The sequence below is a fragment of the Xenopus laevis genome, chromosome 1S, assembly GCF_017654675.1.
Source record: "Xenopus laevis strain J_2021 chromosome 1S, Xenopus_laevis_v10.1, whole genome shotgun sequence".
In the NCBI taxonomy this organism is placed as follows: Eukaryota; Metazoa; Chordata; class Amphibia; order Anura; family Pipidae; genus Xenopus; species Xenopus laevis.
This window is the reverse complement of record NC_054372.1, coordinates 110,051,129-110,123,217: the sequence shown is the minus strand read 5'-3', so window position 1 is coordinate 110,123,217 and position 72,089 is coordinate 110,051,129. Positions and strand designations below refer to the sequence as shown.

Genomic DNA, 72,089 nt, shown 5'->3' with positions numbered 1-72,089 from the left:
TTTTTTCAATAAATCAGAAATCATTGATTACTGTGTTTCATTTATTATATGTAAGTAACAGTCAACAGAGGGCCTCAGTCCTGCAGACCCTTTGTAATGGGAGAAGTAGAAAACAGAACAGATTTTCCAGACTCTACACTAGTCCAGGGTACTGCCATCTTATTTAAGAATCTCCTGCACCACCCTGGGTGGGCATTTCTAGAGATTTTTGTAATGAGCTTCAACACAATTAGGACTTTAAACCCAGCACTATGTACCTCTGTTGCTGGTTGTATGGGAGCTTTCACACCAATGAGTTTTACCATGAGCAGTATTCAAATAGTCACGACTTTCTTTATACACAAAGATTTGCAGAAGTTCACAACCTGAAACCTAGTATTGCCCTTGTATTTTTGAAAGGCTCATAGTAGCTTGACTCTTGCCCAAGCAGTAGCAAGGCCTGCATCTGGGTATACAACATGTACAGTCAATTATCACAATCTTAAAACCTTGATGTTTAAAGCCACACCCAGATATTCCTTAGATTAGGGGTGCAACCACAGCTATGCCTTTTGGTACATAAAGGTGACATAGATAGGACTGAATAAAGCTACTATGGCATGAAACTGTGGTTTTGTTTGTAGATGTTGGATCTAAAGCTGCTGGAAGTCTTTTATATGATGGCAGGAGGTAATGTACTGTTGCTGTGCAGATGGTTGCCAAGAAGAGGGTTAGAGCAGAATTAGTTGAGCTGTGCTATAAATGGCAGGAATTGGCCCTACCATTCTCTTTGTAGTTTTGAAAAACGGTCCGCACACACCAATATTGCAGTCGGGGATTGTGCCCCTTTTATTAATGCCACCAACAATCAACGTTTCGGGGGGAACACAGCCTCCCTTCTTCAGGATCGCAAGAAGGGAGGCTATGTTCCCCCGAAACGTTGATTGTTGGTGGCATTAATAAAAGGGGCACAATCCCCGACTGCAATATTGGTGTGTGCGGACCGTTTTTCAAAACTACAAAGCAGTAAGGAGACCTGGCCAGGTCAACGGAGGACCAGCACCACTACGCAGAAAAGTGGAAGGAGGTGTGCGGTAATAGAAAATCTCACCCTACCATTCTCTGCCAGGATGGTGCAGTCTACTTCACTGGCTCCTTCTACTGCTTGTTCAAGAACCTTTACTTTTGCAATAGCTGGAGTTGTCCATTTAAATACTTTCTTACCCAAGTCTCCTTTTCTGTCATTATTCTAGCAACCTATCCTTGTTGGCATGCAGCCTTAGCTTGCATCTGTGCTTTCCAACAATCTAGCATGTAGCCTCAGGTTGCAGCTCTGCCTTAAAGCCTACCTTATAATATCATAATAATGGACTTCTGCAACAAGGACATTATTTAAATGCATCAGCTGACACTGACCATTGTACCCTAGACTCAATGGGGCATATTTACTTATGTGGGAATTTTCGCTTCAGAAGTCTCCACCATATTACGCACAGCTATGGCAGGCGTTATTTCTTGGCGAATACATGTATTTATCAAAATGTGAAACTTTGTTTCGGCAAATGAACAGTGGCATACTTTTGCCAGTGAGAAGGTTTTTTAGTGGATTTTCTCGAGCATTACATTCTTTCTATCAAAACAATAGCTGGAGTTTATACATGTATACATTTATACGAATACATGTATTTATCAAAATGTGAAACTTTGTTTCGGCAAATGAACAGTGGCATACTTTTGCCAGTGAGAAGGTTTTTTAGTGGATTTTCTCGAGCATTACATTCTTTCTATCAAAACATTGTTAACATACTTATGTCAATTTAAATATGGAGAGTACATAAAGGTCATATGTATATATTTATTAGTGATGTTGGCCAAATTGTTGGAAGTAGCTACTTATTATAAAAAAATATCCAAGGAAGCAAAATAAAGACCAAAAAGATCATGCTGAGCCCACGATAAAACAAATGTGGCATGAGCTTTAAATGGTTAAAAAAGTGTAGATAACATATATTTAACATTTACAGCTTGTAAACACAATCCCACATTAATACATGAAAAACCACAGTCATTTTGTCTATTTTTATGACAGTTTTGGAGTACAGGATATGATGTCACTGACATAATAATGTTGAGGATGTAGCTTCATCTTATAAATTCGCCAGAAGAACCTGGAGAAACAGACTTTTTAGAATAGGGTAACGTACAGAAAAGTTCACACTTTGATTTGACGATTAACAATCACTCAACCTGGCAAAAAAGCAAGAAACTTCTCCTGCGCTGAGCTTTTTCACTAGTGAATGGCCATCTTCGGCTTTACGTAAATTGTCGATGTCCGTGTGAATTGTAATTTTGGCGCATTTTCACAAAAAAAAACGCACTTGGCCCTTTAGTATATTTGCCCCAATGGGTGTACTGCATGCAATTTGCAAAAAGGCAGGACGGAAACAGCGGTGCAAATGCAACTATGCAGAGGTGCAAGGAGCAGCTTTAGATGCTAATAGCTTTACTGAATGCCATTTTCTTTTTGTGCAACAAATAAAACAAACTTTGCAGGACAGAAATTTGCTGAGGGCTTTCTTGCGCCACTAGTGCATAGTACTTCCTTTTGGCATTGGTTAAAAAAAAAAAAAAACTCTGTTTTCCTGCAAGCATGCAATCTGGTGCTCTACTCTTTTTACAGTAAAGTTATCTGGTTTTATACTAGCGCCCCCTAAGGAGTAAACATACTTTGTGGACTGATCACACATGACAGGCAGGGGAGTTATAAAGTCTCTTCATTCTCCTGCATTAATCAAATCTGAAACAATGAAATGGCAGTGTACAATTTTATTTAATAGGTTTGATAAATTGCTTTCAAACTCATCCTCTTTATAGCCTTGCAGTGCTAAACCACTGTGACTTTCATCTCAGACTTGCTGTTGTCTACAAAGAAGCACCATGCTGTTTTAACAACCACTATGCATTTTGTGACTGAAATTAACTTAGTGAAGAGAAATAACTATACTGTAATATTTTTATATTATCCTTCTACTGTATATGTCTCTGTAGAAACTCTGAAATTGATTAGAAGGCCTATTACCAATCAAGTATAAATGTCAGCTTGCACCCGACCCTAATCTCTTGTATATTACAATAGACCCTAACCTGGAGAGCCTCTGTATTTAAAGACCGAGTCCAGTCCTGACAGAAGCGGGGCATAGTAAGGTCATGGGGGGTGGGCACATGGTAAAGTTCAGCCCGAACCCGCTGGTGGCCTGCGAAAGTTGTATGGAAGTCAGCCCAAACCACAAGCCCACACATAACTAGTGTGGGGGTATCCACTAGCCTGGAAATATTCCCTAAAAGAACAGAAAGAGACAGGAAGCTGAATACTAGGTACAGACTTTCCAGAGTGCCAGGAATGGGTTAACGGCAGAAAGCTGGATGGTGTAGCAATGCAGTTGAGAAAAGGAAAGCAAATCTTAAATCTTTTTGAGAAATCAGTCCATGTCAAACTAGGAAATACGTCCTCTGAAATAACAGTACTAGAGGGTTGGGGAAAGAAGAATAATCAAGGAACTCTGAATCAGTGAGAAACACCAGAGACAACAGAACATGATTAAAATGCAGCACTAACTAACTTACAGTGCACCTACAGCTATGCAAACAAAGGATTTAAAAGTTCAGAGCTGCTGCAAATTCCTGGAAGAGAGCCTGTGGCTGGCAACTTTTCACCTTGGTGGATCAAATATGGATCAAAGTTGCAAATTTTGGCCCAGAGGATAAAATGGTTTTCATATGTTTTAAGTTGGAAAAACAAAAAGATGTGGACATGCTTAGAAAAATTAACAAAACAAAATACATTTTGTTCATTTTTTTAAAAAAAAAATAATACTTGCTGGCAAAAAAAATCAACCATTGATAAAAATGTAAAATAAATAAAAAGTGAGAAAATGAGGCTTTGAATACTTTTACACAGCACTGTACAGAATACACCGAAGTCAAATCTTCAGTACTCATTGCAATTACTGACAAGGTTTATTCATTCATGTAAACACATATTGTGCAACTCAACTTTCACCAAACTCCCAAAATATGTACAAAACACAGAAAATACAAAAGTAAATACAGGAAATATCCAACCTACTTCCTGGGTTGACTCAGGTAACCATGGGAACATGCACATATATTCAAGCACCAGTTATCTAAAAAGTAGGAAAAATAATAGTGTCTCTTGAGGTCCTGGGGTCACAAACTATCCAGTTTGTGAATCTAAAAATCTCTCTGTTTCAGTTTGTTTCTGAAGGGTTAACATGCGTTTTTCCCCCTCAGTTTCAACACTCTGTTTTCAGTTTAGGCATGTACCATAAAATCTGAGTCAAATGCTGCATTGTGTATACAGAATTTGCAGCTTATCTTTGGTGATACACCACTGCTCCAATTGGCACTTAACAACCTTTTTATGTCACTTGCTTCATAGACAGGGATTGTTAGATGAGCTTTCCACAAATCATCAGAACCTACTGTATAAACTGTGAAGAGGCAGTTATGGTGTCAGTGTACACCTCTAATAACTTTGAACCGGACAGCATACCTCCCAACATTTTGGAAGTAAAAAGAGGGACAACATTTTTTTCTGCACGTGGAACAGCGTTGTTTGACCACGCCCCTTTTGGTGGCCACACTCCCTAATTACCATATTCATTTTACAAAATTTTGAGGTTATGAAAGTTTGAATATATTTCTCCTTAGCTAAACTGTTTTTTTGTGTCTCAAAATTGTTAAAAAGTATCTTATTTACACCTGTTAGCTGTTCTGTGCTCTCTGCTAAAAGCCAATTAAGTGAGAAACTTTGTTTCTTTTTCTGGCTTTTCAGTGCAGAGAAAATAGGGACTTTTCAGTACAAATGAGGGACTGCAGCAGGGGCGGAACTACCGGGGGAGCAGGGGGTGCGAGCGGACCAGGGCCCGCACCCCCTCAGGGCCCCCCGGCAGTCCGCCCGCCGCATGTTCCCCGGCCAGTTCCGGGTGTACGGAGGGGGGCGGGGGCCCGGCTGCGCGTCCTGCGCCAGGGCCCGCCCCCCTCTAGTTCCGTTTCTGGACTGCAGGCTGAGCTGTCAAAAGAGGGACTGTTCCTTCGAAAAAGAGGGACAGTTGGGAGGTATGGGACAGGTGGATTATATGTATCAGAATTTCTGAATGAGAAGCAGCTCACATACCAAATGTATTAATTGTTAAACATCATTGTCAGTTAGTTAATATTTTACTGCATGTGAAAGCCAACATGGTCCCCAATAGAGAAATAGCAACCTAAACTCTCACTCTATGTGCAAGCTGGGAATGTTTTACGAGCTGTGTTTTATAACCAGTGATTATGAGTGAGTTATGCAAAACCCCAGACTGCTGGAGGAAAGCTAATTACATACAACGCAAAAATATTTTTTTTGTGGTTTTTCTGTGGTTTTCTCATTTAATTTTAAGGCAGCCAGTCATTCAATCTCTTTAATATGCCTCCTTGAAAATGTCTTTGTCAAAATAAACTTGTTTGTATTTCCTATTAATATGCAGATCTCTATGACCATTTCTTGGCTTGTGGTATTGTTTGTTGTTTTCTGTTCTATTTGTATTTTGTACTACTTTGTAATATATATTGTAGGAATGTAGTATATTTATGCCATTTCTAATGACACTCTGCTCAAATGCACAAGAAACATTGTATCCAAGGTAATGGCAAAGTGATTACATAACTGTCTTGGCTTGTGACTTTTCCCAAGACATGTTACTGCTCATGTCACATTAATTACTGTGCAACCTGTTACTTTTAGCCACAGGAACAAAGATACTGGCATACAAAGCTTAATTTGCAGGGAAATCCCAGCTTTAATTCGAAGTGCGAAAGTGCAACATTTTGGGGACACGCCCCTTTATCAAGCATGCTTGATGAAGGGGTGTGGCCCCAAAACGTTGCACTTCCGCACTTTGAATTTAAGCAAGTTTTCCTGCAAATTAAGCCTTGTGGGCCATATTCATTTTTAGAGTTTGGTTCTCCATTAAGTGTTTTGGTGTAAGTATACGTTAGTTAGATTTGCACATTGTTCAGAAATATATTTTGGCCATACCAGCCAGATTTGCAAGATTTTTCTTCACCCTATCATGATTTTTTTTTTATTTTTACTGGCTCTGCTAACTCCTCTTTACAGATCGAGGGAGGGGAAATTAGCAAAAGTAAAAAGCACAACAGTGATTCATATTCATAGGCAGATGTTGCTCATTTAAAGCTATATAGTGATGGGGGAATATATATATATATATATATATATATATATATATATATATATATATATATATATATATATATATATATATATATATATATATATATATATATATATATATATATATATATATATATATATATATACACATACATACAGTTGGGCCCATAAATCTTTGGACAACTTTTTTCTAATTTTGGTTCTGTACATTACCACAATGAATTTTAAATGAAACAATTCAGATGCAGTTGAACTGCAGACTTTCAGCTTTAATTCAGTGGGTTGAACAAAAAGATTGCATAAAAATGCGAGGAACTAAAGCCTTTTTTATTTGTATGTAATACAAGCAACATACCTGATTGCAACCAATTTTGCTTCATTAAAATTAGAGCATGAGAAATACTATAAATACTTTTTTTGCAGTTGAACTGCAGACTTTCAGCTTTAATTCAGTGGGTTGAACAAAAAGATTGCATAAAAATATGAGGAACTAAAGCCTTTTTTATTTGTATATAATACAAGCAACATACCTGATTGCAACCAATTTTGCTTCATTAAAATTAGAGAATGAGAAATACTATAAATACTTTTTTGTTTTTTAAATAAAATAAACTGTTCCTTCAACAAGATCAGCAATATACTAAGATAAGTAATTACCCTTCAGTTCCTTAGGAAGGACAATTCCATTAAAAAAACCAAGGTATTTTTTTGTTTCTGGTAACAATCTCCCTGAAAACAAAATCAACATAAATTCCGTTTTAAAGGAACAGTTCAGTGTAAAAATAAAAACTGGGTAAATAGATAGGCTGTGTAAAAGAAAAAAAGTTTCTATTATAGTTAGTAAACAAAAATGTAATGTATAAAAGCTGGAGTGACTGGATGTCTAACATAACAGAACAACCCAACTTTCTGCTTTGCAGCTCTCAAATTCTTAGTTAGTCAGCGACTTTAAGGGGGCCACATGGGACATAACTGTTAGTTAGTTTGCTTTTGAACTTTAGCATGCAGGTCAGATTCAAAAGCAACAGTTATAACCCATGCCCCACCCCATCAAGTCACTGATTGGTTACTGATAACTGAGAGCTGCAAAGCAGGAAGTAGTGTTCTGGCTTTTAAAAACTTCTTTTTTTTTTTTGCACATTGCCCGGTTTTTATTTTTATACTGAACAATTCCTTCAATAAGTGATTTGTAACTATAAGGCCCAGCAATACTGTCTCTGTGATAGAATCAGAAGCTAGTTTAAGATATTACCATTGATGATACTGTTTCATAGCACAATGTTTTGTTACTTCTTTAGCATTTCAAGTAAATTGTTTGTATATGCTGTAATTGTCTCCCATCTTGTAATGTGGTCTTCTTTAGAATGTCCAATGACCTCGATTTCCTCTTTGACTGAGCACTTCCAGTCACAAGTCTCTTTATCCACAATGAAATACTAGAGAAAACTTCTCCTGAGATGCTTCCTCGGACAGGGAGCATATACAGTTTATTTTGGTTGGTATCTGGCCCTAGAGTATGTTAAAATGCCTAATATGTTCTTATAATTACAGGAAGGTTGGTTGCAGAATAAACTACAAAAACAACTCTGCTGTTTTATCCATTACTAGCTTTGTTCTTTTTTAAGCAACAGTGACCATAAGACTATCCAGTGTATGTTGAGGTGATGACCTGTTAGCAAGGCAGATGTATGTGATTTCCTCAAAGGAAACAAGTAAGGAAATTAGAAAGGCGTAGTTCATCTTAAAATTAACTTTTTATTGTGATATAGACAACAATATTCTAGGACAATTAGTCTAAATTTTTTGTGTTCATTTTAATTATCTGCATTTTTTGTTCAGCCTTTCTGAGATTTGAAAATTCAACATCTATCTGGTTGATAGTACTTTAGTAGCTCAGCAACTATGTAGTTTGGTAATTAGGCACGCATTTACAACATTTTAACCACTATAAATAAATGAATGAAATGCAGAATGTCTCAGTTATGTCTGATGAAATGATTGCTCTTGTAGACCAGAATCTCTCATGGAAGCAAATTCACGATTTTCACCAGGGACAGCTTCGCAACACTTCGCGTGACTTCGGCAGATGTTAATTCGCAGTGCATATGCTAATACATAAAAATACAAAGTTTTTCTAGCATAAATTCGTCAGAGCATTTCGCTAACGTTCCTTTCTGCCTAGCAAAACTTCGTTAGTACACTTACGCTTAGGGGCAGAGTTATCAAGGGTCAAGTGAATTCGAGGGAATTTTCGAAGTAAAAAAATGTGAAATTCAAAGTAATTTTGTGGATACTTCGACCATCAAATAGGATACTATGACTTCGAATTTACTTCGACTTCGATTCGGAGTAAAAATCGTTTGACTATTCGACCATTCGATAATCAAAGTACTGTCTCTTTAAAAAAACTTAAACCTGCCGAATTGCTGTTTAGCCTATGGGGGACCTCCTGTGTGTTTTGCTAAGTTTTTTTAAGTCAACGGATTTTTTAGGAAAATCGTACGTTTGTACGATAAAATCGTACGATCGAAGTACGATCCTACTACGCTTGGAATACGATCGTACGATGTATAAAATCCTCCGACTTCGAATTCGAATGTCGGAGGATTCTATATGATGGTCGAATTTCGAAGTTTTTTCTACTTTGAAATTCGACCCTTGATAAATCTGCCCCTTAGATTCGTTTTACCTCATATTCAAAATAGATACAGTTTGAATCCATTTCAGCTGCATTCAAAATAGAAATGGAATGCCTTTGATTAATCACTCAATAATGGGTTATAATGTGCATTATGGTATGCAGTATATCCAATATATTCAGTAAAAGCCCTTTGTAGAACTGTACAACCAAATATTTACTTTTATCTGACTAACGTGGAAGGCCCATTTCAGGAGCCCTGTCTCACTGCTAAAAAAAACTGCTCAGATAATTTAACTAACGCCTGAAACAAAAAACCTGTAGCTAATGTAGTCACGTGATGGAAACTTTTATTTTTCACATAGGCCTACAGTGCAGTAGTCCAATGCTTTATTCTCCTCAGGTTGTAATAATCCACGCCTAAAAGTTTTTGGAGCAATATCAGCTTTAATGACAAAGGGGTTGTTCACCTTTGTAACAAATTGACAAATCTAACAGTTCACATGAATAGAACAAACTTTTCCATAGAAATAGTTAACAGAAAAAGTACAGTTCAAGAGATATTCACCCCAGAAGTGTCCCTGTACTAATCCTTCAGTTCCACACAGACCCTGTGCTGGGAGGGGGTCACTGACCCCCAAAAACACTACAGTGTTCACTTCCTCTTCCTTATATGACATCACACATTGTACTGGCAGCTAACTTAACTCCTATTGGCTATGTCTGCTGTCAATCTGCCACTGCTTCCTGTGCTGGGGAATTTGAGCAGCATTCAGGTACTGAAGAGAAACTGTTACAAGTTTGTAAGAGGGAGGGGGGAGTGTGGGCTGTGTGCTACAGAGATTTCAACTGTGCAGATGGGGGGATCGAGGTGCTTGGGACCTGGAGTTTTAATGGATAATGGATCTTTCCATAATTTGGATCTTCATACCTTAAGTCTACTAGAAAATCATGTAAACATTAAATAAACCCAATAGGCTGGTTTTGCCTCCAATAAGGATTAATTATATCTTAGTTGGGATCATGTAAAAGCTACTGTTTTATTATTATTATTACAGAATTATTGGATTATAATGGATACTATGGGAGATGACACTTGTACTTTCCAGAAATATATTATTTGGGGGGGGGGGTCCATGTATTATTTTGAGTATTTACCTCATAAAAAATCATTATTCAGCAGCTGACGTGACTTCCGGGACTATTTGTATGAGCTTAGGTATCGTTTTCCTAAGTAAATTACCGCCCACCCGGGAGAGCGCACAAAATGTTCAAAAAACCTACCTGCCCTCAACACTGCTCTGCCTGTCACTTAGGGCTGCCACCTCACCCTTTTAAAACCAAACACATATGAAATCCACAGCCTGCATGGCTAATTAGCAATTCATTTAGATGCATGATACATGGCTGCACATAAATCAGTTCAGTCTGCAGCATCTAAATGAGTTGATAATTAGCCATGCAGCCTGTGGATTTCATATGTGTTTGGTTTTAAAAGGGTGAGATGGCAGCCCTACTGTCCCTGCTAGATGTGTAAGTTACATACGTTTCTAAGCAAGTCAGTGCTGGTTTTGTTGCAATTTTGTAAATAACTGACATTATGCTTAATGCCAAAGGTTGCCAAACAATGTTGCTCCTTCCTTTTCTGCAGTATTTGTCTGCATGGCTGTGTGATTGTTTGTTGCAAGGCAGGTTTGTTTATATGCTGCGTCTGTTAACCTCTGACATTACAATTGAGTAATCAACCAATGACCATTCAAATTATGTGACTGTTACAGTTCACAAGCAACCAATAAAGTACTAGGAGGAGGGCAGTATCAACATCCAATAGGAAACAAGTAAGGGCAAAGCCTGGGCATGATGATGTCATCATATAGGAAGTTCTTGGTGTGTCAGGTTCAAAATAAGCCACTCCCATCACTTCAGAAAACAGGTCAGAGAGACAGGAGAAGGACTGAGTTAATAGGTATAAAAATTAGCTTTTACAATGGCATTTTTACTTTTTGCTATGGAAAATGGTTTTTCTAACACATTGAGAGCATTGTTAGTGGTTTCATAAGATTTGTACATTGAAGGTGAACAACCCCTTTAAGGTTATAAGTATAGTTACATAGTCAGATCGGGTTGATAAAAGACCAAAGTCCATCAAGTTCAACCCCTCCAACTGAAACCCAGCGTCCATACATACACACACTGCCCCTCCATACACACACATAATCTATATATACTATATATTCCCATATCTATACTAACTATAGATTTTAATATCAAATTAAAAGTGAAAGTAAAGTATGCGTTAAGTCAACTCCTCTATTGCATGTAACGTTCCACCTTACAATACTCCCAAAAGTCACAACATGAAACCCAACCAATCAAATAGGTAACAATCGCCCAATGGTTAAAGAAAAAAGGCAAGATAATGAAATATACAAAAACTACAAAAACAATTGATCTAATAAATAGTATTGTATTATATAATCCCATTAATGCTCCAGGCAATGTGAAAATGGGAAGGTGCTATGCTTAAGGGAACCCTTTTACACTGAATGCCACTAGAGTTGTCATTACTCAAGGTGGGACAGAATGATATCATATTGGGGGGGGGGGGTAGCAGTCCTGTAATGGAGCAGGATAATTTTGTAATTGGACAGGATACCCCTTTTATATTTGTGAATATGTAGCTGTTGCACTGCCGGGGATGTCATAAACTACCTTGAAAGTTGAGACTATAGCTCTGAGGGAAGAGCTGGATTAACCCAAAAACTGGGTAGTGAATTTGGAAAACAGAGAGCACAGAGAGAATTTAAGGCTCAGAGGGTGCTTGAAAGTATAATCTGCTACTGACTCACCTAACTTACAAACTTCTCCACTATTAATTCTGATGAACCCTTCAGAAATGAACCCTTCCTGTGCTAAAGTATAAACCCCATCCTAACATACCGCCGTAGCCATGGTAACTAGGGATGCACCGAATCCACTTTTTTGGATTCTGCCGAACCCCTGAATCCTTTGCAAAAGATTCAGCCAAATACAAATCCGAAACCCAATTTGCATATGCAAATTAGGGGTGGGAAGGGGAAAACATTTTTTACTTCCTTGTTTTGTGGCAAAAAGTCAAGCGATTTCCCTCCCCACCCCTAATTTGCATATTTGGTTCGGCCAGGCAGAAGGATTCGCCCGAATCCGAATCCTGCTGAAAAAGGCTGAATCCTGGCTGAATCCCGAACCGAATCCTGGATTCGGTGCATCCCTAATGGTAACATCATCAGAGACATCCCCCTTAGAAACCTCTGCAGGCTTCCCTCCTTTGCTTTTTGAAGCTTCTTGCAAAATAGTCTCAGCCCCCCGCAGTGTATGCACTTACACAAGGTTCCCCATTTGCATCCATCTACAACTTCATCCTGAGTCTAACATCCATCTGGTCCCACCTTATATACAGAATGGCTGCTAGTTGCTAATGAAACGGGGTGTGTGCTCCTCTCTCTCCCGACATGGGGCTCACTTGCAGCATCTCCCTGACCTGTGAGTCCGCCACTGGTCACTGGACTTTACCCCTGAAAGCACCCATGTTGTACCCAGATGCCAAGCCTCCAAAAGCAGCCCCAGAGGGCCCTGTTGCATACATTACTTGCCTGGAGATACTGGCCAACTACCTCCTGGCTGCAGGACCCACTGCTCTGGATCTCCATCTGGCTGCCCTTAGAACACTGGTGGTTCCTGCCAAACCAGTATCCCTGCTCCTTGATGGGCTCAACCCTGCCTAGTGCCAGCTCCTGGACTGAATACTTCCAGAGCCTGGTTCTCCCCTGCAGCCATCCCTCCTGGCCCTTGTTGTAGCTACCGCTACCCCCCTCCTCCACCAGTGTGAGATTCGTTTTATATAGAGGTGGACAACCAGACTAAAGCTTCTGATAAATGTTGTCTAATAGTTTTCCAATAATCTCAGATCAAGAGGAACTATATTAGATACAGATTCCATAAGACTGATGAGTCTGTGTTGAAGTAGAGAATATTTGAAAAGTTTTACTGTTGACAGGCTGCTTCTGTCCCAAATAAACATGAAATAATTAAAGGGATACTGTCATGGGAAAAAAAAATTTTTCAAAATGAATCAGTTAATAGTGTTGCTTCAGCAGAATTCTCCACTGAAAACCATTTCTCAAAAGAGCAAACAGATTTTTTTATATTCAATTTTGAAATCTGACATGGGGCTAGACATTTTGTCAATTTCCCAGCTGCCCCAAGTCATGTGACTTGTGCTCTGATAAACTTCAATCACTCTTTACTGCTGTACTGCAAGTTGGAGTGATATCACCCCCCTCCCTTTTCTCCCCCAGCAGCCAAACAAAAGAACAATGGGAAGGTAACCAGATAACAGCTCCCTAACACAAGATAACAGCTGCCTGGTAGATCTAAGAACAACACTCAATAGTAAAAACCCATGTCTCACTGAGACACATTCAGTTACATTGAGAAGAAAAAACAGCAGCCTGCCAGAAAGCATTTCTCTCCAAACGTGCAGGCACAAGTCACATGACCAGGGGCAGCTGGGAAATTGACAAAATATCTACCCCATGTCAGATTTCAAAATTGAATATATATATATAATATATATATATAATTGTTTGCTCTTTTGAGAAATGGATTACAGTGCAGAATTCTGCTGGAGCAGCACTATTAACTGATTCATTTTGAAAAAATTTTTTTTCCCATGACAGTATTCCTTTAAGAACAGCATTTTGAAGTGAAGCCATATCAGCCGGGACAAAAGAAAACCAAAGAGAGGGAAAATGGGATGGCTAAACCAATGCATACTTTCTAAGCAGACTGGTAGAATTGGGGAGTCTGCGGAGGGCGACTTTTCAGTCTTTTGTTTAATCTGTGTGTATTTTACTTTAGCAATTTGATCAGAAAATTTAAATCCGCTATATAATTATTCAAACAAACTATTTGGTTGTGGGATGCCCCAGGAAATATGGTCCAAGAGATTTTCATTCTACCATGAAAAAGAATGCTTTACTTTCTCCAAAAATACAGGAATGGGACCTGTTGTCCAGAATGCTCAGAACCTGGGGTTTTCCGGATAACAGATCTTTCCGTAATTTGGATATTCATACCTAAAGTCAACTATAAAATCATGCAAACATTAAACAACAAGTATTATTTATATCTTAGTTCGGATAAAACACAAGGTAATGTTTTATTATTACATTTTTTTTATTATTATTATGGGAGACAGGCTTTCTGTAATTCGGAGCTTTCTGGATAGCAGGCTTCTGGATAACGGATCCCATACCTGTACTATCTAAAGTTGTCTTAGGAAAAACATATTATCTAGTTTGAGGGGAGCAAATACACCACAATATACTGTTACATTCTGTCAGTTGTTATACGATTATCCTATTCTTCTACACAAAGGAGTACAAAAACACTGGTTAAAAGGATAATGGTCCCATAGTTTTATTAACAGGTTAGCAAAACAAATGGATTACATTATTTACACATTATTTGAAAAATAAAGTAGTGATAAAAGCACATCACAATCTTTATGGAATTATTTTTGGTAGCCACTCCAGAAGTCCAACTACTTCGAGAAGCTTTAAGAAAATGCCAATAGATATGCTGTAAGGCTCAACCACAACAAGAGACAACCTTTTATGCAAAGATTTTTCAGCACATGTATTAGGTGTAAAAGTAACAAAGACTATTCTGGAAAGTTCCATTTACTATAAACCATTTTTGGTTTGTTGTTGGTACAAGAGAGTTGGTTTGGAGGTTATGAAAAAACAAAAGGCTATTTACTCTTATTTTGTTGAGAAACCTGAAATGATTTCTGCTCACCGCAAAGGAATGAGGTAGGGGATATATTACAGCAACTCATAGTATGAGCCCCATGCAAATTTAAATGAACTTAATCTATGCTGGATCTAGAATTTTAAAAAAAACCCTTTAAAATCTAACAAAAGTGCAATAAAAACGAAGTTAATGAAAAATATGGACATTTACATAAAATAGTTCAACGGTGACTCCAACATTGTTTGGGGAACAAAAATTCTTAATGTTATATTCTCATACTTTACACTGCCTACTGGATATAAAGCAGGCAGTGTGATGGTACCATGTATATCTATTCATTCTTGAGTAACTGCAGGATTTATGTGGTGTTCAGTTTATTTGGCATCCACTGAATAAGTACAGTCAACTTATACACAAAATTTAAATTAAAAAAAAAAAATCTGTTCACTATTAGCACAATTCCTACATTCAGTAAGAGAAAATGTAATGCATCTGAAAATCAACCTTTCCTAATAAGAAAGGATTCCAACATATTTCCACATAACGGTTAGGAATACCTACTCTTTTACCTACTAGATTTTTGAGGATTTATGGTTAGGAGGTGTTCACTGCTATTCAGAAAATGTACATTATTTTTTTTTTTACATGAAAAGTATTCAGAATTATTACATGGTTTTCATTTACCACCATAGAGCCCAATTTCAATTCATTTGTCAGAATATACTAGATCACCCAAAAACCGTAATTGCTGCTGGTGTCACCTGATATGCATGCTGTGAAACACATTATTATTTAAGGAAGGACCAAAATGCCAAGTTGTCAATTTGCTTGATTATCAAGCATGCAAATCAGACTGTTCCATGTATGGCAATCTAAAGATAAGAAGAGAGAAAAAGGACAAAGATAGGGTCTTCTACACCTAGAGTAGAGTGAAAAAAGCCAACCCTTAAATTACAGCCAACAAACAAGCAGCCTACAATAAAGGGCTCACATAGTAACAATATCCTGTTTTTCTGGTTTTCATAAATTAAAAAAAAAAGTCACAGTATTTTAAAACAAAGCCCATTAAGGGTTTTCAAGCAGGACATTGTGTCTAGTATAAACTCTCTTTACAAAAAAAAAAGAATTTGTTCACGTCTTGTCCGGTTTTCTCAACATTCATCCACCAGGAAGAGTAGTACGATCAAATGCAAATAGAATTCCCATTCCCATGGGTAACTTGAGGTACTAGGAAACAGGTGGCCAGGTGACGTGCAGAACTTTAATGATTATATATCAGTCTCTAAAGCAGCTGCAGTTTTGTTTTTTGAGTATTAAAATACAAAAATGTCCCGAAAGAGGTGCTTTCAAAATGACAGTCTGGTAAGCGACTCCATGAGTCTTTAGAGAAGATTCCACAGTAGAACTACACCATAACGCAGGAATCCTCCAGTCTAAAAATTGCTCAAGCTTTGTTCCATGATGAACTAATGAGAAATAATGATGCCACTAAGTAGCACACTTCCTCACTTAAATTCATGTATATTGTACACACTCCCATGAGTATCAGTGCTTGTGGGAAAAGAAGATGTTAAGTCCTTAAAAGTAGCTTTTCCTTTTCGCTTGTGATTTCTACCACTTTCACCAGTGTTCAAGTAAGTCCTTTGTTTTTCTTTTGAAATGAAAGGTTTATTCGTTTTTGGTCTCCGTGTTCTCTGCAAGGTTTATAAAACTAAAGTTTTTTGTCTGCTGGGAAGCATCTACTTGTCTTTCCTCTGCCACTTCCATTTTGCTCACTTGGAAATCTTTTATGTTTTGCTCAATGTTTTCTTTTGGCTTTCTGTTCTCTTCATTCCCCTTCCTGTTGTCATGAACAGTCCTTTGAAAGGAAAAAAGAAAATACAGTGAATGTGCTTCTTCTGCATCAATACCGCCATCAGCCTCATAACACATCTATAAACTGTACAGCCCATAGATTTAAGAGAATACATTTAGGCCCAAGTACATCCTATAAAATCTCTAATTAAAGGTAAAACGAATTAAAAATTAAGCTAGTCTATGAAGAATTCATGAACTTTGTTTTTGACAACTTCTGGTTTATGAACCGCTTTCAGTTTCCCCCCATCTCTATAACATGTACATCAAAATAGAAATTGTCAAATGTTTATTAAATGGGATGCTATTAAATGAAATGGGAACTTTATCTGGTGTTGTGTTAGACATAAATAATTTGGAGCCAACTGGTTTTACAATGTCATTTCTTACAACCTGATATTAACTTAACTACTTAACTACCACTAAGGGGCCAATTCACTTACTTCGAGTGAAGGATTCGAAGTTAAAAAACTTCGAAAATCAAAGTTTTTTTTGGGCTACTTTGACCATCGAATGGGCTACTTCGACCTTCGACTACGACTATCGAAGGATTCGAAGTAAAAATCGTTCGACTATTCGACCATTCGATAGTCGAAGTACTGTCTCTTTAAAAAAAACTTCGACCCCCTAGTTCGCCACCTAAAAGCTACCGAAGTCAATGTTAGCCTATGGGGAAGGTCCCCATAGTCTTGCCTAACTTTTTTTGATCAAAGGATATCCCTTCGATCGTTTGATTTAAATCCTTCGAATCGTTCGATTCAAAGGATTTTATCGTTCGATCGAAGGATTATTCCTTCGATCGTTCGATCGTACTATCTGCGCTAAATCCTTCGACTTCGATATTCGAAGTCGAAGGATTTCAATTCCCAGTCGAATATCGAGGGTTAATTAACCCTCGATATTCGACCCTTAGTGAATCAGCCCCTTAGTGTGTATATATTTATTGACTATTGGAGAAAAAAAAGATATTACAAAAATGAAGTAACAAACTAGTAACTAAAATGTTACAAAGGCCCGGAACACCAACTTACATGCCATGTCTTAACACATGACGTTCCCATTCAGAGTACAGTGCAAAGGTTCTTCCACAGAATTCACAAGGAAAACGTGTTTCCTGAGCAATAGCATTGCTTTCAGTAATAAGTGCAGCATCTAAGAAGGGGGGGAAAAAACTTTTATTCATCTTCTAAAAAATACAAAAATAGCTCACCACTGCAATGCCGAAATGAATCCTGTTTAATCACATGGCCTCGCTACTTCGTTATAAAACTGATTAATTGAATGTATACTTTTTTGCTAAAAGAAATAATGAACTTTAAAGCAAAAACTTAACACACACATTGATTAAAGGAATTTCAACACACGCCCACTTTTTTGAGATCAATTAATACTGTGGGTCACTAAGGGCGTATGCTTCTTGTTTTGTTCTACAAATTACCAGAGCACAGATAATCCTCCTGCATAATTGACTTCTGCTTATCTGTAAAACAAAACAATGTGTGAAGGGAGGGGGTTGTGTACTGGTTATCTAATTATCAAACCCCTCCATCCCACCAAGGACAAAACATGGAAGCTTTAATCTCCCTATTTAGCCCAAGGAGTAACAAAAAGATAGATGTTTCCTAATTAAACTACTAGGCAATTTTTTTCAGCACGTCCTCTTCTTTGCCCTCATGCTGAATAATGGAGTATACTGTTCTTTTCAAGACACCCTGTCACTAACACTGTCAATGAAAACATGCCAAAATAAGTAAATCCAGAAATATAAAGGGCCATTTACCACTGGAAGTGGTGCATGCTGCACTTTTGGGTGCAATTCACCATGCTTTTTGTAACCAGCAATGGAATGAGTGTAACTGTGGCTGCTGGAGCAGCTGTTCCTAAGGCAGCACAGTATCGAGTTGTCTATTTCCATGTGTTTGGTGTTCAAAGGGCAGCAGTATACTTTGGCATCTTACTTTTCACACCAAATATATCAGCTGGAAGTAGGGTTGCCACCCGGCCGGTATTTTACCGGCCTAGCCGGTAAAACACCTGCCAAGGCCGGGGCCGGTATTACAAATTTACCGGCAATGTTGCTGCCGGTAAATTTGTAATACCCTTAAAAAGACCCCCTCGGCCAGCCCCCAATCCCTTGTAAAACTTACCTTGTCCTTCGGTTCTTGTACTGGCCGCGCCGTGGCCCTGCCCCTTTGTGGCATAACCCCGCCCCTTTGACATCACATCACACCCCCTTTTTGTCCCCGCCCCCACCAGCCGGAATTTTTTTTGGGAAAAGGTGGCAACCCTAGCTGGAAGGTGATCATCTGTTTGTAAGTTTGGGATAGTGAAAGCCTATTCTAAAACCCCTGGCCTTGTCAAAAGTCATCATTGGTTAACATAAAGCACTTTAAATGACTCACCTTGGCATTTGCTGGTGACCTCTTCTTCATCACTGCTAGAGCTTTCGGGTTTATCTTTCATTTGTTCTAACTGATCCAAATTAATCAATCCAACCAACTCAAAATTACGACATACCTTTAACAAGAGTTAAATGGTAGATACAGTTGTTTTTCAAGTTCAAGTTATACACGTGCAAACTAACACAGGCTATCTTACCTCATTCATTACCCATCAAAATGGGCACCTTTAGAACATTTGCTGAAATTTTTTTATTAATATTTATTATGTATCATTTCTAATGCTTCATTTAATTTTTTATCACTTCATTGCAGACTGCTTCGATAATGACTGGTACTTTTTACCACTTTGTAAACAAATTTATAGATTATTTCATATTCATAGAGCTCCATCCCATGGTGAGATGATTTATTCCAATACAGAAACCAGGTTTTCTGAATCTCTAATCCCCCATTTCAATCCATTACACACGTAACATTTATCCTTTGATTTTTCAACCAGCAATGTCTCAAATCTTTGGTCTAAAATGTTTCTCCTATTTTTATATGGTTTACTTTTGTTTCAAAAAACAAATCAGGACATACCTTATGCTCCTCTCTCAGATGGGTATCCAACTCCTCAGATAGTTTGGTTTCATAGTAACAGAGTTGACATTTGTAGGGCTTTAGTTCATTGTGCTTTTCAATGTGTTGCTGTAAGGCCTCATCACTCGAACAGGTAAAGGTACATTTATCACATCGAAACACAACTCCCTGGAGGTGTTTCGATAATTTGGAACGGCAAACTTCAATGGGAACGACCCTCTCTTCTGTCACAAAAAGTTTGCAAATTTTAACAGATGGACAAATATGTAAAATTACTAAAATTGGAAGCAATGCAATAATAATATTGTAAATCAATATTGGATTATTGTTACAGTTTAAAATTCATCTATGCTTTAAAAATATATTAAAGATAGTGCTCAAGGCTATGTTAATAGTATCACAAAGGAAAGTCCATAAGCTCCAAAAGTACATTATAAGAGCTTCCCAAGATAATGTCAACTCATTGACTCATTAAAAAGTCACATGCATACTAAAATGTTCGATATGAGAAAAGAAAGCATTTGAATTAAGAAAACTGAGAAAGCATATATATGAACCCTCTGTTCTAGATTTTCCTTTTTCATTTTGGCCAGAAAATGCAGGTGGTAGTTGTATGCAACACATCTGAAATGAATGTAGCTGAAATAATGGCATAGCTTGTTTATTGCAAAAGCTAAAACATAGATGACTTACATTCCTTGAACAATACATCCACCTTTAAAGCTGTAGCACAAAGGATTTCAAACCCAACATCTGTTCAGGTTACCAACTAATTAATCCTTTCACAACAAGTAATCTGAGAGCAGATCATTTCACTTATTGCATCATAAGTGGTGAAAAAAACATGGCTTTCCCTTGTGTATTAACAGTAATGATAATTTTTCTGATAGTATTCTAAAGATCTTCATGTACAAAATCTTCTATTTTTACCATTGAAAAACAAGAAGATTTTGTACAGACCTTTTATGTGGATACATGAATGTAAATTTACTATATACACATGTATATATACACTTTGTTTTTCAATGGTAAAAATAGAAGATTTTGTACAGACCTTTTATGTGGATACATGAATGTAAATTTACTATATACACATGTATATATACACTTTGTTTTTCAATGGTAAAAATAGAAGATTTTGTACAGACCTTTTATGTGGATACATGAATGTAAATTTACTATATACACATGTATATATACACTTCTGTAAATGATGTATGAATAAACAGAATGGTACACTAATATCACATCTTTGTCAAAGCAAGTGATTGATCACTGGTCAGATATATCTATCTTTCTTCATCCTGAGATTTGGTTTGGGATAAATGAAACCACTTTAGGAGACCATCACTACAAATGCTTCACGAAAATTGGAACAGAATAATTTGCTTTATTATTCTATACATGCTGAATCTGTGCTCTGCACAGCTCAGCCCTTTTCTTAATGAACATTATATCTGCCTCCTACTCCTCCTCTCAGATATGGGGATGGTCTCAGAAATGTTTTGTTACATTTGGAATGCCAAAATATGATGGATCAGATTGTTCTTCTCCTGGATGATAGTAAAGGCCCTGTTCTATTGTTCTATTCTATATCTAAATGATTGAGATACGGTGGGGAGCCCAATATGATTTTTTTTAAACAAATAGTAGTCCTTTATAGTCCTGGTCCCTGAGTTGTTTTGTTTATTCAGTAATACAAACTGACAACCAAATGGATAAACTTTTTATTCTTATAAATAACCACAGATTTGGAGATAACAGATTTGGACTCGTCCTCGTCATTAAACGTATATATTTTGCCTTCCCATTGTTATTTTTGTTTATTTCCTTCTAAAAGAGTTCATTTCCTTGACCAGTTTTCTCATTTAGTGAGCAGCATATCCTACACTAATATTGTAGTCTTCTCATTCTAATTTTTATTTTTGTGTAATATTTTCCTAGGTTTTTTTAATCATCCATCCTTCCCAACTGTCAGCCATCAAATTGTAAATGTAAAATGTATATTTGTTATCTTTGCATGCTTCCACAGTTGGGTAATCAGAAGCTTATTCAGCATCAAAGAATTGAGAACACTCATTCAAATGACATTTTATATTTTGTATACTTGAGTGTGAAAATGTCCTAGAAAGTGAGTAAGAAATGCTAAAATCAATCAATCAAACAATCAATAAATCTTCAAGACATATATTTTAGAAATTAAAAGAAAAATCACTGAAAATAGACATTATGAAGAGCATATTTCACAATATAGAAATACAAGGTTGGTCAGTACTAAACAGGTATCACTATTTCAATTTCTTGCTTCTAAGAAATGCTTGTGATGGGGCATACACAGAGCTTGACAACACAGTGCACTGGAGATCTTACATGGACAGACGTGCTCCCAGTGGTATAATGCAGCTTGAAAACTGATCCATCATTTGCTAAAAATACCAGACCACTAGGGAAAAATACCAAACATGATATGGAGAGAAGAGTAAACCAAAAAGCTTTTTAAACAGCCAAGGGCTAATTTAAATGAAAATTACTAGGACATTTGTAAAATTGGGAATTTTATAAAACCCTTTTTTAAACTCAGTTGAAATGGAAATGATTGCTGAAAAACAAGTACATTTTAAAGCTAAGTATGCAAGATAAAGTCACCAGATGTTTTATGTATTAATCAGGAATACTTTAAGTGGAACCGCACACAGGGCAGTTTCACGCTCTTGGGTGTCACATTTTTCGCTACTTAAAACCACGGTTATAAAAACACACTGTATGCTATTACATTAAAGGAATTCCTTAAATTAAAAAGAAGAATATAATCTCTAGTGTTTCAGTAGCAAGAGAATTCACTGCACACTTAAATTGCTTCTCCCTCATTCTTTACATAAACTGTGGAAGAATAATGTAGTTAATAAAATTTACCATTCCCAAGGTAAGGAATTAAGTAGAGATAAAACAGATACTAACAGCTTAGTGCAGAGGTCCCCAACCTTTCTTTTTTAAGCCACATATCAAATATAAACAGAGATGGAGAGTATCATAAGCATGAAAATGTTCCAGGGGGTGCCAAATAAGGGCTGTAATTGACTCTTTGGTAGCCCCTATGTGGACTGACAACTGACTACAGGAGGCTCTTAGTAGTGGAAGTGCACCTGTTTTTTTTTTTTGCAACCAAACCTTGCCTTCACGCTCAGAATTCAATAATAATGTGCCTGCTTTGAGGCCACTGGGAACAGCATGAAAGGAGTAAGTGAGCAACATGATGCTCACAAGCCACTGATTACCATGTGTTACTGCTCCTGGGCAAACTTATTACCTTTTATCACATATGGGGGTTAGTGTCTTAAGTTCCATGCCCAGCACCTGATATCCTGGGAAAAGCAATTAGTCTAGTATTGTCGGAGTTATAGCAGCCCAAAAATGCAGGCCCAACTAATCTTAGAGCACTGTCAAAGTCAGGTTGGTGCTCATCATTTCCTGTTGGATACTACCAGGACTTCATAGAGTGTTCTGTAAGCAGTAGGTTAGATTTTATAACTACAGACATGATCTGCACAACACTGAAAGCTTTAACTCATTCCCAATGCGCTACTGCATGGAAAAATAAGAACTGGGGTTCTTAATTTTTAGTGTGTTGTTGAATGACCAATTCTAAGCGACTTTTCAATTAGTCTTCATTACAGTTTTTTACATTTTTTAATTATTTGCCTTCCTCTTATAACTCTTTCTAGCTTTCAAATGGGGGTCACTGACCTCTTCTAAAAACAAATGCTCTGTAAGGCCACCAATTTATTGTTACTGCTACTTTTTATTGCTCATCTTTTTGTTTACTCCCTCCCTCCCTAGTTATATTCTTGTCTCTTATTCAAATCAGTATATGGTTGTTAGGGTAATTTGGATTGTAGCAACCAGATTGCTGAAATTGCAAACTGGAGAGCTGCTGAATAAAAAAGCTAAATAACTCAAAAACCCCAAATAAAAAAAAATTAAAGCCAATTGCAAATTGTTTTAGAGTATCACTTCTACATCATACTAAAAGTTATCTCAAAGGTAAACAGCTCCTTTAATTTATAGTTTTTGAGATATAAACAGTTTGTTAGGACATTGTTAGGACATTGCTCACTGTAAAAACTAAAGTAAATACTGTACATGAATTAAATGTAATCTATGCGGCTGGAGTATCCAGGTGTCTAATAACCAGAACCTATCTTCCTGCTTTGCAGTTCCAATCTGTAACCAATCAGAAAGCTGCAAAGCAGGAATGTAGGCTAACTATATTTGAAACATTTTTTATTTTGCACAGTCTCTTTACTTTTTTTTTTATTTTACACTGACCTGTTCCTTTAAAGCTGCAAATAGCTCAGTTATGTGGTTTGTCAGTGGATCACTGAACATTGCTGATGCAAAATGGAATCAGCCAATAACAGTTAAAATTAATCATAGTATCTGTTTGTAGACAATTAGGCTGAGGAACTCACAAATATACTGTGAAAAAAATTAATTAAAGAAATATATTCCTGTAAAATTACAGAAGTTTATTTCTGTAAAGGAAATACCATCCTGTCATTTCATGAGAACAATAGATCTTTATAAAAATATATTGCATAAAACAGCTCATATGTAAAACCCAGCTTCATGTAAATTAAATATTTTAATATACTGTATTAGAAGTATGTGCCATTGGGCAATCATAAATAGAAAATTGCCATTTTCAGTACTAAGGGCTTTCCCCTAGGATGCTAGGATTCACGGTGCACACAAACAAACCACACATGTTAGCTCTCATGAGCCAATTCACAAAACAAGTTCTGTCTTTGCTTCTAACTTTCTTCTTGTGACAGTTACAGTTGCATTATTTCTGGTCAGGTGATCTCTTAGGCAGCACAGAGAATATCATAAAATGGTGGCTCAAGGTAAAAGAACGAAAAGGGCAACATTTACTTAAATTTATACCAGTTTGCTAATATACCAGTTAATATGATGCAAACTATATGTTCCTTAACCGAGTGCCAGCAATTTAGATTCTAGCCGGCGGGAAGGCGGTTCGGGGAGATTAAAAAGATGCCCGAGATTAGTCGCCCGAAGAAGCAATTTGTCACTGGGCCACTATTCTCCTGAAATAGCAGTGCGTGCCCTTACCCTTAACTGGTGATCCATACATCTCAAGACACTGTCAACAAACAGCTTGTCTATATCATCCTCCTGTTTCATGCTTTTCATTCAGATATTTATTACGTTAAGGTTACATAAGAAATAGTTGTTTGTTAAATATAAAAATATACATTTTCTCATTAATCTATATTTAAGTAATATTTTCCATAAAAATGAATGTTACCAATCCTTTTATGGATGAAGATCCTAATGGGACACATCACTAAAAGTAGACCTTGCAAGTCAATCCTTCAGTTCAGATAACTGGAGACATACAGATTGTATCACATATACATAACAGCATACAACTTTACTTGTCACATTTAAAAATATATATATAATAAACACTAAAAGATATGGATACCTCTGTGCAGGACTATATGGTCTATCATGTTGTGCTTATATCTTGTATGGTACAGGCAGAGAGGGCAGCGTAAATCTTTGGGTCCTTCCATTGGAGTAGCAGAATGTCCAGCTTCAACATGCATTGTAAAAGCTGATCTGTAAACAATAAGTGAAAGCTCTAACTATAAAGCAAACAATAATGGTTGAATTCCCGTATCCACATCAACTGAAAAAATGCTCATAAATATCCTTTCAAGTATTATTTGATTCCTTTCATCTCCTCGTTTAATCATCTATAGAACAGTGCAGTTACCACTACTACATCTGAGGAAGCCATAATCTGCAATATTTCTCATCAATGAAGACCATGGGGGTATATTAAAGGCACACCACACCTTGTCTAAGAATTTATGGTGTCCATGTAAATGCCAAATAAAGGTCTGGGACCTTTTATCCAAAATGAACTCTACTACAGTTGATTTAAAAAGCTACTGTGTAGCCATTCAAAGCCAAAAAGAAGAAAGGGCACAGGATACATAGCAGGTAACAGATAAGCTCTTTAGTATACAATGGGATTCTTCAGAATTTATCTGTTATCTACTCTGTGCTTGAATGGCTGCTCCCATGGCTACATAGCAGCTTGTTTATATAAACTATAGTTGCATTTCTATAGCAAATACACCAGTTTTACCAGTGGAGGGTAACAGTAAGTTATATTGTCATTCCTTTAAACCACTTACATTTTTTGGTTTTATTGTTCCTTTAAACAACCTAGACTACTGCTTTAATGACAAAAAGGATTTATTATCCGATATAACAGCAAAATGATTTATTATAGGACTAATGTAAACTCGTTAATGAAAGCTGCAAACTTGCAGCTTGGTTTTTACTTACTTAAAGCTAGTGTAGAAGGAGCAATCTTTGCACTTGAAGAGTTTTTTCCCTCCATGTTTATCCCGATAGTGACGACGAATACTCTGAATATATCCAGAGGCAAAATCACAAAATTCACAGTTGAGGACGGCTTCTTGATTTTGCTCAGCTGACGTGCTGCTTACAGGAAGAGGCGATGGACTATTGTTGTTGTTATATCTAGCGAGTGCAGCAGACTGGTAATGATTGAGTTGCTGTTGGACATCAGGTGGCTCAGAATATAAAGAGTCTGTGACATGATGGAAAACAAATAAGGAGTAGCTTAACCATCTAAAAGGTTGCAGTCAATGTCTTGTAACAAATAAAACCATTAAAATAAAACATCTTTACACATTTTGCATCAATAGCAGTAAGTGAAGTGAAAAGAAACAGGACAATTGCTTTCAGGTCTTGAAACAACTGGTTTATAAAATGTATGTGATAAACTTAACTATGGAAAGCTATCTTTATCCCAGTTTATTCCAGAGAATTTACACAGCATAATAAATATGCCCAAAGTGTCTCCAAAAATGAACAGCACAGGATGAAAGTTGCACAGCAATTCAGAGGAGTAGCAAGAGTGTGAAAGGAAATGGGGGCCAGCAAATGTGCTATGAAGGATCATCAGCAATTTCCTCCATATTGTTGAGTTTTATATTTTTTAGAAACAAACCACTATCTGGACAAATGAATGTTTAAGAGATTACATTCGGTGGCAGTTTAGGGAAAGGAGTGCCAATAACTGGTAAAGTAAAATTAAAGGCAGGAAGTGCAGGGACTGTCTGCAAATTCTTAAGCTGGATTTCTTTTCTTTTCTGTTCTCCAAATGTCTGGCACTGAATTACTGACTAAAAAACAGAACAAACAAAGCCACTGTCTACTAACTATCCCACTAGCACACTGTATTCCAGCACCAAGATGTCCAACAGATGCCTATGTGGGGATGCAAGTAATCATTTGAGGTGCAGAGTTGGGGTGCCCACAAAAAGAAGTAGTAGGGATCTGTAGGCATGCTGAGCAAATATGGAGGGGTGGCTGTTTGGTTATCTTTGTTTTGGTACTTTTACTTCTATATGTATCTTTATGAAATCATTATATCCAAGTGTGAGCACTTTACAAAAATAGGCCGCGTTTGATGTAGAAAAGAAACATCCGAAAATGCAATAGAAAGAAAAAAAGGATGGTTTCAAAATTACTTAAAGAAAGGCTGTCTGCTAAGAAAAGTGCCTCAAAAGAATCTGTGTAACCTGTAGAATGCTTATCTTTCAATAGATCAATAGATGTTTTATGTGATTTAAAGGGGAGAATTCTAAGGGATGAAACATCACACACTAGTGCAAACAACATTTACAACGTTTTTTAAAATAGACTTTTGGGTCAATATAGAACATGATTAAATCGCACCAATTTTTGTCTATGTCACATCAAGCACCACAGAATTTAAGGGTGAGGACACACATTGCTACTAGTAGCAGCTACTTGTCACGGCTACAAAATGGACAACAGTGATAATTGGCTTTGCTAAGACACTAAAGGGTAATATAATAAAAGGCACTACGTTTACCCAGGAGCCGTAACCCATTGCAATCAGAAAGTAGGATTTACTGGTCACCTTTTAAAAAAGCAAATTGGTTGCTATGGGTTACTGCTCCTAGGTAAACATAGTGCCTTCTATTACATATGGGGGTATATGTATTTAAGTAGAGGAAATTCTCAGTTTTGTCTGTGGTTTTTTGGCATTTTGTAGCCACAACAAATAGTTGCTACTAGTGTAGCTCAGTGTGTCTTCACACTAAAGATGGCTTTAAATGCATGACAATGCAAAACAGGGACTACATTAAAGAGAACCATATAGGATATGTGTTTAAACTGTACCACTCTATAACAGAGAGTTCAGCTTTGAAAGATGCCTAGTGCTTAAACAGCTCTTACCATCTAAACCAGACTCCTTGCCCATCCTTGTAGTTTGCTTGGCACGTGGGTTTGTCTGAGAAATTGTGCGTATTCGAGGTAATGTTATTGTTTTCCCATGAACTTTTAATGAGTGATCCTTCAGCTGGCTGATTGTCATAGTTGAAAATGAGCAAAAAGAGCATCTATAGGCATGATCACCTGAAAAGAAAAGCAACTATATCAGAAGATAAATCAGTAATTATCTTAAAATTAAATCTTCTTGATGGTGAAATGCCTGGCAATCATGTGTACACATTTTTATATGATTTTTTGGTCATAATCCCATTCACAGTGACACATAAGGTGTGCTTACATTTTGCACAACAATCAGGAGTTTTGATGTTACATTTGTTGAACAGAAGAAAAAGAAGAGAATAAAAAACCTAAAACTGAGAAATGTGCCTAAATGCCATTCGTTTCAAGTGTACATATTACATACAAACTCACCTGCATGAGCTTTCATCATATGAGTTTTTAGTCGACTGTTATAGGAAGACTTGAAAGGGCACAGTTTGCATCTGAAAGGTTTGTGATGTCCATGATGAGTCTGGATGTGACGATCCAAACTGTGTAGAAAATATCTGGTTATTGCAAAAGTGATTTGTACTCATTTTGAGATTTCACCTGCAAAATCCTACAAATATTTAGACAAACACATTTTTAACAGCAGAAATCATTATCTGCAGCTGTAGAACAAATAAAGTTGGGAACCTTAAGGAAATATTAAATACTGCAGATCTATTCCTAGCACGTGGCTTGACAGGTGCTACATAATTACAAAGATATTGGGGGGGGTGGCAGCAGACTGGGGGGAAAAAGTAAATTAGTCTCCCAAAGTCACCTTTTTTTTATGATTACTTCCATGACTTTACAACTTAGCAGGGAGAACTGGGTCACATTCTAAACAGTAGATTATAAACTACTGTTTTAAGCCTGGGTCCAATTTTGAGTCAAAATATAGAACAACATACTTCACTGTAAGGTAAAATAAATGTAGACATTAAAAATCACATTAATAAAAGAAGTTTGCAAAAAAACATACTTATGCCGGAAGGCAGAGACAAAGGAGCAGAAGTGGCAGCTGTATTTATCCTCTCGAGTAAACATTGCAAGTGCCAAGTGGCTTCTTTCATGGGAGCGAAGACCTTGCATGGACATTAAAACACGGTCACACTGTTTACACGGGTAACCACCAGGTCTTGTTCTACGTCCTTTTTTTGTATCCTTTGCTTCTTCTATTAGGTTTTCATTAGCAGGGGTTGATGCACAGGATGCCTCTTCAACATCCTCCTCATAATCTTCATCATAATCTTCATATGTTAACGCATCCTTTACATCCTTAAAATAAATCAGAAATATTGCATTAGAAGAAAACCGTTGCTGCCTAATGATGAATGAGAAAGACTACTAAACTAAACTATAAACTCCATCAACTTGAAATTTCTCAAATACAGACCTCCTGATAAATAAAATGCAATGGAATGCTTCAATATATGCTTCAGAGTTACATTAAATAGAATTAGTTTATATACTGTAAAACACTGCAAATAAACTTAAGGGGGATCCAACAGTCTCAAGACAATCTTACTAAAAATAACTGTACTCTATGGAGAGTAGCCTTTGCTAGAACATGTCTATTCAACAAGAATCCCACAGGCCCTTCCATAGATCGACTTAAGGGGTCAATTTATTACTGTTTATTACATAATCAATTTAATTATGCCCTATAACATGTGGTAGGCAACTGACCACATAACACATTAACAGGACTGTTACTAATTCAATTACTTAACATGGAGTGAGACATTTCATACCTACACATAGGTATGACATATGTAAAAATATAGACTACGTTTGTTACAAAGTATCAATGCATTAAGTTTTATACATTACCCTTCAGTTCTCTATTCTGTAGTTAATAATGTAGAACAAGTGATCGCTAGGGATGTAGCGAACTGTTCTGCTGCGAACTAGTTCGCGCGAACTTCGACCGTTCTCGTCCGCCGAATGTTCACGAACGTTTGGGAACGTTCGCATTTTGAGTTCGCGTTCGATCGTTCGGCCATTCGACCATTCGAATTCCTTCGACCGCTAAAAATCGAACGATTTCCATTCGTTCGAACGATTGTAAGCATTCGATCGAATGAAAAGCATTCGATCGAATGGCTTTGATCGTTCGATTCGAATGAAAATCCTTCGATCGAATGATTAAAATCCTTCGATCGTTCGAATCGAACGATTTTAGCGGGTGTTCGAAGTTCGCGAACGGCGTTCGCGAACACCAAATCGGCAGTTCGCTACATCCCTGGTGATCGCAAAACACACCCTATACTAATATCGATTAACTGTTGATAAGTTATTTGTACCTGTAAGTCAGCAGGAAGTTCAGAGACATTTCCATATTGTACATGTTTGCGAAGATGGTTGCAGATGGCTCGGAGTGTTGGGTGGACTTCCACACAGAACTTACATTTGTATCCCACAACTGCCTTTTCCTTAAAATTCTTCTGTAACGCTGCTTCGTTTCCCTGTAACAATGTATTCAAAAATAAAGTCTAAGCTAAACAGGGACCACTACACTGTTATAAGCAATATCCGAGACTACATAGGACTGTGCTGTATACACAAACACAAAAGCTAGCAGTCATTCCGAAGAAAAAATGTAAGCCAGTTTGCTTAGCAGTTATGCAATTCTAAATAGACATACAATTTTCATTCCTGAATGGAATATTTAAGGTATAAGAAAACAATTTTTAAAACAATAAAGCCACTAAAACATGATGTGCAGTCATTGTTTCAATATATTTTAGCCTGGAGCATATCACTGTGGAATGATGCAGAAAAAGAAAATACAAAACAAAAAGCAAAGTTGTCCAGCTGATTCAAGACTCAAATGGGCTTAGGTATCAAAAGGAAAATTTCTAAAGGGGGGGGGGTTAAAAAAAAAAAGATGGTAGAGGGGAAAATAAAGTTATTTCCACCTATTTATTCATAGACTAATTTTCCAGTAATTGTTCCTCCTCTACTGAAAATTTTCAAAAAATGTTAAAAAGTGGGCCTGGCTATATTTGTATTGTATGTATGGGCCCTGAAAATTCATCATACCTACATTTTCAAATATTTTTATGCCAACACATTTTTGTTAAGTTAATTAGGCTTACTGTAAGTCTGTATAGATACTTTATTTCTACAGAGTAAACAACACTTAAAATTTGCCCGCATTCTACCAAATCTATAAAACTATAAGATATCTTCTGTTTTTGAAATTGTTGTGCTTTTGACATTGTTACAGTTTGACAGCTGACAAATTGTACCAGTGCATGTTACTATTTTAGAGATAGAAGGAATGTGCTTGAAAGAGTTGTGTTTGTGGTTACTTTATTGAAAATGTATACAAAAACCGTACTAGTGTGGCCCAACTGTTCCACTTCCTGCCAGCTGAATTCTCTAGCTGTGCAGGGGAGCTGGCAGCACTCAGGACAAGGTACTGTAGCAGCTAGGAAGATCTGATAGGGAAGTGAAGTCTGTCTTTGCTTGTGTGACTGCAGGTAGGGGCGCACCGCTAATGAGGCGGCAGCGCCCAACCCCCCCCCCCCCGGTTGCCAGGGGCAGCAAAAATGCCGCTCCTGGTAACTAAGAGCAAGATTTCCGTTTTTTTTAACTGGGAAATTCGGCTCTTCTAGTGCAGACAGCACAATTATGCTCTCTGCACTAGCAACTTGGACACCCCCGACCCCCGTCCGGCACTGAAAATGTGAGTGCAGTGGGGAGGCGGCAGAACGAAGGCCGCCACAAGAGGCAAAATGGCCAGTATCGCCCCCTGACTGCAGGGCTGTGAACGGCTGTCCCCCTCCTACTGTGCTTCTGGCAGGGATCGTTAGGACATGTCCACCCCTCATTTGAAACACAGACAGGGACCAGTGAACTTCTATATGGCGCTCCAATAAATGGGCCATTTGTAAAGATAGTATTAAATTAATATGTCACAGTTGCCAACAAAATTAGGGGGTTTTCATTAATTCTATATGTCTCCTTTAACAATATATACCTAAAAAATAGTCTATATTCTCATTTCTTATTACATGACCAACAGAAAGCGTAAATGGTCTAATTTCAAAATAGGACCTGGGTCTTGAATCCAAACAAAATTGTAAATAAAAAAAGCACGTTTTCAAAATAAATAATGCTTAAGATTTACTCTTACCCTTTCTTGTTTGCTGTCTGCACTCTCTGCAAGTTTCTGCTTGTTCAAAAGCTGCTTTCTCCTTTCCTGACGTTTGGCACGTTTCTGGAAGTCCTCATTGTGAACATTCAGATGAACGGTAAGATCAGCTACACTGTTAAGCTTGCTATTACAGTGTTTGCATTTGTAAGTGGTAGTAAGGGAACGTGTGCCAGAAGTACCCAGTATGGAGAAGTCTCTTTTTATGTCTTTACTGTGGTGATCAGTATAATGCATACACAGGAGTTCTGGTGTGCTAAATGAGAGTTTAAAACATTTTATACATCTGAAAGGAAGCAACTCTTGTTCCTGGGGTTCTGGTTCTGTCTCATATTTTTCCTCAGAGCCCTGGGGTTCGCTTTCTTCGGCATACACAGCTGTAAAGTAACCACCAAGTTTGCTAGCATTTTGTTTTTTTGGAAATACTCCAGGATGGCGTTTCATATAATGGGTAACAATACCTTTTTTGCTGTAGGACTGAAAAGAGCACAGCGAGCATGTTTTCTTTTCAACTGCATTCTTTAACTCTTCACTTAACTCCAGTGAATCATCTTTTTGTGGACTAGGAATAACAACTTTATTTGGTTTATCCGTAACTGTTCTAGATGCTGCCAAACAGTGTGTGTAGTATGCATCTATATCATGCCGCTTTTGGTAGTGAGCAGCAAGACCTTTACGAATGGGGTTTGTATAGGAACATAGTGCACATGTGAACAAATTGTTTTTGCCTTCTGGTTGGGCTCTTACATTATTATGTTTAATGCGGTAGTGCCTGGCTATACCTTTTCTGGTTGAACAGAAGTATTTACATAACTGACATCTGAAGACTGTGTGTGGGGCCAAATGGTTTCTTTTATATTTTGTAGGTCCTTTTAACACATCAGCTTCTAATGTAACAACAGTCTGAGGAGGATGTTCATCCAAAAGGGCATATGTCTCAACAGAAGAAAAATCTTTTGGAGATGAAGGTGAAAGCATATCAGGTTCTGGCTGGTCATGATATTTTTCATAGTGGATTTTCAATTTTTCCAGGGTTCCATGAGTATATGGGCAGATTTTACACCTATAAGCACCGTAACCTTGCTTAAAAATGCGACTGTTTTCATCAGATTCGTTCTGAGACATTTCAGTAGACTGTTCAACATCATGCACAAAATCTTCAGCTGTTACTTTAACTGAAGGATGTCTCTTTTGATAGTGAGTGAGCACACCATGGATTCGTGTATTAATATATGGACAGTGCCGGCATTTATAAACTGCTCCTGGATTTATGTCAACCTCCTGAGCAAAATCTGCTGCTTTAACTTTCATACCAGGATGTTTTTTTCCATAATGTGTCAAAAGGCCATGCAAATTATTGTATTCTGAATGGCAAACTGTGCACAAATATGGAGAAGAAGATATGGCAAAGTTATTTGTTTGCAATGATAAAGTCTTTTTTTGTGATAAACTGTAATTATCACCACCGTCCATTTGTGGTTCTACATTTCTAGTAGGCTTTCCAGCAGAATGCACCTGTACAGCTTCTTCTGAATTTGAATTCTCTGTACCATCCTTTTCCTTAATTATGTTAAATAGTACTGATTCGTCACCTTTCAGAGCCCAAGGGTGAAATGCTTGGTAGTGGTTGGTGATATCCCAAATAGATGGTGCTTCAAAAGTACAGTCCCTACACTTATAGGACTTTGATTCTGTGGAGGCTTCATTAGGTGGAGAATCTGGACCAGCACATAACTTAGTTGCCATATAGGTGTAATCAACATAGTGTTCAGGATGTCTCCTTTGGTAATGTTCAAGCAATCCACTTGGCTCTGGATGAGAATAAATGCACCACTCACAGTGATATCCAGCCTCTATGAGGCCATCTAGAAATGCCCATTTAAGAATTGTTGTAACAGTTGCCCTTAAAGCAGGATGATCTTTTTTCATATGCTTTCTGAGGGCATAAACATACGGAGTTGCATATGAGCACTGTCGACACCTCAGGCTCCTAAGCTTCTCTTTGTCATGTTCACTGGTAGTTGGAAAAGTCTGTGTGTTTGTTATGGGTTTCTTTTGTCCTTGTTCACACATACTCCTAATAGCAGCAGTATGCTGTCTGATAACATCGGCATTCACTTTAAAATCTCTGTGTTTCTTTTGGTAGTGAATGAGAACTCCTTTCACAGTCTGATTCCCATAGTCACAGTGCTGGCAGAAAAACATTTCATTTCCCCTTGATTGTGTATTGCCTTTCTTTGCATTTGGGGTGGAAGTTGGTTGTTTTATGGGTGTGTTCTGTAGTGCATCTATATTTCTAACAGTTGCTGCAGTTGGAGGAGCCTGGCGAATGTACTTTGCAGTGACCTTAATTTCAGGGTGTCTTTTTTGATAGTGAACCAATACACCTACAACTGATCGATTGCTGTAGGAACAGTGCTTGCAGAAGTATAATTCGGGAGTTACTTCTGATGGGGAAGTCACATTTGGAGTGGGCACAGGAGATTGTTGTTGCACTAAAGAGCTTGCCTCCAATGCCAGTTGTGAAATTGCAGCAGCACCTTCCACAGAAACAACCCGCATTGTTTTTTGAATTCTGAAGTAGGAAGCTTTTTCATCCGGATGTTTTTTCTGGTAATGTACCAAAACAGAATGCATGTTTGGACTTGCAAACTTGCAAACATCACAATCATAAACAACCACGCTGTTTACAGAGCTTATTGGATTTTCTGTTTCTGTGTCAAATATCTGACTGGTGTTTTTGTTAAAAGCTGCAGAGCTGCTAGCTCCTTGGCCTGTTGGTGTAGATGTTACCATATTTTTGGGGGCTGAATTTAAAATTTCTCGTAACGTTTGGGATTCTGAAGCTATTTCTTCTTGGTGGTCAACAACATAACTTGAGAAAATCATTGCATTATTTATTTTAACGGTTGGGTGCATTCTTTGGTAATGTGGCATTAGACTTCGAACATTTGGACTTGTGTATGAACAAAACCGGCACCGATATATCAAATCAGATTGGTCAAAATTGAGAACATTCATTGCTTCTGGATGGTGCTCTGCATAATGCTGCTGTAAATCTTCAAAATTATTGTAATCAATATAACATTCAAGGCATCTATAAACAGCACTGTGATCACTGGGATCCAAAATATACCTAAAACTAAATTTAATGTACGGGTGCATCCTTTGATAATGAGTGCTCACACTCCTGGCAGATTTGTTGCTAAAGTCACAGTGCTTACAATAGTATAACCTTCCAGATTCCTCATTATACTCTGCGTTTTCATTCTGGTCATTATCGTTATAGAAACTAGACTGATTGCGAGACGTGGATGCACTTGTTTCTTGTTCTTTCATTCCAGTAGACTGGTAGTAGTAATCTTCGTCATCGTCTGACAAAGTCAGTTCAATTTCTGCTCCATTGGGTGTTGCTGCATAATTGTGTTGAATATTCCTGTAGCTCACATTTTTCGGAGAATTATTAGCATCTCTAGCCCACATTTGATGGATTGCATATGCATCAGTTGCATCCATCTGCTCAGATTGTTCCTCTTCTTTGTCTATTTCTACTTCTATTTCCACTTCATTTTCTTCCTCCTCTTCCTCCTCCTCTACTTCCTCCTCCTCATCTTCCACATTTATGACATTATCCTCCTGTTGTTTGCTTTGGTTAATTTTGCTCTGCAGATTGCTTGCAATTTCATCAATTCTAGTTCTTTTTTTTACCGGTGATAAGTCTAAAGGAAAATCATTTGAGTTTTTCCGAGATGTCTTTGCTACAAAATTATTTTTAGAAGATAACCCTAATATGGAAGTTTGACTCTTCCTTACAGTACCTGAAGTGACTGAATCAGGATCATCTTGTGCCTGTCGTACCATGTTACTATTATGTTGTGGCATATCATCACAAAATGAGTGCTTGTGTTGCTGATGAACACGTAGCCCTTTTAAGGTTGTTGTAGAATAGTTGCACATAGTACATTTATATGGGTTCTGCTGGCCAGATTCTGTCATTACGCCAGACTTTTTACCATTCCCATTGCTGCTCTCATAAGCTTCACTAAAAGAAGAGAGACTTTCATTAAGTGTATTTATACTGTCCCACTCTGATGGAGCACCACTATGGCACTGCTTGTGGGCACCTAGTTTTAATGGACTTTTGCATGAAAAAGGACATTCATCACACTTGTAGACAGCAGTCTTTCCAGAGAGATGAATGTTTTCAATATGACGAGAGATGCTCCGTCTATGCATGGTAAGGAAAGGACAAAAGGGACACTGAAATCTGTTCATATACCTTCTAAAAGGAATGCCCTTTGTTTCTAGTAATTTGTTGTTCTCTGATCCTAATAATGGTTCTCCAGAAATCCCTGAAACATGAGGATCCATTGGACATAAGCCATTTTCACTATCTAGATCAATGTAGTCATCATCAGAACTTGAATCATTAAGCAAGCTATTGCTATCCATGTCAATCACAACACTGGAGTTTTCTGAAGCAGTATAAGGAGATCTATCTGACAAATTCACTATACCAGTATCTGCTGATGGCTTTGGTTTTATTGGAACGTATGGCATAGGTGAATATTTGGGAGGGCTGCCTCTATTAAGTGCATTATTCACAGGGCTTCTGTAATTTGAAATGTTAACATTAGGAATGTCATTGCCTATAGTAAGAGGCATAAAGCTGCCGCCTGGATTGGAAACTGGAGAACTTTTGTTCTGCAGATCTGACATGTTCATTCCATCTTGTCTTAAGCTTGAAAGTATTTTGACCATTCCACGGTGTTTTTTCATCATGTGGTCACACCAGCGCTCCCTTCGTGGTGTCTGATAACTGCACCATTCACAACAAAAGTTCCCCCTAGACTTTGTAAGCGGTTTTACCATTGATTCTAGTATACTACGTTCTACTACTTCTGCTGGTAATTCTTTACATGCTTCTTGTAGTGGTATAGGCATGGATATTGGTGGAGGGTTGGATACAGGAGGCATTGGAGTTTCCTTCAAGCTATTCTTGTGATACATTTTCTGATGCTTCAATATCCTTGCTCTTCTAGGAGACTTGTAAGTGCAAAACTGACAAGAAAATACTTTTCCAAACCCATCGTGCAACATTATGTTATAATCTGATGGTCCAACATTTGAAGAGCCTGCTATATTTGTTCCACCATTCCCATGAACCTTTCTAGTATGTTCCACAAGAAGGTTTTTTGATCTAAAATATCGAATGCAGAATTTGCACTGAAAGAACTTGCTGGTTGACTTGGCATTTCCTGCATGATTAGACTGACTGAAATAACTTGGGCTGTGACCATAGTATGATCCACTTGCAGGCTGAGGAGTACTTGGAGCTACAAAGTAGAAATACATAATTAGCAAAATACAGTAAAAACAACACAACAGATAACAAATCAAAACATTTCAACAGTATTAGGCACATATTATAGAATCCATAAACAGAAATAAATGTTTTTAAAAGCATGTGAATGCTTATTATTCACATGAAATTCATAATGTATTATTATGTTTTAGTACATAGATATTACTAACCATGATTTTCTTCAGCTGATGCATATTCATCCTTAACTGAAGGAAACACCCCTTCTAGCTGGTTGATTGAATGCGTTTCCACAGATTTTTCATGGGCCTGGGTAGAGTCTTCCTCAGCTACATCTGCAGGTTGCAAAAATGCAGTATGGACATCCTGAATATGGGACTTTAGGTCTTCATAGGTCTGAGCTTTGAAGTTGCAGCCATCACACTGAAGAACCTCCATATTCCTAAAGCAGGCTTTTCATTAGGAAATTCTAATAAGCAAAAAAAGAATAAAAATATCAGGTCAGAAAAACTGAAAGAAAAATTCTAGCAGAGATAAAATGTGTTAGAAAGAACTTTGTTTGTCAATCCAAGAGATGATTGGTTTGACAATTACATTGAAAGAAGGGATAGAACAGTTGGCTAATGGCATATGTTATATTTTCTCTGACAGTAGAAAACGCCTAACAGAGAAAACACACATTCGGCCCCATACTGCTCCATATTATTGCGCATTGACAGTTGGGGAGTTGGCATATATTTATGTACTTACAGGGCAGACTATGGTCAGAAAATAATCAAGTGGGAATTTTATCTGCCCCTTATCTTGTATCTGCCCATTGTGTGCAGTCACAAAAGGATTCTCCATCTCACATAGTGCATGCATGGGGAAGTTCTGCATGTTCTTCTTCTGTTTTTTTCTACCAGAAGGGAAAAAAAAGCAATGTGAGCTGTTGGCCTTTATGTTACCAAACTATGGAGAAAAAGCAACTGCACACAACTTTGAGTGCTCTAAGTTTTTATAAATAACTTATAATTGTAATGTTTCCATTGTAGAAAGGATCTATATATATTTACTTGAACAGGAAAAGTAAATGTAGAAATACATTATGAAAGAAAAGTTCAAATTATGTTTTGTCTTTCAATAAGGGGAAAGTTTAAAATTTCTCCCCATATCCTCCTCTGAATCCAAACATCCCGTGCAGATGCTTAACAGCAATTAAATCCAATCTAGTCTTCCAGAGTTTTCCTTCAACACACAGAACCTTTATATTGCAATACCACAAAAGAAAATAAAAACTTGCATTCCTTTAGGACAGGAAGAGTACATGCTGCAGCATTTCATTTTTGTTTCTACTCATATTCATTGAGTTAAGAGTTGCAGTCTAATGGCTAAAGTTGGAAATTATTCCATCCATCTAAAACCCTGGAGATAAGTATTACTATTTCACAACTTAACTTATTCTTCAGACTTCTGAACAGGATTGTTGTTCATTTTGGGCACATGTGTTGGAAAAGATCCATCTGTATGTGAATTGCAAAGCCAAAATCATACCTAGCCCATTTAAGAGACAAATAACTGCATGTGGATAAAATTTACAGCTCAGAATAATCATTGGGGGTTGATGGGTGGTAAGCCTAATATCTACTGTATTAAATATTCTTAACATTTGAATAAATCAGAAATAGTCCTTTAGTACTAACTAGACAATAGGGTCCTTCATGGGGATTTCTGTAGCTCCAGGGTCCAGGCCATTTCTGGCCCACCATATAATACAATTTTAGGCAACACTGAACACAACATGTTCTAGAATTCAGATGAAAAAAATTAAAACAATACACAAGATGCTCATAGCTTGCACAAACGAATTCCAAATAAATAAAAGTGTAAGTGCGACACTGTACAATTAACTAAGCTTTCTCTTGAATTAATGACTTGTTCTTCCACTTCTTTTCTCTTATAACTGCTATGGTACTTGGAAGATCTATCACGCACCAACTCCTCTGTTTCTAATTTCACCTTCTATTTAGAATACTACTGTAGCTTCTATTATTCAAGCTTCAGAAGCATAATTCCTGTGTTATGAGGTTATGACGTTTGTATATTTTAAACAAAAATACGTACAAAGTAAGGCTGCGCAACCCATGCAAGAATTAGTAAAACAGCACTTGAGGATTTGGAAGAAAAACCTGCATTATGTATCATGAAATGACACAATGAAATGCTCCTCATTTTCTCTGCTGCAAAAAGCGTCTGGAAGAAGGATTGAACATTCACAGAGACACATTTACCTAAACTACAGCTTGCCTTTTCTTTCTCTTCAATATGAGCTTTGCACTAGATACTTTTAAACCAATCTACAGTAATCAAGATACTTGAAGCTCTTATTTCAGAGCACTAAGAGTGGATTGTGTGGAAGAGGTTGCTATCTGCTGTAGATCAAATTACAGCAGCAAGTGAAGCCCCACCCCATGTCTCTTAGCACAGTCCATTACATCTCAAAGCACTTTTTTTTCCATGGTGCAGATGACTCCTGCATTCAAAGCACTTCACATAAAAGCAGATCATCCAGTTTTTTCTCTACCCATCCCCCAAAGCCTAGTCCTTTCATCTCTGCCAAACAAGCCACAGCTCTGCTGAATGTTTTTAATCACACAGTCAAGAGATAGAACCTTCTGCGTCACAGAAGCTCTGAACGGACTATGCAGTCCTAGTCCTCTGAGCTTTAGAAGCAGCCATTTTAACTATGAAAACACACACACCAGAAGCTTACAGCAACAACATGGCTTCAAAGTGTGCAAGCTTTCTCTTTTTTTCCTAATCCTACACTAATTCAGATGTTTATATTGTTACACAGACAAAAATATATATATTTTAAAAACTGCATTTTTTTGTTTCACAGTATATTTAACCATTTGATTCTACAAAGGAACACATATCAGAAGTTTGCATATAGATTTGAAGAGCAAGTCATCTACAAAGACATGCAATGAATGTGCTGCAGGACTAAAGCATGTTTAAACAATTAAAACTGATCTGCATAAGTAAAATCTACACAGAATCCATGGTAGTTGCCATTTGCCAGAGAGAGGACAAACCATCTCACTGCACTTGCTACATTCCAAAGTCTACTGACCTTTGTTAATCACCAGCCAGCCTGTCTGAATCAGCAAAGCCTGCCAACAGGCACACCCATCAACACAAAGACTACAGTTACCCCCACGCAAACTTACATTGTCAAACGAGGATTGGTGAAAAACAATGGACAGAACATAAACTTTGCCAAATCAATAAAGAATTTTAAATAAAAAATGTACAATTTTCTAGAGTGAGCACAAACATGTGGCAATTCATGTATGTAGATTTACAACAGGGTTCTCATGGAATAGCCCATTATGTGGTCTTCAAACAAAATAGCACCTAGAACTATATACACCTATCCCTGAAAGAAGTAAAAAAAAAGCAGACATAGAAGAGATAGAAGGTAGAGAAGTGCAACTTCGATGATTGATTTTTCAAGACGTTCTGCTTGAACAAACAGAAAATACTACTGTGCAATTTATCAGTATTCTGTGTTTTTACATATTGAACTCTTCTGTCCACCAAATGTCAGTTTTATCATGGTTCACACTAAAATCAGATCAGCAGAGCCAATGACTAGGACATCTTTTTGGTATATCTACATTCAAATACAGGAGGATCAGTCCAATGGACCAAATAGGATATTCAAAATGTTAAAATCATTCATGGAACCAAATTATGCTGGCGCTCACAATAATATGAGGAAGATGGAAGAGAGCAAGCCAGCCATAAGTCAAGTGTTATTAACATTACAATTACAAGTGATTATTGGAAAATACAAATGTACAAAATGTACAAATGTCTTCAGATGTTTCACATGACAATTTAAAGATACAGGCTACTGCACTGAACAAGGGTTCATAACAACACTGGGTAAAGATCAAGTGATCAAGATCCAGCATCTACTAATATCTAGTATGTGAGGAAGGGTGAAGTTGAACACATTTTTTCTGTAGATCAAGTAACCCATTGCAAACAGAAGACCAGTTATTCTACCTGCTCATAGACTTTTATGGTTTAGTAGATGAAGACCAAACCTTTCACCTGTTCCTACTTCCCCCCAATACATTCCTTCTTCAACAGCATGCATATATGCTTAGTCATTATACAGCTCGACTGAGGACACTACTAAACTTGTATACAGAACAAATCAGACCGCACTCACATTTCTGCCCAAATTTTTGATATTGGGTGCGCGTCCAGTAGCCCATTCACATTGGCTGCTCCAGAGTATACAAATTCCATCCAATGGACAGCACTCCTTTTTCCATAAAACCGTCTTTATTTTTCTTAGGACAGCAACATGCAACGTTTCGAGTGGCACTCCACTTTAATGCTTGATAAAGAGTGGAGTGCCACTCGAAACGTTGCATGTTGCTGTCCTAAGAAAAATAAAGACGGTTTTATGGAAAAAGGAGTGCTGTCCATTGGATGGAATTTGGACACTACTAAACTTCACTGAAGAAACAACTTTCTGGTGATCACTTCAAAGGTAAAGGAGGAGGATTCGGTAGACGGAATTTTAAACAAATACTCCTCCTTTCTGAAATTCATTTCTTAGGCACAGTTTTTGTTTTCCAGGAATCCATCAACAAAGAGCTGGCTCTCTTGCTTCTACCTTGTCATTGCTACAGTGTCGGACTGGGATGTCAGGGGCCCACCAGAAAACCGTAGACCATGGGCCCACTTTCCAAACTATTATTCCTCCTCTCCTCACTCAACCTCTTTATTCTTCTATGGTAGAATGTAATAAAAGTCGGTAACTGAAAAATATTCACACCTCTGTGCGAACAAATTTGCCTTAATGCAAATTTAATATAGCTTTTGCAAACAGTGGAAGAAGGTTTGTGAATGTTATAGTTAGCACACCAGTGCATAGTGAATGTAATAAAACTTCTTACTGAAGAAGTCGTTATGTGATTACGACACCTTCAAGCACTTCTTAAAAGTGGGCAATTGCGCAATTAAAATTCGCAATGTAATAATAGTATAAAGAAATTAGACTTTTTATTCTTTTTTGTGCTAATTGATTTGCTTTTTGCAACTTTTATTACATTCCCCCACATGTCTTTTACCATAACGATGAAACAGGCTAAATGGCCCACCGGGAGTTTTCCTGGTATCCCAGTGGGCCAGACCAACACTGCATTGCTATAAGTCAGGTGTCTGATCACCAACTCTGTCCATCCATACAGTTAAGCCATATCCAGCAACAACATAGAATGGTGCCTCATCCACAGCAAAGGAAGAGATCAGGTTTGATAAATGGCAGGATGGGGGGGGGGACTGTGTTCAGAGTGACTTCTGGGAAAAGGCTAAAATTCTGAATAGGAACTGCATTGCTATTTAAAGGGAAATCACCTAAGAAATAATTCCATATGACATTTTATGATATCAAGCAAAATAATCTTTACTTACACTACAGAAATGATTTAAATCTTGTTTTAGTCTTGGAATTCACAATCATAACAAGCAGACAGGCACCATTTTGTGGACACTGTTATTGAGGCAAGCGTTGAATAATACCAAAATCTAGTTGCACCTGATGCACATGCCCATGCATCTCATCAGATGGTGAGCAGGGAGGGGGTGCACTGATATCTAGGAAGTGCCTAAAAGCCCCATACATGGCACAATAAAAGCTGTCGACAGACTGAGGCGGCAGCTTATTGGCCTGTATGTGTGGCCATCCAACGGACTTCCCGGAAAATATATGCCCGAAAGTCAGCCAGATCTCTATTGTCAGGTTAAAAAATCCTGTCTCTATGTCTATGGCCACCTTAAGGCATAGAGGAGGGGCAGGCAATATATGATGTACAGCTGAAACGTTCAAACAAGTTTATAACAGGTATGGCTGTTTTAATTAAAAAAATAATTCAAGTTTCTTGTTTAATTTGAAAAGGACTTTTATTATACAGCGGATGACAGGTCCCCTTAAAGGCATAGACTTTTTTCTGTTACAAAGCTTTTATTAGCTAACCAATAGGGGGGGGGGGGGATCCTTAGTTCTAAGGTGTTTTATAAATGGTCCAGAGGAGAACAGATCAAAAGAATGACAAATATTGTGTGCACCTAAGGGAGGGGTAACTAAAATTCAACTACTTTCATTACTGTATTAGTGTGCAACCTGTTCAGATAGTGAAGAAGAACATTCTTCAAAGATTCATGCAAGGAATATGTTTACATATATGTTGTTGTTCTAAACACTATCAGCTGACAAAACATTTAATTGAACATTACTTGTATGTAACTTATTACTATCAAAGATTCTCCACTTTTTGGGCCGTGTGTGGAGTGTTCCGTCATTTTTAGTGAGATGGCGATCGGTCGTTCAGATGATCGGACAGTTTAGAAAATTTCTGTTGGCTACCAATAACATCTCTGCATGTATTCCCAGTCAGTGGTGGACATAACTTTCGCACGATTGCTGTCAGCATACCTCCCAACTGTCCCTTTTTCGGAGGGACAGTCCCTCTTTTGACAGCTCAACCTGCAGTCCCTCATTTGTACTGGAAAGTCCCTCTTTTCTCTGCACTGAACAGCCAGAAAAAGAAACAAAGTTTCCCACTTAATTGGCTCTTAGCAGAGAGCACAGAACAGCTAACAGGTGCAAATAAGGTACTTTGTAACAATTGGAGACAAAAAAAAACAGTTTAGATAAGGATAATTATTTTCAAACTTTCATAACCTACCAAATTTTGTAAAATGAACATGGTAATTAGGGGGTGTGGCCACAGAACAGGGCGTTGTCAAAAAAATTCAATGCGCTATGTGTGAAAAAAAATGTTGTCCCTCTTTTTACTTCCAAAATGTTGGGAGGTATGCTGTCAGGAGCAGAGCATTGTCTGATCTGTTCTTTTACTACTTTATTTCATCTGAATGGTTAGTGGCAGGTCGGTAGATGGCACCGAATGATCGTTCATCCTATATGAAGGTAAATCTGCACGTCTATGGCCACCTTAAGAGCAGTAGATCCCATAACATATATGTGATTTTATTAATTTATATGTGAGAAACATCTGCTGATGCTCTATATGAACATCTCATGTGCTGACTTGGCTATTTCCACACACAGCCATCTACAGTACTTATAAAACATCTATATAGACTAAAACTGCCCCAGTCATGACGTCCTCCATATGCAACCAAGAAATCTTGAATGCTCAGGCAGAAAATTAATTTAGAGGCCTGAAATCTAGAATATTTTGCAGCCAAAAACAAAAGAAACCAAGTCTTCTGATGAAGGCAGATAGGCAGTCACTTCCATTAACCAGATTTAGAGGAACAGTAACACCAACAAATGAAAGTGTATTAAAGAAATTAAAATATAATGCACTGTTGGCCTGCACTGGTAAAACTGGTTTGTTTTCTTCAGCAACTCTACTTAAAATATGTCCTGATTATAATTTACTTATACTAGGAATGCACACAATGACTGTGGCATTAGCTTGTTTTGGAAGGTGGGTATTGCAATAGAACATGGAAGGCAGTGTCCTTACTTACTCCCACCAGTTTTTATTGTACGTGATTAAAGGAACAGTATCATCAAAAGTTTAAAGGGTTTTTAAGTAATGAATAAATAATGTAATGTTGCCCAACAATGGTAAATTTGGGATGTTTGCTTCAGAAAGACTATTACAGTTTATATAAACAAGCTGCTGTGTAGCCATGTAGGCAGCCATTCAAAGCTGATAAAGGAGAAAGGCACAGGTTACACAGCTGATAACAGACAAGCACTGTAGTATACAATGGGATTCTACATAGCTTATCTGTTATCTACTTTTTGTCTACTGCTTGAATAGAAACTGGTGGGAGTAAGAAAGGACACTGCCTTCCATGTTCTATGGCAATACCCACCCTCCAATACAAGCTTATGCCACAGTCATTGCATGCATTCCTAGTATAAGTTAATTATAATCAGGACATATTTTTATTGCCACAGTTCTCTTTCTGGGAAATACAGTATTTGTTATTCTGTCCTTTCCCCTAAACTACATCACTCCCTCCAACTACTTTTTGCCCACACACACTTTATCACTAAAATGACTACTGCAGCCAAAGTGAAGTGGCAGTGTTGGTGTTAGTGGTAAACATTCAGGCTTAAAAAAACCACAGCTTTGCTCCACCCTGCATTTGTAACCATCACAAATTATTCACCTAACCACACCTTGCACTCTATACCTGATGTAGTTGTTAAATCTTCCCTCATCACCTCTCCACATGCACATCCATTTAGCAGCTTACTGACAAAGAAGTATGTTTTATATTTGCAAAAAAAAGCCTTACTATATTCTAGTGCCTTTCAAACCCATACCTGCCAAGTATTATTTCACCTACATGAGAAATTAACCTTGACATCAATGACAAGATGTATGTTTAATTTCTTATTTGTTATAGTAGAAAGCTACAACAAATAATACAGAAACATGTAACAATATGGCAAAGTGTGGCACAAGAGCTGTTGAAATCGGGGATAGCTAGACCTAGTTAGGTAGCAAAATGTGCAGGTTATGTTATTTTTGCAGATATGACAGGCAGGTTCTTTGTTGATTCCAAAACCCATTTGAAAATGGGTATATATCCGTCCAACCTGGTGCACTTACGACCCTCACATTTCAAATGCCCTGGTGCAGATCAACAAAATAGTTTACATACAGTTGAATCACTAATCACAATCACTAATTGATGATGTCATGCTAGTTTGTCTGGCGCATTTCTTCAGTTTAAAAGTACGTAGTAGTATTGTGTGTTGTGACTCACCTCCTGATGATGATGGCCTAAGTAGAAGAGCCGAAACGTTGAAATAAATCACTTTATTTTTTCACTCATAAAGTCCTTGGAGTGTGGTCTCTTTGATTCAACTGTATATATATATATATATATATATATATATATATATATATATATATATATATATATATATACACATACATACATACATACATACACACACACACACACACACACACACAGGGAGTCCTCGAGTTACATACAGCTGCCTTGAGTTATACAACTCACACTTACATACGGAGGCTATTACAGTAACATACTATGGTTTATTTGACTTTTATTAGCATTTAGCTTTAATAAACCACTGTGTTGTCTACTGAAAGGTAAAAATAAATACTATACTACAAACATCTGTCTAAGTTGCATTAATAAGTAAATGTATATGTTTCAACTTACATACAAATTGAAACCTACAGACCCTATCTCGTACGTAACCCGGGGACTGCCTGTATATATATATATATATATATATATATATATATATATATATATATATATATATATATATATATATATATATATATATATATATATATATATATCAACAAATGATGATACTGTTGCATATAAGAAGCAAAACCATTAAGAGATTAACATCAGCAGAAGAAAATAAAACAATGTGGACTTTCACAAGGAATAGATATGTCCAGTTTTAATTAACAGGTCTTGCAAGAAAAGGATGTGGCTTTCTTGTAGCAAGCTGCTACTGTTAAAACCAATGAAAGCTGGTTTCCTGTAATTTATGACTTTTGGTAGACAAACTATGATATGGTAGCTACAAGCTATTACCAATACTTATGGGAAGTGTGTTTAATAACTGCATAATCTATAAACAAATGTGAAATCTATTTGCAATACATATGTGCATAAAGTTAAAAATATCCACATTTATTGAACTACTGGACAATCAACATTTTATGTATTTATGTGCACACGGGCCTTTTCCTTTGAAGCCACCATCTTGTGTGTCATAGTCATTGAAAGCAAAACTGATTTTCGATTATAACCGACTTATAAGTATAACTGGAATGAGAAAGTCATGAAAATATTTATATCCTTGTTAACGTTATTCAACATACCTGCATTTTGCTGACCAAAATTACTCATTTTGGCAAATGCAACCAACATGTGACATTCACACTACCTCCTCTGCAATGGTCTGTTAAATGGATAATGGCAGTAAAACTTGGGCATACCATTACCAGACCCATACTATATGTACTGTGTTTTATAATGATTTTTTTCAAATCAAGTGTCACCCTTAGTCATTGGCTCCTGCAAATGGTAATTATGAATTAGTTAGAATGTTGAGGAGGAAATGTATTGCTTTAATGTGTTTTCTCCAGTAAACGTTTTGTTGTGTTGAGGATATAACCTTGCCTATACAAAAGCAGAAAGAACTTTGTAGGATGATTCCTAACTGACCAGAACAACACCCACTTAAGGCAACTTTGAAGGAATTTCAACAGCTTCCTTCCTATATATCCCACTAACCAAAGAAAGAGTTACTTGATGAACATCAAGTGACCAGAATTTTACACCATTTCTAGGATGGTGAAAACAACAAAAAACCTTTCAGACAGAATCATTGATGTTACCATACAATTAAGTTATAGTCTCTGTTTCAAACATACGTAGAATATTTTCCATATCTCATGACTCGATTGATGTTTAAAGGGGGAACTAAATATAGTCACATGTCTAAGACTCACAATTCTTCATGCAAATGTTAAACAAAAAATATATATTTTTTGCAAAACATTTCTACATGCCCCTTCATTTCTGGGTTGAATTGCAAAATGACCAATGTGACAGCATGGATCGTAAGAGAATCAACAATTTTTTCATATGACCATTATATCACTTTCCTATATAGATCATTACCCAGTGATTTTTGTGGTAGACACTATAAAAATTCCCCTGGGTCCTGGTTATAGAGGATGGAAATGAAAAAAACACTTAATCAGTAAAAAGGCAAAGACACAATTCTGTATTAAAAAGTTAAAGAGGTCGTGCTTCCACTGCATAGAGGCAGTTCTGTCATTACTATAATGTTACAGGGATTCCTGCAGCACTATGTAAGCAAGTTACCATTTACTGTACTTAATCAAGCAAAGTTCAGTAATATGATTAGAGAAGTTTAAAAGTTTAAATAGCATTACACTAGTTTAAAGTTTAAATAGCATTAAACTAGAAATGATATGTTTCAGGCTTCTGCACCAGCTTAAGGCCACCACAACCATTAGCACAGAACATTCCACCAGTAGTTCATCTAATTTTCACAGCAAATGCTCTGGGCTGCTGAACATTCTTATTTGAGGGGTACATTATTTTTATAATGATTACAATCTCCAAAGGCCTGTAGTGGTCTAAAGGGTGCTGTTGCTATAAATGCTTATGTTGTACACCTTCAACAAGAAGGCAACACAGCAGCTCCCACTGATAATTAGAAATTAGAATTAGTGTGTATTTTTGTCTATGTAGGATTGTTCACTTGGAGGCCTTCAATGAAGTATGGCCTTAACCTGCCCATGTGTTTCTCAGCCAACTTGGTATGACTTCAGAATTTTCACAGAATCAAACCTGCTCACATATTATATTACCAGGCCATTTTTTTTAAAAATAAAGTACTACAATAAGCACATAACTGTTTGAAAGAAATGAACACACATCTCACTTCAGTTAAGTAGATAATAGGTAACCTCCTACTTTTTAGATTTAGATAGATCTTCCTTTAATATTTACAACAGTCTATGGTCTAGTAGTTCTACTGTTCAAAGAGGGAAGTTGGTTATGAGCAGAATGTGAAGAAGGGAAACTAAAGAGGGATAAGGAAGTTTGACACAAATAAAGATACAGGCAGAGAGAAGATGGAATTAAATGTTACAGACGAACCACCATAGCATTCTTCATTGATTTTTCAATTGTTATTTTGCACGCTGTTACATTAGCATCTTCTAATTTAAAGACGTTTTTCCCCAAAAAACCAGTAACCAGTTTCAATCTAGGTCATTAATAACGATTACAAAGAAAAAGTTATGAAGGTAAGCAGAATTATTTAGCAATAATTCTTTTTGAGGACAAATTATATTACAAGAACAAATTAGTTTGTATGTATATTTTATAATCAAGTGGATTTAGACCCCTGACAAACATATAGATTATGTTGTATGTAGTATTTTCAAGGTTATTGTGATGTAATCCATTTCAGAGCAAAAATTGTTTTGTCCAACGATTTTAGTCTTCTCATAATATGTTCAAAATGAACTTCAGTCTACGGCTTCAAATGGAAGTTTAGATTTAATTTGGTCAAGTCTTTGCCAACACAAAAGATAAAACATATAAAACTTTTCTGCATGATATAAATATGTTGTTTTTATATACGCAAGAGACCCCTCACCCACATATGGGTTTAGAAATAAGACTGTTCGTAATCTGCTTCCTCCTCTCCTTTCAGCTCTAAGTTGGAAGAAAGGGACTGCATGGACTAGGCCCTTAACCCTAAATATTATTGATTTGTTGAATCCCTAATTTTATTTAAATGTTCAAAGAAATGGTAACAAGAATTCTTATGGATAGCAACACTACATAGTGGCTAACATTACATATGAACTGAAAAAGTCATACCTGATACAGTGATCCAATTCATTCTTGAACTCCTACTGTTTGTGTTTGTTACAGGAAGCATATGGAAATAGCAGTAATACAGACATTAACCAAATAACAGGAAACTGCTTCACGGAGCATATCCACTCCCCAGAATGTGTCCTTCAATGGGGTTGAAGGTTCAGCTCTCATGAATTGTTACCTTAAAGCTATCAGATAATGATATTAGAAAAGTTTAAACTTTCAGAATGGAATAAAAAAAGTAAACTGAATATGTAGACCATGAATTACATTATTTGTGCATAGAAGAAACCAATAAATGCATTGTCGATATTAAAAGGCCAGTATAAATGTATTCTTTAATTTGTCCTATGGGTTATCTGTTTAAATATTGAAAGCAGAATACAGGTATGTGATCTTTTATCCAGAATGCTTGGGCTCTGGGTCTTTCTGGGTAAAGGATATTTCTGTAAATTTGACATACCTTAAGTCATGCAAAGAAAATCATGCAAACATTAAATAAACCCAATAAGCTTGTTCTGCTTCCAATAAGGACTAATTATATCTTAGTTTGGATCATGTACAAGGTACTGTTTTTTTATTACAGAGAAAAAGGAAATCATTTTTTTAAAAATTTGGATAATTTGGATAAAATTAAGTCTATGGGAGACAGCCCGTTCGTAATTTGGAGCTTTCTGGATACATTTTCTATTGGCTTTATTTCTCAAAAGCTACTGAAGACACTACTTGCGAACAGTTTTAGCCTTTCCTAAGCAGCCAATGCCCCACTGCAGGCTAATCACAAACTCCTAATCTGTACAACGGGCTCTGATTATGTGAGCATTACAATTACAATACACCTGGAGGGGCTGTAGTCTGACAGGCACTGGGGAAGGTATAGCATTGCTATAGCATGGTCAGTGAAAAAGGTACTTCCCACCAGCTACATCTCCCTGGGTTTTTTTTATTGCCTTTGTAGAGAGATACCCCCGAATATACTGTATGCTTGGATAAGAATTTCCCCATTACCCTTTTCCCTCAAGAGACAAGAATCAAGTAAGCGAATGCACACTTTAAAAATTGATTTACAAATAAGAGATGCGCCTAGTTTCAATACTAGTAATAGTAACTAGTACTAGTAGCTATTTTCTATTAGCTATTTTTTGCTTTTCACAATTTTGTACAAGGAAATATTTCTATATTCACAATCATGGTGACCTTCCTGAAAAATGTAAAATGGGGGGGAGGGGTTTCTACTGTAAACTATATTTACCAATACTGGTTACCCAACGTGAGACACTTGTAAAAGTAGAATTCTGTTATGAGGATAAAAAACATCAACTGAAAACAGCAGATGGATTTTAAACACATTAACTCTGACCAGTATCACTCAAACAGCAACAACGTTTAAAAATATAGAATTTACGAAAGATAATTTTGAGCAATATGTATCCAAAAAGTTGCAACCCCATTAAAATAACACTTAAGAACTGGAACTATCAGTTATAAAAAGTTTAGCATTGACAGGTTTATTTTTCTACCAATTAGATCATCATAAAGGACCATGGCTAGGTCTTCTTTGCAAATGAAAATATGTTGAGTTTCTTGTCATTCAATGCCTACTGGTGTAATTGTATAAGATTGTTCAGATGTACAATTATCAAAACTGGCTGTGCATTCAGGTATTAGGGGCAATACGATATTTCATAGACAGTTTTTTTTATTACTGTGAACTTGTCAAACCCAACACAATCCACATGCTTTTAAAACATGGGAACATCCTTGTGAAATGTCTGTTTTGAGGTGCAGTCAGGTGTTTGGGTGCACTGCTATATCCTGTATTTTAAATTCTTTTGAAATATCATCTTTAACAAAGCCTCTCTTATTTCTTGAAGAACCTGAGCACAAATCTTAAGGAATGGTCTGAATCATTCTTCTGCAGTTGGTAATTAGGTGGCTGCATTATATGTGAAACAACATCAATCTGCTATGATAGACTTGCCTATCTGCTCTTCTGCTTTCTCTCTGGAAAAAGAAAAAGCACATTTGAAATATGAATAATGCTGACATTTATTACATATTGAACCAGCAAAATAATAAAAAAACAAACAAACAGTGAAGATTCCCAGAATTTAAGGAGAAATAAGTGAACTGTAATCAACTTTACAGTAGTTTCTTGCTCTGGCATAAAACGACTGCTTTTCTCCTAGCTGCCAGTTCCTAAGCTTCATGTTGACATTACACACCCTGCATTGTAGATCCACCCCCATGCTGTAACTTGCCCAACAGAATTATCTCCTGCGTCAGAGCAGTTCTAGGACAACTGCTTACACTGCAGATCTGAAGACTTCATTTCAATGATCTGTGCATGCTGCAGCTGAAGGGCTTTTCAAGCATTCACTAAAGGTTTATTGAAATTTAATAATAAAACCATTTCATTGTTGTTTTAACCAGATAGCACCAGAATGGTGGAAATTAACAAAGTCAATTCCAGAAAAAGCCACACTAAATACATTTTGTAAGGTTTAGCATTTACCGCACTTAGCGGAGACAGAAATACAGGTCCTAACCGAATTAAATCCTTTGATTGGAAAACGATAACAGAAGTTATTTTCCTATCCAATTTTTCTACTAGATGCGTTTGGTGTTATGGGGTCAGGCATAACATAAGCATGCATAGAATCCACCAAATAATATCTGTCTTCAACTAAGAAAAGGCTTCAAGTACATTTTTGTCATATATGTACAGAAAAGCCCATGTAGCTCAAAAGAAACGCATTCAAAATGCAAATAAGGAACTAGCAACTGAAAAAACATAAATGCTCATTTGTAAAGCCTTTCACAAAGAGCTGTAGGACGGCAGTCTTTTTCTTCTCTTAAAGGACAAGGAAAGCCTTTCTGACCTGGTTTATCACATTAATCCTGAACCCAAGTTATTTTTCATATAAAGCTCATACCTGACTTACATTCACTTGTTACGGTAAGTTGTCCTTAACTCTAAAGCTGGCCATAGACACAAAGATCTGATTGCAAGAATCATCGTACGATTGGACTTTCCCATCTCCCGACCTGTCACTAACCATTCCGATCAAATAAAGTACAAAAGAACAGATCAGCCGATGTTCTGCCCCTGATAGCAATCGTATGAAAATTATGTTGACCAAAGCTGGTGACAGTCTCACTCTGAAAATCGTACGATCGGCAATACATGCAGAGATATTATCGGCAGCCGACAGAAATCTTTTAACCGATCTTCGCCGGACGAAAAATGACGGGACTCTCTACACACGGCCCGAAATTTGTACAAATCCTAGATTCTTACGATCAGATCTTTGCGTCTATGGCCAGCTTAAAGCTCACCGGCATATTTTTGCTGAATGAAGTAATTAAAGGGACTAATCAGTCCCCGTTATGCTGTAACGTCACTCTCTCTTGTGCACTGATCTTAATATGTATCTAACAGAGCACAAGTGGAACGTTCAGTTTGCATCCTGCCGTTAATCTCAAAGTGCTTTTCTGCACATGCTCAGCCAAACTGATAGGACCTAATTCACATTAGTCTTGGTCACTCTCATATACTGCTATGTCTAAGAAAGACCAAGTTTATTTTTTTTCTCAGTGTACTGCTGCAGGAAAATGTGTGGATTGGCAGACTACTTGTTCCATAGACTTTCTTTGATCTCTCAAAAATAAATTCCTTCTGTGTTTTGAACAAAGATCATTTTCAGAATAATTTTACCACAACAGAAACAAAAGTAGCAACAACAACATACGTATGTGGAAGATATGTATGTGTAGAGTATAAAGAAGATTACAGGCGATATGCCTGTGTATATGATGTTGCAACCTAAAGCTAGATAGATTCCAGGAGGCTACAGATCTGCATTACGATCTAGTACTAAGAGTTCACTTACGCTAAGAGATTTTGTTAAACAGTATATGCTTATTCTATAATAAGCCTTTGTCCCTAGGTGCTCCATGGACTTCACTGCAGAATATCTGCTCACCGCAGCTCCATGTAGCTCTACTGATAGGAACAGCTCCAACCTGTGAGCACCTAGATGGAGTGGAGATTGGGCTGAAAATGCATGTGTTTGTGTCTTTTGGCCTGATCTCTCCTATGTGTTACTGCGCTTAAACAAATGCTGCACCCGTCAGTGGAGCTACATGGAACAGAGGATGAGAGCAGATTTGATTGTCTCCACCTGCCTTCAAAATGCAGGAAAAGAGAGGAGACAGTATGCCACGTACTATCAATCCCAACAGTGGAGTGCTGCTCTAGGTCTGTAACACCGGATTGGTGTCAGGTGCCATCAGGTAACGGGCCCAAAGCTGCCCAAAGCTCAAAAACTGTATATAGCAAACAAGAGACCTGTGGCACAACTGATGTAGTTGATTGAGTGTTCGGTGTTTTATTCAGCTCACAAAACAAAGCGGCAACGTTTCAGGCCTTTGCTGGGCCCTTTGTCAAGGCTTAACAAAGGGCCCAGCAGAGGCCCGAAACGTTGCCGCTTTGTTTTGTGAGCTGAATAAAACACCGAACACTCAATCAACTACATCAGTTGTGCCACAGGTCTCTTGTTTGCTATATATAGTATGCCACGTACTGACTGCTCCCTTATATCCCTGTGTGCCAGAAGAGTGACTTAAAGAAAAAGGAAAGCTACCAAAGTAGTTTATTGCCCACAGATTAGCCACAATAGTGCAAGCTATAACACTACATTTATTCTTCAGAATGCTTTATCATACCCAAGTAAACAGCTCTAGAATCTCTCTCTGCTTGTTTAGGAAAGCAACTGCCATATTAGCTTGCTGTGACATCACTTCCTGCCTGAGTCCCTCCCTGCTCATTCATAGCTCTGGGCTCAGATTACAGCAGGGAGGGGGGAAAGTGAGGAGGAGCAAACTGATCATGCTCAAGCCCTAGACCCGGAGGTTTATGCTGAAAAAAGGAAGTCTGATACATAAGCCCATAGTACTCATAGGCTTTGCTGGTGTATTTATATAGACCTTTCTGATAGAGCTTGCTTAATTTTAGCCTTTCCTTCTCCATCAAATGGTTCAGACTATCTATCAGTCATGTGTGGGGATGACTCCTATCAGCACATATACTGAGATATTAGCCAATCTGAAGTCAGGATCTAGCCACATCTCTAGTAGGGAAATGTGTCCAATGACTCAACCAATACAGCTGCTATTAGTTTGCTACGGGTTACAAGTTATGGTGGAAACTCTAGACTTCATGAAATCACTACAGGGGTGATGTAGTGATATAGGCCCATCTATATTTTCTCAACTTCTTAATTTCTACCATCTTATAAACTAGAAAAAGAATGGGAGCATGGGAGCCATTACATTTTATGTGCTTTAAAACAAGCCTAAACCTTGAATTATATGTTAATGCAGAGGGGTGAAAGACAAAACAGAAAGGCTTTGCCTCTTATATATGATCTGCTACTTTAAATCAGAGTAGCAGAAAGTAGCTCCAAAGTATCAATGACAAGAGTTGGTCTCACAAACTATGAAAAGAAATACCATGTTGCTTCTTTGGTTTCGTTTGTGCTGCAAGAACTGCTTTCTGTTTTCAAATACAAAGTATCTTGCTTTTTCATATAACGGGAATGTGATTTAATTTAAGATTTTCTTGCAATCGATGTAACATAAAAAAAATGTTGAAAGGTCATCAAATCCTGTTTGTGAATTGTGCTACAAAAGAAAGCAGATGAAGTGTACAGTTTACAATTTAAAGGGGACATTTACCATACTTTTGAACTCTAGATCATACTTTTGAACTCTAGCTTAATCAATTCCTTTTGCTATAAAATTTAATAAAACGTGTTATTTTATAGACCTTTTGGGTCCACTTTCTTTGTTATCTTTGCATTTATTATCAAGCTCCTCCCTTTCTCTTGATTTCCTGTCCTGTTATCTCTACAGCCAGTCAGGGCACCCGCTGTCTGTCTCTTTTTTTCACTTTCTTTTTTTCAGAGAGCAGCAGCCACTGAGAAGGACTGGGTGTGCATTGGTGGGAGGCACTGGTTACCCATGTCATCTTGGGCCACGTCAATCACACCTGGGTCCTTCTCAGGGCTGCTTGTGCTCGTCCCCGCCCAGCTTGGCCTGTACACGAGCAGGCACCCTTGCACACAGACACTGTGCAACTGCAGCAACGGAGCGAGCAAGCGAGAAGGTCTGCTGCGCTCCGCTACAAGCCTTAACTACAGCTCCCAGATGGCAGAGACAGTTTGCCCTCCCCTCATGCTACCAGGGTCACCGTGCTACCCAGGTATCGGACCTTTTCACAGGGCTCCTCCTGGGTCAGCTCCACTGCTGCTGCTTCCTCCTGAACACAGTGCCTAGGCACTGCCGAGATATGGAGCCCTGTGATTTAGTTCCATAAATACAAAATAATCTATAAGAAAATATAAGAAAAAACATATAACAGATCAACAACATTTGTTGGGTCCTTTACTGGGTAGGTTCGTAAAGGAGTTAACGGAGCAGATGCTGCTCAATGCTGACAAGGACAAAAGAAAGGAAGTTTATTTTCCCAGTTTTTCACTTTCACTTTTAGTTTTCCTGGGTGAATATAATGGAGGGCCCCTTGTATTATCTTTAATGCACAGCCAGGGACACAATATAAATAGCTCCAAAACAAGGTACTAATGGGATAGGAGGAGCCAGTCAAGGAAGAGATTTGGGGGTACTTGTTTCTTATCCACCATGTATATCAGGATTACTAATTGCCAAGCTTTTCTGTCTATAATCTGGTGCACTATGGGAACCTAAATTCGCGATGTTCCAGTGATGGTTCCGCAGATGATGCACCGTGGGGATTTCTTTGTATTTAAATTGAGTTTGTGTACAGTATACTGTACATGTGAATATATGTGTTCTTGTCTGTATATGTACAGCACACGTCGGCAGTATTCCGATGCACGATTCAGAGGGGGAGGGCCCGATAGGGGGGCCCAAGAACCCATCCTGTACCAGGGCCCATCGGCGAGTTGTTACATCACTGGGCAGAGAGGTGGCAGGGAGATGGAAGGGAGATGACATAGAGGTGGCAGGGAGATGGCAGAGAGATAGAAAAATCAGACAACAGCATAGGACAGTTATGTGCAGACTGGGAACAGACACACAGGCAGGGAGATGGGAGGGGTTTTCCAAGCTACAGCAGAGCTCAGCCTGTCAGTCAGAGCTGTGACCATTTCCTGTGAGAGAATGAACAGACACTCCCACCTCTCATTTCAGTTTAGCTTCTGAACTAAGAGGGTCTCATTGCAGCTCTGATGTAATGACGCTTTTAGCAGTTAAAATGCATTCAAAATGTTTTTTTTCTGCCTCATTACATTGTTTGAGGAACAAACAAAATATGAAGGTTATGTAAAATGTCTCCTTTAAAGCTGTATTTTGAATGAGGTAGAGAACCATGGGTGGCAAATGCCCAAAATTGAGGGCTGACTCAGATGTTAGGGATGTTAGGGACCACCCCCATTGTGGAACTATGCAGAGACAGGTTTTTCATACTTAAGAATTAGTAAGCAGCACTTCAACTGTGGATTAATGTTGTACACAGATTTTTGTTTTTAATCAAGGCTTGTGCCACTGATACAAAAGGCAAAGTTTCTGCAAAGTTATCAGAGAAATGGATTATCATAGTAAATCTATAATTAGTGTAGCTATTGGCAGATATAGTTTATGTGAGTGTATGGAGGGGTCAATGGGAGAGTGTACATGTTTGGATGCTGGGTTTCATTTGGAGGAGTTGAACTTGATGGACTGTGGTCTTTTTTCAAACCAACTTTACTTTGTTACAATAAGTAATAATGTATCAAGAGAAGGGAAACTTGCACAATTTCTTACATTGGGGAAAGCAAAGTGAAGAGTTTAATAGGAAAGTTTTCGGGGGTTATGAACTCTGGTGCAAAAAGTATCCCCCGGGGCTCACCTACATGAAACATCTATACAAAAATCACAGGAATACTTGCTTTACCTGTTAAACACAATGAGCATACATTGCTAGTGACATGAGAAGTTATGTTTATCAATATACATCACATTATTTTAAAGGTAAAACTGGGGACATTGTGATAATCTCCAAACCAACTCTCTAAACGTCAACCTTTTGGGTTTAATAAGCCTTAGTGAGAAACTAAACCTCAAAGGCTTTTGGTAAGGTGGCTGGCTGTCCGACAGTAGTAGAATCAAACACGTTGGACTCAAAAAAGATGCCTAGGCTGCAAAAGATAAACAAGATCACTAAAAAATAACTATAAATTTAAACTTTTAGTCTGCAAGTGCAACAGAAAACAAGATTTTCGCTCAAGACAAAGTACAGACACAACACTAATATATAGTAGTAAAATGCAATAATACAAGGAAGATATATATATATTTTTTTCTTCCGAGTATATATATATATATATATATATATATATATATATATATATATATATATATATATATATATATATATATATATATATATATATACACACACACACAAATTTTTTCAGCAAGACATGCCTGCAGTAACTTTTTCAAAAGCTTGTCAAGAGGCTCTTTTCTGAAAATGTGTCTACTACTAATTTAGCAATGTGCCTCCTCAAGCATGTAGAAATGGGACTATAACCTACTGTATAATATTTTTTTTAATGTTGCCCTCTAAAACTATTTTATTAAAACATACACTTTATTTTTAGACACAAAACTTTTTTTTATAGTGTCTTATTACAAAAAAATGGAAAATTAACTAGTCATTCTAATCTAAGAGTACATCATTTATTAATTACAGTTCTTTGCAAAAAATGGAAAAATCATATTAAAAATAAAATTATTCTCCCCGTATACATTTACTTAAAACAAAACCAAAATCCAGAATTTCTACTTCCCCTACTCTGCTTAAAGCATTCAACCCACAACCCACCATGTACACATTTATCTTTCATCCTAGAGTGAAACTATAAATCCATGCCTACCTCCAGTGAATAGTCTAAACTTACACCGGCAACTGAATATCAGCAAGCACTGAAGCCATATCACAAAAAGCTATTTTTTCCACACAATGGCCTTAGTCAGCACCCCTCTTCTACTGATGTGGTATAGTAAACAGTTGCATGACACAGCATGTCCATTGCCCATAAACACAAAAGTTCAACAATGCTTCATGTGTTTAGGTGGAAATGTCAAATGTCAAATTCTCGATCCCAAATACATCTTCATTCAACCTGATGCTCCACTGCTACTGCAAAAGAAGCAGTCATCCTTTTTTTTCAATAGCTATATATGCATAGACACTGAGATAAAATACAAGTTTTTCACAACTATCTTTTTGTTGTACAAATGATCTAGACAGATATAGCATGGATGCTGGTATGGATAGGCTGGAAAACATAGGTAGTGTCAGTTTGTTTATATAACAGTATCTGTAAATTTAAATGTACAATGTGTTTACAATAGCACAATATATTAAAAATATGCATTCATACAAAAGTACAGCCAATAAAACCTTTCAAGACAATGAAATTTTAACCGAACATTTGACTGTAGTTTTTGAGAAAATGATCCATCTGATGAATAATCTTCTACAAAAATTATATTTGCAAAATAGCAACCTTTATTTTAATGAATCATCCACCTGTAAATACCAATCAATCTTATGACCAGTCAGCTGGTACAGTATGAGGCAATACTTTGGTGTTTACAGTCAGTATAAAGGTTAGTATACCCCGAGTTCAATGAGTAGGGCTTGTTCTAAAGTAAGAAGAATCTGTTCTTTGGCCCTCTGTTAAGCTAAACAGGCCAAACTGAGATATTGAACCTACTTTCCAATCTCCTGGTCTTTGCAAAGTATGTAATGTAATAAATATGGATTTTTTAAAAACAATTCTGATCCTTTGATGTTGCTCCTTTTGTTTGCAGGACAGCGACAATCGTTATCTCTTTCTGAAGTGCAACAGATTCTGCAAAGTGTCCTTTACTAGGTATTCAATTGTTGCGTTCTGTGCTATTGCTTTAAAGTTAACATTTTTGAAGAGTTTATAACTGTGGTCAAAACTCCTTAAATATAATTATTGCCTCGTGTGAGGATAATCATGACATTTTGGTTGAAAGCAGAAATGGCAAACTTGAGTCACCAAAAAACCCACCTGCAAATAGAACACTAAAGTATTTAAAGCAGCTGTCCTAAGAAAATGTCATGGTTGACTTGATAAACAAGCAGCCTGTTAAACTAATATATTTTTGACTGCCAAAATATAAATACTTGTAAATATGTATTCAAATGATACAATAATTTATCAAGTGCATCCCATGTCTATACTTTAATATACGTCATCTGCCATTCTCAATACATTTCTCTCATAACTCCAAGAAGTTCATCTTTAACCTGCACCTGGCTTGGCAAAGTCAACTATTGAGAAGATCAATAAGTAGATAGATTTGGAGATGTATAAAAGAAGAGGCATTGGTCCAAGTGGTAGTTCCACTCAACAGAGCACACCCTGTTACTGGCAACCTGTTGGCCTTTGAGCAGAGATGCTCAACATTATTTTCTGGTTTACTTTCCAAATGTAACTTTATGTCTACTTTCTCAGAGACCAGTTGTTCCCATTTAATTACAGGTGGTCTGTAACCTATAATGAGCTATCTTGACAGATTATATATGTATGGCCAACAAACAATAACTAAAATATCAAAATGTCTATATATATGTCAATAGCATTCTTACTTATGACTTAGACAGTTAAAATTGTCATTTTCATAATTTCAAGGAATTTGAGAACCACGAGAAGCGAGCAGAGTCTGAGAAAAATATTTATTATCAGATAAATATGTATGGTCCCAATCTGCAATTTTATTCCATATATGATCATATCACTATACCCTGAATTAACTTTTTTCTAAAAGACACTGCATTTATCAATAACATTTTACTGCACAAGCATCTTGTTCTGAGATCAACTAAGGAAAATACAGATAAAAATATGCACATATTTATGTTTTTAACCTGGTCAAACATCATATCCCTTGGTTACTGCACAAATTCAACAATACTCTTAACCTTAACATCATTAACTTGTTAAGGCTTCCAAACATCACGTTTAGTGCAGATAATGAAGTTTGAGGCTGATCACCCAGAAGAATCTGAATGCATGCTGAAAAATAAGCTGCTGACTTCCAAAATGTTCCTGAACAATCTTCTGGCTACGTGTTAGAGAACATGTAAAAGAAAGCCTATGGAGAAGTAATATTCCAGTCAAGCCACTAGGATGCTAAAGATCCATGATACTGCTGTTTGTCACCACCTCATTTTCTCTACTTCAGATCCTGCTCTCCTCCATTTTCTGGTGGAGCTACAGCATGACATGGCTTACCTGACTCAGATAACAGCATTCTGCAACAACTACTGTAGCCACTTCCTCTTAAAACATAAAATCAGTCTACTGAAACCACACAGAAAAGAAAAAAAAAAGCTGAAGGAAACCCCCAGCTTGAAGGCTCTTCTCAAAAAGACATGAAATACACTTCTGTTGTCTAACCTCATGCTGCTGTGGAGCTAAGTACAGTAAGCTACAAAGAACAGATGAATGTTACAGAGGAGGCTTGGTTAGAGTGTATGCTAGAGAAGCTTTGTGTTTTTGGAGTCTGGACACAAACCAACCCAGACAGTCTGAAAATGGAGGACAGGGAGATAATGACACAGCCAATGAAACCAAAGCAGGGACTTCTTTGGACTGTGACCATGTGGGCATGCTCTTTTTGAGGCCAAATGAAAGTGGGCAGGAAGTGTCATTGGCTTCATTTATGTTTCTAATTTCAGTTAAAACCACAGGGAGTAGAATGTGTTCTCCTCCTCCAGGCAAACCCTACAGAAATACCAGCCTGGAGCTAAGCGACAACCTCCCCCTCCTCCTTTCCCTCCCTCCTAGACAAGAGATTCCGACCCAGAATTCAACCTTCCATGTCATCTCAGCTCAGGAGGGAGGGGAGGGGGGTGACATGAGACTTCTCAAACTGGGGAGAAAGGGGGGTTGGGTGCAAAACTGATAGAAAGAGGTCACCCTATTGCTTGGGTCGTGCAGCCACGGAGCTCAGCAATGTTGTCATTCCTCCCCCTGTGCGGTTATTGGTGTCTCCCTTGCTTCTGATCAAACTCCCCACAAGCAAGTGCATGGAAACATTGTCTATAGCTTCCCCCGCTTTCATTAATTTAATTAATCCTCCAGTTCCTTTTAAACTCCACCACTTGGGGGTGTTTGGGCTGACGAAGGGGGTCAATTAATGGATTCATTAATTAGCCGCCCTTCTCCTCCTCCTCCTCCTACCATATCCACCACCTCCACCACCTCCTCCTTTCTTCTCCAGACAGCAAAACGCTCATGAGAGTCTTCCCACCCCTCTACTCAACAGTAATAATTGACCCCAGTTTAACGCAAACCATAGGACTTCTGGCAGCCAGCGGAGAAATCAGACCGGGAGACAGTAAAACAACCAGTGAACAATGGCCATTAGCGTAGAGCGTCCAATGCGAGAACTTACAGACTAGTGCCCGGGACACTGCAGCTCCTCCAGCCTCTTCCTTGTCCTGCTCCTTCTGCCCACACGCCTTCCCTTCCAACAGTTATGTAGTCGCTAGGGTTTAGCGTGCCGTCGCCTTGTGGTAACGCGCAGTGGAGATGGTGTCTTTTCTGTCTCAAGTTGTTTGTTGACTCTCGTGCTCTTGCCAGGTCTCAGCAATGGAGGATCGCCATCTTCCCTGCTTTTTTTTCTCCTCCTCTTTCTCCTTCACTGGCTGCTGCTGCTCTGCAGCTGCAGATGACCTGAAAGATCCGTCTCTCTCACTGAGTATGTGTGTGTCTGTCTCTCCCTCTCTGAATAATGAGCAACCAGAAGGGAGAGGGAGAGAGCGAGAGAGGACAATCTCCTACCACACAGAACGCGAGAGCACCAGGGGGTGCGCGAAGCCTTTCTATCTGCAGCAACGTGCAGCCATACAATAGGAAGCCCTTATGATCTAGGAGCCACCACCAACACCACAAAAAAGCCTCAGACTGGGCAACCAGGAGAAGCGTGGCCGTGCTCTAAACTAGTGAAGGTGATGAGACTGAAGTGATCAAAGTTCAGGCTGAGGCACGCAACCTGACCCCTCTTCAACAATAACAGGAGGTGGAGCAAGTCAGAGAAGAGAGCTTCTCGTGGAAAGTTGTTGCCTTCACAATCCAGTGGTCAAAGGTTCTGAGAGAACCTCGTGTCGCAACCATTTAGTGAGGTTCCTCCACGATTTCCTTAGCTCTGCACGTCATTAAACAAGCTAAGCTCTCATGGTTTCTTTCTCTTTATGTCCACAGTCCACTGAGCTTTCCCAGAACACACACCTCCCACTGGTCGTTGCAAGAGCACACGCCAACCCACATTAACCAGAATTAGTTTTCACCCTCATACATTTTTTAAAATGTCTTTTTCTCAGAATCTGAGAAGTATTTTGAAGTCTCCTCCTGAGGGCTTATGGAACAGTTATTTTGCAAACAGCCTCAGAGGCAACCAAGTCCAAAAATGAGTTGTTCCTAACAAGATGTTTTCATATAACTTTCAAAAAATTAAAAAAAGGGTATAATTAGGCTTTATTTTTTTAAAAAATATGGATTATTCCAAGAATTATTGTCATATTAGTTCATCTCCACTGTACATAAAGACTAGTGGCTGCACTGTTAGCAGAGATGCCCCTAAAGGTGGCCATAGACGTGCAGGTTTACCTGCAATATCAGAGGAAAGAATGGACGTCCCCATCTCCCGACCTGCCACTAACCTTCAGTTTAAATAAAGTAGTAAAAGAACAGATCAATGTTTTGCCCTGACAGCAATCATACGAAAGTTTATGTCCGACAAAAGCTGGTGACAGTCTCCCACTGAAAATCGTCAGATCGGCAATACATGTGGAAATATTATCGGCAGCCAACAGAGATTCTCTAACCTGTCCGATCGACTGAACGACCGATCGCCATGGCACTAAAAATGTCAGGACACTCCACACATGGTCCGAAAATCATATGAATCAAGTATTCGTACGATTATACCGTATCTGTACATCTATGGACAGCTTTACCCTAGGGCAGTGATCCCCAACCAGTAGCTCGTGAGCAACATGTTGCTCTCCAACCCCTTGGATGTTTCTCCCAGTGGCCTCAAAGCAGGAGGCAAATTTTGGTTGCATAAAAACCAGGTGCCTTAATGTAGGTTGACAATCCACATGATAGTGTTGCTCCCGAACTTCTTTTACTTCTGAAAGTTGCTCACGGGTTCAAAAGGTTGGGGATCCCTGCCCTAGGGTGATAATGATCCACTCCAGGCATTTTAGAGGAAATTTTATATGAGGAATTAGGTTTTTATTAAATCCCGGATTGGACTATTTAACCCAATAATTTTAGTTAGTTGACAACATTATGGATTTTATCTATGAATGCAAAATAATGTGGGTGTGTTCTGTTGCACCACTATCAGCAAACCTCCAGGAATCTTCAAAATAGTTTATCTGGTAAAAATCCATGATATCTTTTAAAAAAAAGTCTTTTGAGGCTCTCATTTGTTTGTTTGTTTGTTTGTTTGTTTTTACAAATCATCTCCCAGGGATCCCTACATTTTTCTTGTGCAACATTCATATCTGACCCATGCATTAATAAAAAATACATCATGTAAACAACATATGCCTCTTCTGTTTATGGACTCTAGGCTCAGAAGAATAAATGGATACATAGTAGCTTAACTTCAAAGAAATATACAGTAATATCGTTATGTGGTAATAGCGCAAGTTCAGCAGGGTCCAGTGATCCTTAGCAACCACTCAACAGTTATTAGCTGTTAAAGGCGAGGTGTTAATTTATTGAAATAAAGATTTTAATGCAAATTTTACATCACCACCACAGTATTGTGATTGGGGTGACCATGCCTTTAATAAAAGATAATTTGAGGAATTCCTAGTGCAGGTACCACTATAATACACATTGCCATGTGGTATGCATTTTTAAAGCATACTTTCTCAAATGTATGAGTACTCTAGTAATGGTCTTTTGGACTTTCTCAAATATGTATGGAAAGAACAGATGAGCAGGTAGACCTAGGTAGACCTCCTTCAAGAGAGGCCATCTATAAGCAAGACACAATACCGATGTATAATAGCATATAGACACCTAAACCAACACCATTACATTACCATTACCAAAAGTCTTGACCAAAACAAAAGCAATAGATGAGTGAAATGGCCCTGCTGCATGCCTTTATTAATTCCAGGGATAACCTGCAGTATGAATTTCTTATAAGTAGCCTCTTTGATAGTGAAGCATGGCTAGAGCTTGAGCTAAGGCACTATGATGCTGTGTATCCAACACTCAGTCTGCAAAAAACAAACCGCTGCATGCATTTGTAGAATGGGGAATGTTATTTGTAGTGTAGGGTTTATATACTTGCACATAAAATACTATTACTTCTTGAATATATAATGGTCCGTTTCAGACATACTGTACTGCATCTCTGCACTGAAAATCCAAGCTTGCTGATGCACACCATTGACCTACTACCTAATTAGCCCTATGTGCTATATTAGCCATATGTTCTATTCTATTAGTCATATATTCTATATATACCTTTTATCAAGGATTGGCATATAGCAGCAAGAGTTGTTAATTATGGTGGCCATGCATTGCCACCATGCCAGATGTGGATCAATGTCTCTGATTAAATAAAGTCAGTATTATGAAAAAATAAATACAAACAGTATCTTGTCCCTTTTTAATAAGTTTAAGAATCATGCCTGGTATATTGTGTAATACATTTTAGCACAACACAGTTAAAGGGTTTGTTCACCTTCAAACACCTAGTTGGTTTTAGACAGTTCACCAGAAATAACGACTATTTCCATTTCTATTCTATTTTCTGTGTGAAGTTTTTCTAATATTGAAGTGTAAAGTGTAATTTTTCACCTTCTAAAGCAGCTCTAGGAGGGGGAGTTGCCAAACCTGTAAATTGTTATAAATTGATACATTTAGTTGATACATTTAGTTGATACATTTCTTATCTTCGTTCCTGCTGAGCAGAATCCCTGAGTTTCAGCTATTAGCGATACAATAGTTGCTAATACTCCTGGGATACTGCTAAGAAATGTATCAACTAAATGTTGCAAAATTGTAACAGTTTAGGGTCTGCGCCTGAATTACTGAGCTGCCAGATTGAAACACCAACGTCAGGAACATTAACCTTTAAGCTTTTGATTTTGGAAAAACGGTAAAAAAAAAAAAAATTAAAGTAATTGAAAATAGTCATTATTTCTGGTGAAAAACCTGAAAACAATTTAACTGAAAAAGGTGTTTGAAAGGTGAACAACCCTAATTTTTCATATATCCATGTCTTAAAAGAGCATTGTAGCAGTGTACTACAGTCAAACAGGCCCATGGATATAAAGTCTAAATGTGTTTTCACCTCTTCACGGAGCTATCAACCAACCCTATGTTGTGAGGGTGATCATGATCCACTCAGGGCCTTTTTGAGATCTTATTTCATTATACCATTTACAGGATCATTATGAGGTATAGCTAAATCCTGTGGAGATGCACAAGTCTCTCAAGAATTTACTATGCTACAAATGTTGCTGGTGTTGTTCAATGCATATACACAATAGTGCTCATACCTGTGATTGGTGTATAGCATTACCTTTGTGCTACCCTTTTTGTGAATAATTTGAGGAAAATGGTATAATAGTGTACAGAATGTTGTACATACTGTGAAAAAAGAAAAAAAAGTGATTCAGACAAGCTACTCACTGGGTAATGTAATACAAGTCACAAAGCAACCAATCAACAGTTAGCATATACTCGTCACACAAAAAAACCTTTTGTTGTTGGTTGCTAGGCAAAGCTGAACCAGTGCGATGCTTATAACATTACTCAGTATATATTTTGGATTCCATTTTACCTTTCTCTTCGCAAACAAATGAACTGAATCAGACTAAGTATATGAAATGATGGTCATCCAAAGCATACAAAGAATGTGGACTGTTTTTAAATGGGTTGTTAATGTTCACCTTTAAATTCACTTTTAGTATGATTTAGAGAGTGATTTTTTGAGACAATTTGCAGTTGTTTTTCTTTTTATTTTATTAATTATAGTTTTTAGTTATTTAGTTTTTACTGAGCAGCTCTCTAGTTTGCAATATCAGTGACCCCCATCTGAAGTCTGGAAAGAGTCAAAAGAAGAAGGCGAAAAATTCAAAAACGATTCCAAAAAATAAAGACCATTCTAGAACATACTAAAAGTTAACGTAAAGGTGAACCACTCCTTTATATCCCTTTCTTTGTCACTCAGACTTTGATTGCTATGATCAACCTGGAGCAGAATCTTACATGAATTGCTCCTGATATCCATGTGTGTTTCTTCTTCTTTCATCTATCATGTGAATTGATTAAAAAAAAATAAGTTTTGTTGTGACCGTTTATTGAAGAAATAAAGATGAATGGGTGACATTTTTTGAGGATTAATTTCCTTGGAAAAACATAACTGAAAACATGAAGCCAAACTGTTGTCAGGATAAAAAGTCACATGAAGGGAACACCGACCCTTTATCAAAAAGGGACATTTAACTTGCCTTTTTCCGTGGGTTTTCACAGTTCTTGTCAAAAGTATATCTGTAGTAATAAGTGAAATCAATTGGACTTGCTGTGTTTTTCTTGAAGATGTTTCACCAGTCATCCAGTTGACTTTCTCAATTCAGAATGACTGTAGCCAAGATCTTTCTTGAATAAATACCCTAGAATGCTGCTATCATAATCAGCAAGGATCTCATGAAGGTAAGGTGTTTATTATAGAAAATTCTGGTATTTAGGGTAACCAAAAAATGGTCAGTCTAAGGACCCAAGTTAACGGAAAATGTGCCGGCTCTTAAGACACAACTAATACATTTATTTAAGACTGATGGGGCTAAGAGTTTTATGGTCTATACATACAGTTTTATGTGATTTAGTTACTATTTATTCAGGTTACGGACAAATGCAATTGAACCCTGGATATGTATGTGTATAATGATGCTGTGTTTAATTGTGAAGCCCAGCCCAACCATTTTGATTGGTTTTAAAAGGGGGATGGGAGCTATGTTTGTTTTGAATATGTGACCGCCGTAAGGTTGGTATAATCACCTATGAGTGACCCCATACTCCTCCACCTTATGCGTTTCATACAGGAGGGTACGAAAAGTTTATTGTGGAAGAGTATGGGGTCAGTATGCAATTGAAATGTTTTTAATATATATTTGTATATATTGAATAAATTGTAAACAATTACAACATTGAGTTATTGAATTTTTTGGAGATATTTGTAAGGTGTTGATTGTATTAGAATGATTGGAGCTATGTTATTAAACCTTCCAGGGAGAAGTGCCAAAATAGCATAGTATGTGGTAGACAAAATATAGACTGTTCTGCTCAGAGAGTCTTATATATCTGCATATTTATGATTTATATATATATTTTTATATTTAAGACCAAGGGGCATATTTACCTAGGGTCGAATATCGAGGGTTAATTAACCCTCGATATTCAACCGTCGAAGTAAAATCCTTCAACCTCGAATATCGAAGTCAAAGGATTTACCGATATTCCTACAATCGAACGATCAAAGGAATAATCGTTCGATTCCATCGATCGAAGGATTTTAATCCATCGATCGAAGGATATTCCTTCGATCAGGAAATTGTTAGGAAGCCTATGGGGACCTTCCCCATAGGCTAACATTGGCCTCGGTAGGTTTTAGGTGGCGAACTAGGGGGTCGAAGAATTTTTTAAAGAGACAGTACTTCGACTATCGAATGGTCGAATAGTCAGACGATTTTTAGTTTGAATCATTCGATTCGAAGTCGAAGGTTGTAGTTGAAGGTCGAAGTAGCCCATTTGATGGTCGAAGTAGCCATATTCGACCATTCGAAATTCGAACTTTTTTTCCTCTATTCCTTCACTTGAACTAAGTAAATTGGCCTACAATTTCTTTGTTGGCCCAGCTCCTCAGTAATTGTTTTCCTTAATGGCAGGGTGCACGCCACATCATGTGTTCACCTCCACATGCTTCTATGGAACCAAAGTACGAAATTGGCAGCACTCCCAGTTGTAGTATAAAACCGCCTTTATTCTTTTACATACAGTATATCATGGCAACAGCAGCAACGTTTCGGACCTACAATGGTCCTTTTTCAAGCTTTTTGTCAGCTTGAAAAAGGACCATTGTAGGTCCGAAACGCTGCTGTTGCCATGATATATGTAAAAGAATAAAGGCGGTTTTATACCACAACTGGGAGTGCTGCCAATTTCGTACTAAGTAAATTGGCCCCCAAGAGTAACCATGATTGTTCTTTATGGGTTATCTCATCCAAAATCTCCTGCAAAACTCTTTTTACCCAGAAAATGGTGGCATTATTCTTGTGCTTTGTAAAAAAAAAGCTTTTGTAGTGAGCATCTTTCAGTCATGGGAGTTCTTACTCAAGAAATCCATTTCCAGTTTATCCATCCAGTTTATCTCCTTGTTTCTTTCTCCTCCTGTCTTTCTAGTATCTGCTTATCAATTTTGTATGCCTTTTTCTTATACCCATGTCTTTGTGTGCCTTCTTTCCTCATTTTCTCTCACTTGATTTTTCCCTTTTTTATTTACAGTACCTGCTTATTTTATACCAGCTTCTCTTTCCTCTTGTCTTTCTGCTTTTCATTGTCTATCCATTTTTATTGTATCCCATGTGTGCCTTCTTGTTTACATCTTCCTTCATTTCCCTCTCTCTCCCTCAGCTTTCTGACATGTGCCAAGGTTTCTGCAACCTTGGAGCAAAAGGGAAGCTTATTGTAGCTTTAGCTGTAATGCCAAACCTTTCAAAAACCTTCAACTGAGGTTACTGCAGTAATTTAGCCCTTAGTGCACATTGAAAGCTTTTATGCCTGCATTACCTCCACATGCATTCATAGGCTAAAAGAAAGAAAAATTATAGAGACAGAAAATTATAACATTAACCCATGTACAAGTAAAATATTTAATTATTACCTTTATTTTCGTTCCTTGATTAATTCAATTGTTAAATTGACCAATAATGAATAACACACCTTAAATCCTTTCTATAACTAATAAAGCTGAACCTGGATAGTAAATCATTGATATAGGCTTGAAGATAACTAATATGAAAATAATGTTATGGTACTCATATTAGCATGGTTCCTTCTCCTGTAATCTCATAATAACTGGAAATTTGGCTCTTAGGGTTACCAGGAGCGACTTTTTCTCACCTTGCCTTATGACAGAAACACCCCTGGTTAGTTCATAGTTATAGATATGGTGTAAGACTGAATTATATTCCATACAGATCTTACCCCCAAAAAAATATTTCACTGCATAGAATTCATACTGTTCATAAGGCAAATGAATAAACATCTGGTTAAAAATTCTAGAAAGCTGGTTACATGAATCTTCAACTTCTGCCGGAACACTGTGTACATACTTCATTTTAGCATATGTATCTCTTCTCCTGAACCATGTAGCTTTTGAAAATGAGATATCTATACACATAGCCATACTTCAGCTTTTATATTAACTTGTAGCTCTTTGTAAATGTAGCTTCACAGAGCAATATTCTTTTGGCTGTTGGGGTACCCCAATTTTAAAGCTGGAAAGATTCAGATGAGTAAATAGAGTCAGACAAGTAAATGATTAAAACACAAAATTGAAACATTGCTAAGAATAGGCCATTCTATAATATATTAAGGTAATCTGAAGTGGAACCACCCCTTTAAGTATATTTCTGGCAGTATAAATGACCCTGAGTTAATGATACTATTATCAGACAAATGAGGAAACAGGAGGACAGAACATTTAACACATTCTGTGAAACTAGGGGAAGTTTATGTTTATGTTTATGACTTTGTAAATTAGTTAGAGTTCACAAAAGCAAGGTAATGCAGAACTCCAGGCTAAAGAAAACCTCCTATGTTATGTTCAGAATGGCATCACCACAGCAATGTTCTCTCCACATAGTTACATAATTAAGTTGAATTAAAAAATACCAAAGTTTATCAAGTTCAACCCCTCCAAATGAAACTCAGCTCACATACATACACACATCGACCCCTCCATACACTCACATAAACTATACATACCAATATCTATATTAATTGTATATCCCTCTATCTGTCTATAATGTCCTCTGATATATTTGTAAAGAGTGATCATGTTCCCTCGCAAGCATCTTTTTTTTCAACAGAGAACAACCCCAACCTTGACAGTCTACCTTCATAATTTAAATCTTCCATCCCTTTAACCAGCCCATTTCCACGTCACTGAATTCCCTTCAGCTCATTTATATCCCTCTTAAGGACTGGCGCCCAAAACTGCACTGCATACTCCAGGTGAATTCTTACCAAGAATGGAAAGTTGGAAAACACAAGTTGGAAAAGATTCATTTTTTTCACTAGTAATTGCCTAAAAAACTTGAATTTTTAAAGTTTTTAGACATATTCAAATTTTTTTTCTGCATTGTTCAGCGCTTTTTTCCAATAATACTTTTTATATTTGGATTTTTAAATAACTTTCATGGCACTCTTTATTTTAGCGGAAAATGGGGGAATGTAATGTGTGCCGTTAGTGCAAAAAACATTCGCAGACACCTTTGCGAATGTTTAGCGACCATGTTTGCATCCTTTAAGACAGATTACAGACCTGGTTGGTTAATATTTAAATGTGTAACTGCTTGAGACTATAGTACTGATATATTTTACCACTGCTTACATCCATTCAGTTATAAATTAAAATGTGTAATATATATTTATATAAATATATATATTTATATATATATATATATATATATATATATATATATATATATATATATATATATATATACAAAAACTCGTAGGAATTCCGCACACCATTACTAGACACAATTGACCCGAGTGCTACTCACAAATTGTGATTAAATGCGAATCTTGGATACGTGGGTGCACATCAGGAGCCTTTAGACAAAAAGAAATTTGATTAAAAATATAAACTTTATTAGAACATTTTAAAAATGGGCCAATTTTTAAAATGTTCTAATAAAAGTTTATATTTTTAATCAAATTTCTTTTTGTCTAAAGGCTCCTGATGTGCACCCACGTATCCAAGATTCGTATATATATATATATATATATATATATATATATATATATATATATATATATATA

The 72,089-nt window shown here is 37.3% G+C and overlaps 1 protein-coding gene across 5 annotated transcripts; it reads right to left on the bottom strand.

Annotated features, from left to right (window-relative positions):
- Positions 1-14,305: 14,305 nt before the first annotated feature.
- znf462.S (zinc finger protein 462 S homeolog) lies at positions 14,306-63,258 on the bottom strand. 5 transcript variants are annotated; one of them, XM_018243766.2, is made up of 14 exons: positions 62,401-63,257; positions 38,152-38,299; positions 37,614-37,870; positions 32,061-37,414; positions 30,223-30,384; positions 28,899-29,194; positions 28,304-28,422; positions 27,836-28,015; positions 25,886-26,153; positions 25,011-25,147; positions 19,505-19,728; positions 18,923-19,037; positions 17,552-17,672; positions 14,306-16,524 (listed from the first exon to the last, which is right to left on the bottom strand). In XM_018243766.2, the coding sequence occupies exons 3-14, from the start codon at positions 37,837-37,839 to the stop codon at positions 16,335-16,337; spliced, it is 7,392 nt and encodes a 2,463-aa protein (XP_018099255.1). In that variant the 5' UTR covers positions 37,840-37,870; positions 38,152-38,299; positions 62,401-63,257; the 3' UTR covers positions 14,306-16,334. The 5 variants fall into 5 exon arrangements, with proteins under 5 accessions (XP_018099255.1, XP_041436021.1, XP_018099254.1 ...); XM_041580087.1 differs by lacking the exon at positions 38,152-38,299 and having other exon boundaries at positions 19,505-19,725; positions 62,401-63,258; XM_018243765.2 differs by lacking the exon at positions 38,152-38,299.
- Positions 63,259-72,089: the final 8,831 nt, after the last annotated feature.

Bases quoted from the DNA above. Each gene is read 5' to 3' on its own strand.
- znf462.S (XM_018243766.2), bottom strand. From the start codon at position 37,839: ATGGAGGTTCTTCAGTGTGATGGCTGCAACTTCAAAGCTCAGACCTAT. The intron at 26,154-27,835 runs GTAAGAGCTGTT...ATCATGTCACAG, and splicing joins CAAGGAGTCTGGTTTAGATG to ACTCTTTATATTCTGAGCCA. The intron at 19,038-19,504 runs GTATGTCCTGAT...CTCTTGTTAAAG, and splicing joins ATCTGAGAGAGGAGCATAAG to GTATGTCGTAATTTTGAGTT.